General features: G+C 40.4%; 2 long non-coding RNA genes and 1 other non-coding gene across 4 annotated transcripts; all 3 read right to left on the bottom strand.

The window, feature by feature from the left end:
- Positions 1 to 25984: 25984 nt before the first annotated feature.
- On the bottom strand, positions 25985 to 34428 carry LOC123628091. 2 transcript variants are annotated; one of them, XR_006731591.1, is made up of 2 exons: positions 34391 to 34428; positions 25985 to 27063 (listed from the first exon to the last, which is right to left on the bottom strand). It is a non-coding gene; the product is annotated as an uncharacterized LOC123628091 (long non-coding RNA). The 2 variants fall into 2 exon arrangements; XR_006731590.1 differs by lacking the exon at positions 34391 to 34428 and adding an exon at positions 30808 to 30844.
- Positions 34429 to 38047: 3619 nt separating this feature from the next.
- On the bottom strand, positions 38048 to 63484 carry LOC123628447. Its single transcript, XR_006731644.1, has 4 exons — positions 63312 to 63484; positions 53643 to 53784; positions 51430 to 51531; positions 38048 to 38082 (listed from the first exon to the last, which is right to left on the bottom strand). It is a non-coding gene; the product is annotated as an uncharacterized LOC123628447 (long non-coding RNA).
- Positions 63485 to 65977: 2493 nt separating this feature from the next.
- LOC123628932 lies at positions 65978 to 66084 on the bottom strand. Its single transcript, XR_006731812.1, has one exon. It is a non-coding gene; the product is annotated as a U6 spliceosomal RNA (small nuclear RNA).
- Between the last annotated feature and the right edge of the window lie 6005 nt (positions 66085 to 72089).

Here is a 72089-nt window from a genome sequence, read left to right as displayed (position 1 = left end):
GAAAAGAGAAAGGTGAAAAGAGAGGGCTAAGCATGCATTTAAAAACAGCAACCTGTGGTCTGGAGAGAGTGTCAAGAGAGTGATGCCTTTGTTGAATCATGCTTTGTGAAGCTGAGATGAAGACAGGCTGTAGTCATCCTCTGTGGCTTCTTTCCTTTTCTTCTCCCTCACATGAAGTCTTCTAACAGCTCCTCCTGAGAAATAAATATGAAGCAGCCCCTACAGAAGGGGATGGGTTGTCCAAAGGCCTGATTACTTTAACACAGTGGTTCTTAAACCTTTGTTGGAATATTGACTCATTTGAAGAATATAACAGAAGCCATAGATCCTCTCCATAATAAAATGTACTCAAAAGAAAAACATCTGTGTGCCAAGTCAGAGTTCACAGACTCTCTTCTCCTAAGCTTTATTTTCCAAGTCCTTAGGATTATCCCTCTGCTTCAATTTCCAGCCCTATTCCCCAACAGCCTGGGGAAATTCAATAATATGGACCATTAAACTGCATGTATCTTCACCCTAGAATGGCTTTTACAAAAGCTTTGTTACTCAGCCATTGATGTGAGCTTTCTTTTTTCTACCCTTTATCCTAAAAGATGAATTGGATAATTAACAGGACTGTATCTTATTCTGGTTAACCATTATGTATGTTTTTAAAGTACTGTGCTTGTTTTTTTAAAGGGCAATACTAGCTCACTGCTCAACTGAGGCTCAAAAGCCAAAGTATGTTATGAAACATTGCCAGTGAAAGCTTGTAACATGTAATGAACTTAGTCAAGGTCAAGGAAAAATTTGGATCCTAAAGAAATCTTTTTATGCTACTTCAAGCTGACCAGCTTGCTCTTTCAAAGAGTTAGGAGATGGCTACAGGATTCCAGCAGTGCTAAGGGCCAGCAGGTCCCCTAGCTGTCCTTACCAGGGATTGCTGCTCATTCTCCCACACCTGAAATGTGATAGACCCAAAAGGGGTAAATGAAGAACAAATAGCAAGGTGTCAGGCATAGAATAAGCACTTAATAAAGGAAGAGATCACCTGGATCCCACCACTCTTCTAAGGCTCATATGACTATCCTACTACAGCCTTGCTTATCTAATATTTGCAGTTGTCATTTGCCAACCTCTAGGCCATTCCTCACAGTCACTGAAGCCTTTTTATACCTGGCCCAGTGTTCATTCCGAGCCCACCACTCCAGTTTTGAAATCTTAACACTCCAAAATCTACTATCTGATTACAGCTCCTATCATGCATTTTCCAACTGCTCAACACCCATCTTGTTCAAATTAAAGCCTCTTTTTGTGCCCAGACTGAGCCCACTCCTAACCTCACTTCCTTCCATGCCCAGTCTGGATTCTGAAATCCATTTCTGTGGAACTCCTCTCTTGCTAGATGTCTACCCCTCAATCAATCAAGACAACCATATGGTATTTGTGACTGATCCAAAACCACTTTATATTTCCCTGAGTTTCTAATCCAGTTTCAAACTCATTACTTACTTTGATATATAATAAGGTCTGTTAGTGGTCCCACTCTAGCCTTGTGGCCTGGATATTCCTTAGTGACTTTAGCTCATATTCAGCCGTCCAGTTTTTCTATTCCAGCAGCTTTGTCTCCATAATCCTGTCCCTGGTCAGCTTTCTCTCCATAATCCACCTCTGCAATTACAATATTTCAACACCCTTGCCAAGTCCTCCTCCTTACTATCCCTATGCTCCAGTGAAGATGTAGCCCCTTTTGTCTAAGGCTAACCCTTTACCTGCCTGTGTTCTAGAGTCATAGGTTTCATCCTCCCACCATCATCTGCATCATCCTTCAAGATCTTATTCCATCTGTTATCATCACTTTCCCACATCTACGATGACTCCCTTTCTCAGTTCCTCTGGCTCCATGGTCTGCGAACACTCAATTTTCTCCCATATTAAAAAGGTGCTTAGATGACTCCCTGTAGGGCCCTGAAGGAGTGGTTTTAACTTCTATTCTGGTTGTTACATCTGCAATCAGAAAGGCTTCTCATTAACAATAATGATTAAGGACACCAAATAAAAAAAAGGAAAATATAAGCCTGGTGAGAGGTGGACAGGAAAATGGAGGCCTATCTGTCAATTCAGTAAGGGGATAGCTGGAGTGAAGTTGAAAGGGGAAAACCATGAAAACCAGCCATAGGAGCAAACCCCTGACTATGAAGATGAGGTTCCTCCTCAGAAAATGAGCACTCTGGTCACACCCAAGGAGCGATTGGCAGCAATTATAGTAGCAGCAGCAGCCATGCAACATCTGCTAGTAGCCAAGACTAAAATGCAGGCATATTAATGGAGTATTTCATAGAAAACACAGTAACAAATATGACATATATGACATACTTGTGCTGCTACTCCCATTCTCCCACCCTCAGCAGACATCACTAATTAGTTATAACCCTCTTTCACACTGAGATGAGACCTGGCTTCAGAATCTTTTTATAAAACATAATTGAGGCAGGCATTATCAATCAATTAGAGATGGTACTCAAGATGAAGTGTATTTGCTATCATTACACTACACAGAAAAGTCCTCGGCAGAAGAATTAGAAGACAAGAATAAGCTTCAGGAGTAAGCATTCTGAAGAGAGCTTGGACGTTGTTGGCAACTGGTAGGGACAAGTTGAGCTGAGCCCATGGAGATCACAGAGCAGGCGCCCAATTAATGTCTGTTGATGATTCATTTTTTCATTCAACAAACATTTAATGAGGCCTACAATGTGCACCGGATTAGGCACCATGAATATAAAGATGAATAAGGCACTGTTCTTGCCCTTAAGGAATTTAGAGTCTGGTAGACGAGAGCCATAGACACGGACAATGATAATACAACCTGATAAGTGCTAGGACACTTAGCAGGTTGTATTATATCCATCCGAGTAGGATTTCTTCAGAGGAGCACCACTCCAGGTTGCTGCTGGATCCATGAAGACCTCCCAGGTACCAGGGTCTGCTGTTGTTTCTGTCACACAGTGAGTGTTCCGAGAACTAACAATAGTTGTAATTTATAGAGTGCCTATGACAAACACTTTATAAATATCTTCAAGGAAACCCTGAAAATTATCATATTAGGGGAAGAAACTGAGGCTGAATGAGGTTAAGTTACACAGCCAATAAGTAGTTGAATTACGTTTCAAATCCAGTTTTGAACAACTCCAAGGCATTTTTCTATATTTTTAGGATAACCTTTATTCAGGCATAACACAACTTTTCAATAGCTTTCAACTTGGAACTAAGAACAAAGGCAATAGATAGTGGTCAGAGCATAGACTAAAGGCTTTATCTGGTTTTCGATTCTACCTAGCAGAGAAATAAAAAGTGAACTGACTTCACACTATTAGCACATCATTGGAAAACTTGAGGTCAGTTAGTTTTTCTTTCTCAACCCTAACACCATCATTGACCACTCAAAATATAAGTACCTCTAGTCAAATGTCTTCTTATGGCCAGGCGCGGTGGCTCACGCCTGTAATCCTAGCACTCTGGGAGGCCAAGGTGGGCGGATTGTTTGAGCTCAGGAGTTCGAGACCAGCCTGAGAAAGAACGAGACCCCATCTCTACTAAAAATAGAAAGAAATTATATGGACAGCTAAAAAATATATATATAGAAAAAATTAGCTGGGCATGGTTGCACATACCTGTAGTCCCAGCTACTCAGGAGGCTGAGGCAGGAGGATTGCTGTGAGCCAGGCTGACACCACGGCACTCTAGCCTGGGCAACAGAGTGAGACTCTGTCTCAAACAAACAAATGTCTTCTTATAATCCTTGCCATACTCAACACCATTATCAGCAACAACTACAATTCATATAGCAATTAGCATATTCTAGGCCTGTTCTAAGCAATTTATATAAATAGTCCCTTTAAGTCCTTATATCTGCCCCCAAAATCATTGAAAACAAATATTCCTATTTTATATAAGAAAAGCAAAGTCTCAGACTGGTGAAGAATCATGTTCAAGACCACACTGGTAAGTAAGAGAACAGATGTGAGCCCAGGCTACCTAGTTCCAAGGCCCAAACTCTCATTTTACAGCTTTGTTGCATTGCTCAGGGCTTCCTTTTCCAACTCTTCCTCCCTCAACAATCTTCCAGGTGGCAGTTATATAAGGCCCTCTGAAAAACCCTGCTCTACTTAAATATAATCTCACTAATCATTCTGGTCATAGAAAGTCATTCTCTAAATCCCAGAGATCAATACTCTGAGCCTTACATGGAAAATTTCCGAAAGAACATTGAGTGTATATTGCTTTGAGAGGTAGCTCACGCCTGTAATCCTAGCACTCTGGGAGGCCGAGGGGGGTGGATTGTTTGAGCTCAGGAGTTTGAGACCAGCCTGTGCAAGAGTGAGACCCCATCTCTACCAAAAAAATAGAGGCCAGGCGTGGTGGCTCACGCCTGTAATCCTAGCCCTCTGGGAGGCCGAGGAGTGTGGATCGCTCGAGGTCAGGAGTTCGAGACCAGCCTGAGCGAGACCCCGTCTCTACTAAAAATAGAAATAAATTATCTGGACAACTAAAAAATATATATAGAAAAAATTAGCCGGGCATGGTGGCGCATGTCTGTAGTCCCAGCTACTCGGGAGGCTGAGGCAGGAGGATCGCTTAAGCCCAGGAGTTTGAGGTTGCCGTGAGCTAGGCTGATGCCACGGCACTCACTCTAGCCCAGGCAACAGAGTGAGACTCTGTCTCAAAAAAAATAAAAATAAAAATAAAATAAATAAATGAAAATATTGCTTTGAGAAAGGAGAAAATAAAAGCTGGATATATTTAGGATTTTAGTTATGAATATATTTTTTACTTGTAGGTGTAGCCATAAACATTTGAAGATCCCTAAGCAAATAAAGCAATTAAGTCAATAACAACTAAGGCTATTTCTTTCTTGAATGGATCTTAGATATAAAAGCCTCCACTTAAAAAAAAAGAAAAGAAAAAAACCTGGGAGACGTGACAGTGAGAGTAGGCCTGCTACTGATGAAAAGGACCAGGAACTTAGTAAAACTATGAAAGGTCTGCTGCTGTTCAGATGTCTCCCTAAGAATCAACATTTCACATGCAGCTGTTCCTAAAAAAGAATCTTGCACAACCTGTGCAGCCAGGCCATGGTCTAAAAGGCGTTAACAGCAATATCTATCCAAAGAACATGATAGGATTTTTCACCAAGGCCAAGGATAGGAGTAGGGGAATGCACATTTACCAAAGTCAGAATGCCTTGATTTTTTTTTCTCTTTGATATCCTATTTTTTCTATAAATTCTATTATGTCTATACAGTCATGTGCTGCATAACAATGTTTAGGTCAATGATGGACCACATATATGATGGTAGTCTCATAAAATTATAATTATAATTTTCTGGTACCTTTCCTATGTTTAGACACACAAATACTTACCATTATGTTACAGTTGTCTACAATATTCAGTAGAGTAATATGCTGTACAGGTTTGTAACCTAAGAGCAATAGGCTATACCATATACGCTAGGTATATAGTAGGGCATACCATCTAGGTTTGTGTAAGTACACTCTATGACGTTCACACAATGACAAAAACACCTAACAACACATTTCTCAGAACATATCCTTGTTGTTAAGCAACACATGATGTATTTTTATAACTTCTTAAGAGGTTATCCTCTTTTCCACTCCCACTCCTTCTGGCCTCAAAACAGTTCTCATCTTAGCTACTATAGTATCTTTCTAACACAGCTCCCTGTTCAGATGTGAAAACATTCCTGAGCATACTCCACACTATTGCCAGAATGATCATCAAAAGCATCCCCTTTTGAATATACTGATAATGAAATCCAAATCTCATAGCATACTATATTAGGACCTATTCCTGGCCTACATTTTCAGCTTAATTTCATGAACTATTTGTAATTTGTAATCTTTCAACTCATCATTCTATTTCCAATTTCCATGCTTTTGCTTATGAAGTCCTTCCCTGTATTTTGCCTAGTAAATCTTTACTTCTTTTAAGTCACACATCAGTTACTCTCACCTCTGGCATCTCTAGACTCAGTAAAATTATTTCTCTTCTAAACTCCATAGTACCTCGTACATACCATTGTAGAGCATACCATACTGTTGTAATTATCTGTGTACATGTCGATCTCTCTCACTAGACTGAGAACTCCTTGAGGACAGGGACTGTGTCTAATTCATCTCATATCCCCATTACCCAGCACAATGCCTGGCAGCTCAAAAGGCAGTAGATAGGAGAAAAGCTGAAGATGCAAGAGAGAGAATAAAGCAATATTCTTGAGTAGTGGTATAAAACAAATATGATGAATTAGTTGAAGCTGTAGAAAAACATATTTCAGCTCAATATTGAAAAGAGGTCTCAAAAGAAGAGACAAGCTGACTCAAGGTGTTCCCCATCACCAACTAAAATTACTCAGAAGTTAAAAGACCATTTTTGGATATGTTATAAGAGGACTTGACCTATTTGGGTTAGGAGACTTTTAAGATCCTTCTATCCCTGGGGTTCCAAATCTACAACCAGTATCATAATCAAGACAGCCATCACTCTGAGCCTATGTCACACACCCATGAGAAGGTGGCTCCCATGGTTGTGGACAAGGGCTGAAGACTCATTCTCATCCATACTAAACTAATTGCAAACTTACAACATAACTCATTCTCCAATGGACCTCTTCCCAGTTGACCCTTGAACCTGAAGCAGGAAATACTTTAAATGCTTTCAAGGCCAACAAGAAGGATCCCATGACCCAAAATATCTTCTATAATCTGCTACCTAAAGCTTTAAATTCCCTCTTTAACCTTTGGTGCCTTTGATTAATGTTTGCTAAAATGTCACTTAATCTAATGTAGTGTGCTAGTATCAATTCTCCTTGGTAGATACAAGGAACACACCCCCTACCTCCATCCCTGATCCCCCATGAGATCACTTAGTCCAGACTTCTCCTAACCCCAACACAAATCAAAGAACATCTACAAAATATCCAGATTTTTAACTCTGGTACCCAGTCTCCCCAAGTGCAAAATATGGAGGTTCCATTGAATGACTCCCCATATCCCTTTTACTTCAGATATCCCAAAGAATCTCTAAGCCTGCTTTTTATCTATAAATTGGACATATTGATGGAATTTGTTCTTCCTATTTCACCAGAATATTATAAGGGTCAAATAAAATCATGTTTATAAACGGCTTCTAGAAACAATAAAGTGCTACACAAATTTAAGGAATTACTGTTGCAGATTAAGCTATATGGGGAGAGAGATAAAAAAAAATATGCTCTGGATCAATTAGATAAGTTACCTTAGATAATTTACTCTGCCTCTCCAGGGTGCCTCACAGGGTTGTGGTGATGACTAAATGGGAACATGTGAAGCAGGCACACAATAAAAGTTTCATTTACTTATTGAGACCTTTACAGAATCAGGAATAAAAATGACCTTCAAGTGCATGTAATCCAACGTCTCATTCTAAGCAAGGAGATTCTCAAATTCTACCCCTAGTGGTCATACAATCCTCTAGGAATCACTTCCCAGAGCCCTTTTATCTTTGGACAGTGTTTTTTTTTTTTTTTTTTTTGAGACAGAGTCTCACTCTGTTGCCCGGGCTAGAGTGAGTGCCGTGGCATCAGCCTAACTCACAGCGACCTCAAACACCTGGGCTTAAGCAATCCTTCTGCCTCAGCCTCCTGAGTGGCTGGGACTACAGGCATGCACCACCATGCCCGGCTAATTTTTCTATATATATTTTTATCTGTCCATATAATTTCTTTCTGTTTTTAGTAGAGACGGGGTCTCGCTCTTGCTCAGGCTGGTCTCGAACTCCTGAGCTCAAACAATCCGCTCGCCTCGGCCTCCCAGAGTGTGAGGATTACAGGCGTGAGCCACCGCGCCCGGCCTTTGGACAGTTTTTAAATCTGCTTCTCCCTTAATTAGAACTGCCTTCAAAAACAGTAAAAAACAACTGTCCATGACCCCATAAAAGATCTAAAAACAGACCACCAAACTCTCCTTTTTGGAGTTCTCCTACAATCTAAACAGCTCTAATTTCTACAATGCTTCTCATAAGATTGAAGTTCAGATCGTTCTTTGTATCCTGGATGTTTTCCTCTAGCTCTCTCTCAAAGAGTTGTTCTTAGTATTAAAACAAAACCATCATATGGAACAGAATTCTTACCTCCTTGGTTCTAAATATTTTTCTAGTGAGAACACAACCAGTTAGCTCTATTTTGGAGGGTTTGAAGGTATTCAACTGGTACAAATCCTAGAAACAATGAGCACTAAGTCTCCAGGAGCTTGCAAGATGAAGCTCTTCCAAATGGGAAAGGGCAAAGTCAAAGCGATGCTGACATCACTGAAAACAAATGGCTTACTATATAATTTTCCTATTAGCTCTTACTGCACTTGCCCAAACCAGGGATATGGAACATTATAAATAATGCAGGCTCCTAGGAACATCTGGAAGAAATGGTAACATCAAGTCCAAACCAAATTTTGAATGATATTCTCTACTGATGGGCCCTAGTCTACACAGACATCATCTTCTGTACTTTTCCCACCAGAATTGGAGTTCCTAAGACATCTATTTTTTTCAGAAAGTGGGAAAGATTGAAGGTAATAAGTAGAATGCAAACAACATAGATAAAAGGAGAGAAATACCATATTTATGTATGGCAAAATTATAAAAGCTAGCTCTCCCAAAATTTATCTATAAATTTAATGCCATTCCAATTTAAATTCCAATTGTATTTGTGGTGAACACTTGACGAGCAGTTTCTAAAGTTCACATGAAAGAATAAGTACATGAAAATAATACATAAATTTTGGAAAAAATAAGTATTAGGGACATACCTACTACATAAAGTTGTTATTAAAAACGAGGCATGGACCTGGTTGTGGAGGGTGTCGCGATGGGAGGGGCGGAACCCCTGTGTTTCCCTGGGAAACTTGGCAGTTTTGCAGAACACTGCTATCTATGGACTCTAAAATGAACTTCATTTAAAGAAATCCACAGACCATTAATGGACAAAAACATTAATCTTTATGTATTATGGCATTCAAATCCTAGCACTTTGGGAGAGCATCAAGTATCAAGTTTTTGAAGACCATGGCCTGCTACCATCATTATGCATTCAAGATTTCAGTTTGAATAACCTCATCAAGACTTAGACCTTCTTCAAAAGCTTCAAGTCTCATCTGCATTAAAGCTCTCCATTGAACCCCCTCACAAAAGTGAAAGCTTAAAGGGACTAACATCCATTAATACATTCCATCTTATATCCTTTCTTCTGTTCTCTTCAATTTCCTTCACCACCAGAGTCTTTCATATTCTTATGTTTCTTTAGACTAGAGCCAAAGAAACAGTGCTTTCCAAAAAATATATGTCCTGTGGCCATTAATTTTCATTGGTAAAGAAGCATAAATTTGGCATGATAAATTTAGAATTAGGTCTTCTGTTACATCCTATAAAAAGTTGAATTAACAATAAGAAAATGAGGATAAGTAGTAAAAATATTTGAGGTTAGATTATATTCCCAGAAGCCATGTGGTTTAGAGAAAAGAGCCCTCAACCTAATTGATGCTTCTTACTCTGTTTGCCTCTTACTAGGTGATGATTGACTTACTAGGTGATGACTGGGAAAGTCACTTAACCTCTCCGAACCTTAACTTCATTATCTATAAAGTGAAGCTGATAATATTTTCCCCACCTAACTCACAGGGTTGTTGTGAGGATCAAAGGAAATAATGTACATAAAAAAGACTTTTATATACAATGTATAATACAGACATAGGATCCTGTTGCATGGTTGCAAGTCATTCCCTCAGCTCTTGGGCCTGGGAGGGTAGGTGATTTAAGCATACTGAAAGTGTGTACCATGTCAAAGCTGGATACATGGTAACAAGGCTATGTTAATTTTTTTTTCTCTAAGTACATGGAATACTACCATGGGCTAATTCTAAGAAGGAGCAAGACTATAAATTTCCCTAAAATTATCAATTAGCATTGATAATGCTCTAAGAGAACAGTTACAGTTATATTAGTAGTTTGCAAAATTGGTTTACTAAGTTGTGACCAGCATTTTTTTTTTAAATAAAAGAACACAGAGCAGAATATTTCACGATGTATCCCAGATGGTTAAGAGTAAATATAGTTTTAGTTATATATATGTATAAATGTCTGTGTGCTTGGTAGCTAAATAAAATGCATTTTTTCCTGTGGGAGGGGGAAAAAAAAAACCAAGGCATGGGCCGGGCGCGGTGGCTCACGCCTGTAATCCTAGCACTCTGGGAGGCCGAGGCGGGAGCATCGCTCCAGGTCAGGAGTTCGAGACCAGCCTAAGCAAGAGTGAGACCCTATATCTACTAAAAATAGAAAGAAATTATATGGACAACTAAAAATATATATAGAAAAAATTAGCCAGGCATAGTGGCACATGCCTGTAGTCCCAGCTACTTGGGAGGCTGAGGCAGAAGGATTGCTTGAGCCCAGGAGTTTGAGGTTGCTGTGAGCTAGGCTGACGCCACAGCACTCACTCTAGCCCAGGCAACAGAGCAAGACTCTGTCTCAAATAAAACAAACAAGCAAAAAAAAAAAATGTGGCATGTAGGAAAGAACAGCACCCACAGTCTCATTGCAATGCAATAAAATCATAATTTTTTCACATAAAGATTAAAGCACACTAAATAGCTATTGGGTCTGAAAGGAAATATAAGTTATAATCAAACATATTTAGCAGGCCGGGTCCAGTGGCTCACACCTGTAATCCCAGCACTCTGGGAGGCCGAGGAAGGAGAATGGCTCGAGGTCAGGAGTTCGAGACCAGCCTGAGCAAGAGTGAGACCCCGTCTCTACTAAAAATAGAAAGAAATTATCTGGCCAACTAAAAATATATATAGAAAAGATTAGCCGGACATGGGGGGCGCATGCCTGTAGTCCCAGCTACTCGGGAGGCTGAGGCAGTAGGATCGCTTAAGCCCAGGAGTTTGAGGTTGCTGTGAGCTAGGCTGACGCCACGGCACTCTAGCCCGGGCAACAGAGCGACATTCTGTCTCAAAAAAAAAAAACAAAACCTTTTTAGCAAACAAAATAAGAACACTACTTAAGAGATTCAGCTAATGCTATTCAGTTCTCTTATTATAAAATAATGAAAAAGAATTACTCTCAGTAAAGATAACAAATATAATGGGAGTCACAAAAGGAGAAGAAAGGGAGTAGAATATGTGAATAAATAATGGCCAAAAAATTCCATATTTGATGAAAAATATTAATCAATATATACAAGAAAATCAACATATGCCAAAAACCCTCAAAACATTCAAATCTAGACAGGAAAGTAAAACTGTCAAAGCCAAAAACTTCAGAAAGAGAATGCTGAAAGCAGCAAGAGAAAAACTCATCACATTTACTTGATCTTTAATAATATAATCAGCTGACTTCTCAACATAGATCATAGACCAGAAAACAATGGGATAATATATTTAAACTGCTAAAGGAAAAGGAATGCCAACTGCAAATTCTGTACCCAGCAAAACTATCCTTCATAAACAAAGGAGAAATCATGACATTCACAGATAAACAAAAATTAGAAGAATTCAATGCTAGCAGACCTGCCCTACAAGAAATACAAAAGGGAGTTATTCAGGTAGAAATGAATGGACACTCGAAAGTAGTTCTAATTCATTTGAAAAATAAACAGCATCACTAAAAGTAATTATATAATTATAAAAAGAATAAACTTATTTCTGTTTGAAACACTTTTCTTCACAGATTTCACTTAAAAGGCAACTAGATAAAGGAATGATTACAAAGTTATGTTGATGTGCCTAGACTGTATACAGATGTAATTGGTATAATAATAATAGCACAAAGGAGGGGGAGTAAATGCAAATACAGTGGAGCAAATTTTGTATGCTACTGAAATTAAGTTGCTATTAATCTGAAATCAATTATTTCAAGGTAAAATGTTCATTGTAATACCAGAGCAACCATTAAAAAAAATCCAAAATAGTAAAACAAACAATGGAATTAAAATGGTACACAAGAAAATAATTATTTAACAAACAAGTCAGAGGCCGGGCGCGGTGGCTCACGCCTGTAATCCTAGCACTCTGGGAGGCCGAGGCGGGTGGATCGCTCAAGGTCAGGAGTTCGAGACCAGCCTGAGCAAGAGCGAGACCCCGTCTCTACTAAAAATAGAAAGAAATTATCTGGACAACTAAAAATATATATAGAAAAAATTAGCCGGGCATGGTGGCGCATGCCTGTAGTCCCAGCTACTCGGGAGGCTGAGGCAGGAGGATTGCTTGAGCCCAGGAGTTTGAGGTTGCTGTGAGCGAGGCTGACGCCATGGCACTCTAGCCTGGGCAACAGAGTGAGACTCTGTCTCAAAAAAAAAAAATAAATAAATAACAAACAAGTCAGTAAAGAAGGAACAGAAGGGAAAAAAGATATAAAACCTTAGGAAACAAGTAGCAAAACAGCAGACAGCCGTCCTACCTTATCAGTAATTACATCAAACATAAATGGAAAAACACTTCAATCAAAAGACGGAGGTTTTTAGCTGGGCATGATGGTGGCACATGCCTGTAGTCCAAGCTACTTGGGAGGCTGAGGCAGGAGGATCGCTTGAGCCCAGGAGTTCAAGGCTGCAGTGAGCCGTGGTCACTGTACTTTAGCCTGGGCAACAGAACGAGACCCTATCTCAAAAACAAACAAACAACAAAAGACACAGCTTGGCAGAATAGATTTTTAAAAACTATAATCCACATATAATCTGCATTCTACAAAACACATCCTTTAGATTCAAAGACACAAAAAGGTTCAAAGTAAAAGGACAGAAAATGTATGGGGCAAACAGTAATCAAGGGAAAACTAGAGTAGCTATAATAACATGACAAGATGAAATTAATAAAATTATAACTAGAGATCAATAAGGATATTCTAGTATAATCAAAGGATCAACCTATCAGGAAAATATAAGAATTAGAAATATATAGGCACCTAACAATAGAGCACCAAAAACAAAAGAAACTAAAAGGAACAAGGGAAAAATAGAAAAGTTAGCAATAACAGTTGGAGACATCAATAAACTTTCAAAAATAGATAGCACTAAGCTGAAAATCAATAAGGAAATAAAAGACTTAACACTATAAAAATACACCCACCCACCCCCCGCCAATCTGGCCAGGCATGGTAGCTCACACCTGTAATCCTAGCACTCTGGGAGGCCGAGGTGGGAGGATTGCTTGAGCTCAGGAGTTCAAGACCAGCCTGCGTAAGAGCGAGACCCCGTCTCTACTAAAAATAGAAAGAAATTAGCCAAACAACTAAAAATAGAAAAAATTAGCCGGGCATGATAGCACGTGGCTGTAGCCCCAGCTACCTGGGAGGCTGAGGCAGGAGGATCGCTTGAGCCCAGGAGTTTGAGGTTGCTGTGAGCTAGGCTGACGCCACAGCACTCTAGCTCAGACAAGAGAGTGAGACTCTGTCTCAAAAAAAAAAAAAAAATACTTCCCCTAATAAACATCCATAGAAAATCCATCCAACAACCACAGCATACATGTTATTCTCAAATGCACATGGAACATTCTTCAGGATAGACCATATGCTAAGTAATAAAACAAGTCTCAATTAACTTAAAAGAATTGAAATCATATGAAGTATGTTTCCTACAACAATGAAATGAAATTAGAAATCAGTAACAAAATGAAATTTGGGACATTGACAAATAGATATAAATTAAACAACAAACTCCTAAATAACCAATGCATAAAAGAAGAAATTACAAAAATGATTAGAAAATACATTGAGATGAATAAAAATGTAAACAGAACATACAAAAGTTATGGAATGCAGCAAAGACACTGCTTATAGGGAAAAGTATAGCTGTGATCATCTACATTAAACGTGAAGATCTCCATCTAGAGCCATGTTTTCTACAAAAAGAAAAAAAATATGAAGACCTCCAATAAATAAGCTAATCTTTCAACTTGAGAAATTAGAAAAAGACAAACTACACTCAAATCAATTAGGAGGAAGGTTGTTATTAAAAGACTAGAGTAAAAATAAAGAACAGAAAAAAATTGAGGAAAACAAATTTAGTTCTTCGAAATAATTTTTAAGTGGATAAACCTGTTGCTAGACTGAAAATGAAAAAGAGAGAAAACTCAAATAAATATGATCAAGAATAAAAGAGGAGACATTATTGCTAACATTACAGGAACAAAAAGAATTACAAGGGAATACTATTGGAAATTGTATGCCAATTAGATACTTTATACAAAATGTTTGCATTCTTAGAAAGACAAAATCAAGTCTGAATCAAGAAGAAAAATCTGAATAAACCTATAAAAACAGATTGAACTATTAATCTACAAAATTCCCATAAAGAAACACCCATAAACACATGACTTCACTGGTGCTTCTGCCAAACATTTAAATCATAAATGTTTGACTATATTATATAAACAACTTTTATAACTCAACAAAACCACATATAACCCAATTCTAATGAGCAAAGGATTTAAATAGACATTTCTCCCAAGATCTATAAATCACCAACAAGTACATGAAAAGTTGATCAACACAGAAATACAAGTCAAAACCACAATGAGATACTTCATATCCACTAGGTGGCCATAATTAAAAAACAGAAAGAAAGAAAAGAACAAGTGAGAATAGAGATAAATTGAAATCCTCATATTGTTGTTGAAAATGTAAAATGATACAGCCACTTTATTAAAGTTTATCAATTACAACATAAAGCACAGAACTGCCATATGACAAAGTAATTATACTCCTTGCTATATACCCAAGAAAAATGAAAACATGTACATACAAAAACTTGTACATGAACATTTACAGTACCATTATTCACAAAAGACAGTATCTGTAAAGTCAAATATCCTTCAACTGATGGATAAACAAAATGAGATATAACCATACAGTGGAATATTATTCACCAATAAAGAATGAAGTATTGATAAAATACCACAATATGGGTTAACTTCAGACATGGTAATTGGAAGAAGCTAGTAACAAAGAGCACAAATTGTGTGATTACATTTATATGAATGTCCAGATTAGACAAATCCACATGGATGAAAAGGTAGATTAGTTGTCAGAGCTGGCAAAAGGGGAAAATGGAGAATAACTGCTAATGAGTATGGTGCATCTTTCTGCGGTGATGAAAATGTTATACACTATGATAGTGGTGATAGTTGCAAAACTCTATGAATGGCCGGGTGCGGTGGCTCACGCCTGTAATCCCAGCACTCTGGGAGGCCGAGGCAGGCGGATTGTTTGAGCTCAGGAGTTCGAAACCAGCCTGAGCAAGAGCAAGACCCCACCTCTACTAAAAACAGAAAGAAATTATATGCACAGCTAAAAATAGTTACTTTTTAATAAAGGTAATTATTACCTTATAAAGAGTCACATTGATTAGCAGGGATGCCAAGATAAGTGTTCCTACACCAAAGCCTTTACTCTCATTACAAAATTGAAGTGGCATTTATTACCTATAAAACCGTTGGCCGGTTGGCCCCAAGGGATGTTTAGCAGTATCTTGACCATGAGTGAGGGTAGAGAATTGTACCAGCAACAAACTGCCCAATACATGTAGGTATAAAACAGAAACATATAAGCAAAGGTTACAGAAAGGGTAAAGGAGTATCACACGGAAATTGGCCCTATAAGTGAAACATTTTCATCCACTAGGAGTTAAGATTTCCAGTAACACCAAGAAATCAAAAGATCCCTTAATACTGTTGGGCTAAATAATAATCTTACAGAGTAGCAAAGGCAAGACTGCAAAGATCAGCCACTAAAGAAAACTTGAGTCAGATGAAAGAACTCCTACATTAGACCACTGGTAGTGAAAAATCTTAGCAGAACTGCACTTACCAATTCATAGGGCTTGCTGATCCAACTAGATATTTTTAACTATATATATTTTTAAGCGACAGATTTGAAAATATAACATACCACACTACCAATATAAGGCAGTAGAAAACAATATATCCTTACTGGCAGAAAAACCTGAAGACATACCAAAATATTAATATATTTGAGTCCCCTTGATTACTATGTTTTAGATTAATGCTATTCAATAAATTACAAGACAGAAGCAATGACTGTTCACCATGATAAAATTCTCGAATATACTTTTTGCTCAAGCAGCTAAGTCAACACAGGCAATATGACAAATCATGGGCTTATGGTTTCACAATATAGCAAGTAACAGTACCTCAAGAACCATTCAAACCATGGTTAACAGCTCTTAATCGCTAATGCTTTACTAACAGACAAAATTCCAGACAGTCAACTGGAGTGGAAAGGGTTAAATGGTTAATATTATTACAATGCACCCTTTCCAAATAGCAATTAAATGTAAAAAACGAACAACTATGCATGTAAAGTACTATAATTTGCTGAACAATCCAGCTGACAACACTAAAGGACACTACCTAAACGCTTTGACATGAAAACAAAACAAAACAATTTCCAAACCAAAAGTGAGATAAGGATAAAAATACAGTGAAGTATGTTACATTTGACAAAAATCAACTTTTTGCAACAAAAACACAATACGAAAAGTATGTGAAATAAAAATATTTGGAAATTTTGAAAGAACAGTGCATTAAGCTTGTAACACTAAAATATAATCCCTCAGACATATTTTGTGTATGAAGCAATATGCTTCCATGAGGTCAACTGATTTAGGAGAAACACTAACTTCAGTAACTGATGAAAATAAATCATCAATATATATTTAATTTACTGGTAACAAAAAAGCAGACTCATGCAGCTAATAGGGGTATTGCATTAAACAAGAAATTGTACATCAACACTTACTACACAATATTAAATACCTATACCAAACTATCAATCAGTACCTGTAGCTACACAAATTCAAAAAATAAACCAAGCACCCCTAGAAATCCTCTAACATAGCAGTCCCCAACCTTTTTGGCAACAGGGACCGGTTTCATGGAAGACAATTTTTCCACGGGTGGGGTTGGGGGGCAGAGGCGGATGAGCTCTGTAGCCTGGTCCCTAACAAGCCACCGACAGGTACCGGTCCACGGCCCGGGGTTGGGGACCGCAGCTCTAACATATTTTTGGCTCACTAGCGCAGTGATCAGGTTACCGTACCAAGACTCCGTCCATTAGAACCAAATTAGTTATGCAAGCCATGCAACTAACATCATTTGAGAAGGGCGACACCTTGTGGACTACTGCGGTAGCACAAATTTTCCACAAAAAGTTAGCATCCACAAGATGTCCACTAGGCATACCTCCAGACAATATAAGGGGGGAAAATGCCGGAAATGCGGACGGGAGCGGGGTTGGGGTTGCGGCAAACGCTTAAAATTACAGTGCTGCCCCCTTATCTGTGGGTTTTGCTTTTGGAGTTTCAACCAGGGCTAAAGGTGGTCGAAAATATTAAGTGAAAAAGCCAGAAATAAACAATTCAAAAACTTTAAATCCTGTCTTTTCAATAGGGTGGTATCTTCATCTGAGCAGGCCCAGTGGCTCACTCCAGTAATCCTGGCACTTTGGGAGGCCAAGAAGTATGGAGGATCGCTTGAGTCCAGGAGTTTGAGATCAAACTCGGCAATAGGGAGACCCCAATCTCTTCAAAAACTTAAATAGGCTGGGCATGGTGGCTCATGCCTGTAATTCTAGCACTATGGGAGGCCGAGGCGGGTGGATCACTTGAGGTCAGGAATTGGAGAGCAGACTGAGCAAGAGCGAGACCCCGTCTCTACCAAAGATAGAAAAAAAAATATTAGCTGGACAACTAAAAATAGAAAAAAGAAATTAGCTGGGCGTGGTGGTGTGTGCCTGTAGCCCCAGCTACTCGGGAGGCTGAGGCAGGATTGCTGGAGCCGAAGAGGTTGAGGCTGCTGTGAGCTAGGTTGATGCCACCGCAGTCTAGCTCAGGAGACAGAGGAAGAGTCTGTCTCAAAACAAAACAAAACAAAACAAAACTTAAATAGCCGGAGGCGGTAGCATGCACCTGTGGTCTCAGTTACTTGGGAGGTGGTTGGGGTGAGAGGATCCCTTCAGCCCAGAAATTTGAGGTTGCAGTGAGCTAGCTACGTTGACACCACTACACTCCAACCTGAGCGACAGTGAGGCCCTGCCCCCCCAAAACAAATAAAATTAATAATCTTGAGCTGTCCAGCTCTGCCCTGCCAAGGATGAAAACCATCCCTTTGACCAGTGTATCCCACTATATATATCGCCCCGACTGTTAACCACTTAAAAGCCCTATGGATTATCAGATTGACCGTTGCGATATCACAGTGCTTTTGTTCAAGTAACCCTTATTTTACTTAATAGCCCCAAAGTGCAATGGTAGTGATGCTGGCAATTCAGACATGCCAGAAAAGCTATAAAGTGCTTTCATTAAGCTAAAAAGTAAAAGTTCTCAATTAGTTAAGGAAAAAAATTGTATGCTGTGGTTGCTAAAATGTACAGTAAAAACCAATTTTCTGGCCGGGCACGGTGGCTCACGCTTATAATCCTAGCACTCTGGGAGGCCAAGGCGGGAGGCTGAGGCAGGAGGATTGCTTGAGTCCAGGAGTTTGAGGTTGCTGTGAGCTAGGCTGACGCCATGGCACTCTAGCCCAGGCAACAGAGTGAGACTCTGTCTTAAAAAAAAAAAGAAAAAGAAAAAAGAAAAAAAACCCAATCTTCTACTCACCAAATTGTGAAGGAAAAAAAACTTCTGCTGATTTTGCTGTCACAACTCAAACTTTATCATAGGTATGTATGCATAGATAAAAACACATAAGGTTCAATACTACCCACAAGGGATCCACTTTGTGGCACCACCATGGATAAGCGGGAGGGGGCGCTGTACAGGAAATTAGCCACTGTAATATATATAATTACAATTACCAATTTAAAAGTGCCATTCACCTTGGTGTGAAAATATACATTATAATTATCTTTTGTCCAATATTTTTGGCTCTATAGTAATAAGATCAGATCATAATGTTAATGATCTCTTCCTAGGACCAAATTTCCAGTAGGAACGGTGAACCTAACATTTCCAAATAGTGTCTTTTGGCTAAATTGAGTACTGCAAGGTCTCTAAAACAATGGTTCTTCTTTTAGTCCAGTAGACTAGCCAAATATAAATGACTCCTTGGAATTTCAAGGCTCAAGGGTGAAAAATTCATTTTTATTGTGTTGATGATATATGCAATATATCAAGCCTACTACTTTGCATATTGCATAACCAAAACTGAGCTATAAACAAGGAAATCATACTGGCAAAACTATATATCTAAACCTACTACCATAGCTGAAAAATCAGTGCCCTCAAGAATTCTGTACTATTAATGTTGGTTTACTGGGCTGGGCGCTGTGGCTCATGCCTGTAATCCTAGCACTCTGGGAGGCCGAGGCGGGTGGATCGCTCGAGGTCAGGAGTTTGAGACCAGCCTGAGCAAGAGCAAGACCCCGCCTCTACTAAAAATAGAAAAAAATTATCTGGACAGCTAAAAATATATATAGAAAAAAATTAGCCAGTCATGGTGGCACATGCCTGTAGTCCCAGCTACTCCGGAGGCTGAGGCAGGAGGATTGCTTGAGCCCAGGAGTTTGAGGTTGCTGTGAGCGAGGCTGACGCCACGGCACTCACTCTAGCCTGGGCAACAAAGTGAGACTCTGTCTCAAAAAAAATAAAAATAATAAAAGTAAAATAAAGTGGCAACAAGGACTGGACAATTAAGGAACTCCAAATATCAATAGTTATTTGTAAGCCTCTAAGTCAAAGTGGCAAATAAAAGGTAGGTGACTGACATTATAGCTATACATAAGTAACATGACGATGTGATCAAACAAATTTGGCAAAATTATCCAGGTTTGAGGTGTCATCTATCATTATTTCGTCTGCCAGACAAAACATCCCACAGAAAAAGTCAGATAGCAAAAGGCTACAGTCAGGACTATAGATTTCCACATTAGTGGTTCACCATTTCAAAAACAAGTGACAAACCTTTAATTTTATTGGGTAAATCCAGTGTACTGAATGCCTGTTTGCACAGGATAGAAACAAATATACCTACTAGGGAGTGAGTTGGCAAATATAATTAAACACTGCACCTAAAAACATGGTATGACTCGCCTGTCACTATGTATGTATGTGAGCACGAATATGTATTTCCTAGAATTAAAGCCTTGTAAAATCCTTAAAAATTAGTAGCAAAATCTTACTGCTAAAATTTTACTAGGTGTAAACTTCAGAACAGTCCTGTATCTGGTATTTCCAAAAGCCATGCAATTATATATGAAAGATATACATTGTTTCCCATTTTCTCCATATAGAAACCAGAACTGGAAATTCATTAGTTGTTAACACACCAAAATACTCCATAGGCTTAGGGGCCAATTGGGCACTAAGTCGGATTTCAAAAACCAATGAAGCTAAAAAACTGAGTAGCACCACTTATTTATCCTACTTTAGGATGTTAATCCTCCGTAAGCGGATGTTGGCAATGCAGCAATGTACACCACCATGTTAAAGGGCAGGTGTACCACAATTAGTAAAGAATTACAGTATCAACTACCCCCTTCAAGAAGCCAAAATACTCCCAAAGCATTTATGAAAAACTGCTAAGAGAGCTTAGCTGTACTACCAATGTTGGGATTTGATCTGCTTACCCTTCATTTTATCAAATTGTCTACAATCTAGGCAGAATGTTTGAAAACAGTAAGGGGCTATTAATATCATTAGGTCACTTAACACTATAGTGGTTAACCAGGAATATATAACCTAGCCTATCAGGTAACGGTTCAGAAGCATAGCAGAGGAACCACAGTTGGCTAAGAGGCAGAAAATGCCAACAGCTTCTTGCCCACTTGCAGGAAAATTGTCCTTAGAGCTATCATCTTGCCAGTGGGTAGGGGCTCTATTGCAAACATATAATTCCCAAAGAGAAGGGGCACTACAGTGCCAGTCAAAATTGTATCAGAACCTTCTCATATGTCAAATACTTTGAAGATACGCACTAATATCATTAAGAACTCTACCACCTTTTTAGGATTTAGGACTGCTGTGTATTTGTTGGTTGTGATGGTAAACTCCCAGGTGAAGTTTTACTGCCTAGTTCAATTTAGGTGACACCTTACTAATGCTGTAATTAGGCAATTCTGATTTTTTAGTATCCGGTGATATAGGAGACACTTCACAACATGTTGACAGGTCCTAGGAAGCCCCTTTCTATGGATAGTCTATGAGAGACTATGGACCTATGTGTTTCTAGATTATATGCTTTAGTTCAAGGCAGGAAAGGATCAATGAAGCTGAACTAACCTTAACTTCCAACGATGGAAAATCTTCCGTGTTGCAACATGGGACTCCTTCCCATCAGTGAAACAGTCAAGCAAGGAAGTGTATCCATGAATCCCACCCATACTCCAAGGACACAGAAAAAAGTTATTTATTCCTCCCCTCCTGCAGAAAGCATGACCAGTTTATAGTTCCACCATGAATAAAACCCACTGTTTTTCACTTAAAAACACCATTTAGTGTGCTGGGGTCTAAATTGAAAGATTCAGAGGGCAGTTTTATTCTCATCTGTGCCAGTGTGTTATTTTTAAAGCTTAAAATAAACCTAACATTCTTTTCTTGACAGCCTTTAACACGTAGTTGATGTTGGGATTTAAACCAGTAAGTGCAAAAGATTTCAGGCCCTAAAAACTAAGCACAGTAAGCATCTCATTACACTCAAAAGGGCAGATAGATCACCTTTCTCAATGTTTGTGGGCATCACAAAGCTCTGTTGGCTATATGTACCACAAGCAAAAGGTGCTACGTACTATCATCAGGCTCATTCCTCCTCCCAATAAGCACAGGTATTCTTTGTTCTCTGCATTGCAAACTTTTTGTGGACGTTCTTGAGGTTGACGCCCACAACCATCCTTCTGGCTCAAAACCATCTTTCTACATCCTTTACTATATACTCTGGTCCTAATGTAAGGTATGGAATTTCCTAAATCTTTTCTTTTGGAGTCCCATCCCAGACGTCCTAACTCCGAGTACAGACCATAGTACCGCACTTAGTTAAAAGAAAGTATGCAGCGAGACTCCAAGAAGAACATGAAGAGTACAACACAGTAGCATCTCTCTGGGCAGCCTTCTGGTGCTGTCTAGTCAAAGCTAGGGAAAAACAAAGCTAAGGCCGGGCGCGGTGGCTCACGCCTGTAATCCTAGCACTCTGGGGGGCCCAAGCGGGAGGATGGCTCGAGGTCAGGAGTTCGAGACCAGCCTGAGCAAGAGTGAGACCCCGTCTCTACTAAAAAATAAAAAGAAATTATACGGACAACTAAAAATGTATAGAAAAAATTAGCCAGGCATGGCGGTGCATGCCTGCAGTCCCAGCTACTTGGGAGGCTGAGGCAGGAGGATTGCTTGAGCCCAGGAGTTTGAGGTTGCTGTGAGCTATGATGACGCCAGGGCACTCTAGCCCGGGCAACAGAGCGAGACTCTGCCTCAAAAAAAAAAAAAAAAAAAGGAAAAACACAGCTAAGCCAAATACACCCTTTGTAGTTCCCATCCCAAGGGACACCTGGAATTTCACCTATATATATAGGTGACCAAGGGCCTTTGCCTACATGGTATGCCGTTCCATGGGGAATAAATGTTAACTGTTGGTTCCTATCAATACCTCCCTGTGGAGTCAGTCTCACCATCTTTGGAGAACAACGGCTTCCTGTATCAGAAGACTATAGCTCCAGGATCAACAAAACTTCTCAGTAACTTTTTTTAACAGTATCCTCAAGTGTAAAACATGGAAAATAAGAATTCCTTAATGTCAAACTACTAAAGCAGATGGCTTCTAATATCTGTAGTTATATTTGTTACTTAAATGTACTGAACTTACCAAACAATAAGATTCTTTGGGGCATGTGAAATCCATAAGAAATCTTTGGCATCTTCACTTACCCCAAATCCCCATTGTAGCCCATCTCCCATAAACCTCCAAACCTGAACACAGCAGTAAGTACTCAGGAAATACTGACAGGACACAGGCTGGTCCATCAACCCCAATAAGGCCCTAGCAGCCAGGGAAGGGGCAGAGAGGAAGCCCGGATATAATAATGGAGCCATCGCAAGTTAGAACTTCTGTATAAAGATGATGGTCCATGAACTCCATCTTCACCATATTGAGCAGGTTGGAAGTGAAACAGTGAAAGTAAAAAGCGAGTAATACTTTCAAAAGTCATTGCTAATAATCAGTGGCTATCAGATAGGGCTGGGTAATAGAACTGCAGCCAACCCTGGCTTTGGAGTCATGTGATGGGTTAGAAAAATCTTGTGTCACCTGATTTTTACAAGATATGCATCCTTTCCTCCATGCTGCCTTAAGCACCTCCTGTGCTACTCCCCATCACCCTGACATGACATCCCCATACCACAGGAAACCACCCTTCCATGCAGTGCTGGTGGCCTAAATGAAGTCATCCCTCACCCAGTGAACTCACCCAGAGCAGAAACAATCGCTGACCCTCAAATTACATGGAACCAGCACTGCATTAGGGTGGTAAAAGTGGGGCTATGGCTTGCCAGTAAAATAGGGTGCAGGGTTGAGGCGATGTGAAGATGGATGCTGGGATCACACTTCTTGGACTGATGCTCAATTTCTTCAAAGCAGTATGCAGTATTTTTCTTCTTAGAAATAGATTCAATGCCGGGCGCGGTGGCTCACTCCTGTAATCCTAGCACTCTGAGAGGCTGAGGCGGGAGGATCGCTCGAGGTCAGGAGTTCAAGACCAGCCTGAGCAAGAGCGAGACCCTGCCTCTACTAAAAAATAGAAAGAAATTATATGGACAACTAAAAATATATAGAAAAAATTAGCCGGGCATGGTGGCGCATGCCTGTAGTCCCAGCTACTCGGGAGGCTGAGGCAGGAGGATTGCTTGAGCCCAGGAGTTTGAGGTTGCTGTGAGCTAGGCTGACGCCACGGCACTCTAGCCCGGGCAACAGAGTAAGATGCTGTCTCAAAAATAAATTAATTAATTTTAAAAAAATTAAATAGAGTCAAGATGGAGCCACCATCCTTTCCCCTCATTCCCTCTTGTCCCAAACCCTCAGGGCACCATCCCTAGCTATTTCCCCTACCCAAAAACTTTCAAATAGAATTCCTAATAACATCAACACCTATATGATGGGAGATGTTAACCAGCTAGCTATATACTATATCCCATTCCTACTCCCTATTTCCCTTTTGTTATCTTAATAGATGAGAAGCCAAGCTTCTAAAACCCCTTAAACTCCAGAAGCAAAAGTACTGGAAAGGCTAATGAGGTTTGCTTGAGCTTTTCAATCCAGCCCAGGGAAGCCTAGACAAGCCACCCCACAACCAAACCCCAGATCTCACTGTTCACACCTAAAACCCGATGAGGCCTAATGAGGAAATCATCTATGAGCCCTAACAACTCTACAGAATAGGGATTCATATTTCACCCCTCAAACCACATACCTCTTACCTGGAGGCTCTGGAGGGGTACTGCTAAACCCAGAACAGCTCTGGCGGTAGCAGTGGTCCCAAAGAACTTGATAAATTTTCTGAAAACACAGCACGTCTTCCAAAGAAGCAGTGGGTTGTCCACCATGGGAAAGTCTAATGGAGCTCTTGTCCTACTGTCCTGACCCTGGACCTGAAAGCACCTATTGGACTCTGTCTCAGCTTTCTTTAACATTAGGCATCTAATGGTACGGTAAAAGTAAATAAATATAATCCCTGATATTGGGCATTGCTCAGGGGCCAGGGTGAAACAAAATGACTTCCTGCACAGATTAACTTAATTCCATAGGCACTGTGGAAATGAGAGATCATTGTTGATGTAGTACATGGCTAAAGACAGATGGGAGGAAACTAAGAAGGGCTACAGAATATCTGTATCAGTATCTAAGCAACTACAAAGATGCTACTGTAGTGTAAGTGGAGCAATTAAGAGGTTAGGCTGTGGCACCATAAGACATGGATACAAAAAGAGAGTCTACGATTTAATGGCTGGCCCTTCTTGTCAAATTCAGAACTTCTACTGGTGTGCTGAGCTGTCTTCGAAATGTAATAAAAACATGCTACATTAGAGTTGCTGAGGTGATTATATCAATTAGAATCAATGAGAACAAATTGTACGCTTGGCTATCTCTAAAAATGACCCAACCTTCGGAAGAAATAGTCTTTTTTTTTTTTTTTTTTTAAAGAGGCAGTGTCTCGCTATGTTGCCAAGGCTGGAGTGATCTATGGATCACTCTCTTACTACGTTAGTATATAAGTATATACTTTTGCTAGGTAAATATTGGGAAATTTTCATATGTGTGAAGCTTATCCATACTTCTCTTCCTTTGACATATGTGAGTTAATTATATCGTAAAAAATTAAAAGCTTTCCTTGGACTATAAAATGCCATGAATTGAGCCTTCAAATTCAAACTGGAACCTAAAAGTGTTCTGATCTTGTTAAAACTACTTTCTCTCCAATTCACAATTATCTATACAATGTGCATGATATTAATACCAACAGGTAACAGAATATCTGCAAGGCCCAGAACAGATAACAAAAAATAGGAACTTAGACATAAGGTGTTCAGTTTTCAAACAGTAAAGCTATGTTATTTTCTTTTGGCCGGGCGCGGGGGCTCACACCTGTAATCCTAGCACTCTGGGAGGCCGAGGCGGGAGGATCGTTTGACCTCAGGAGTGTGAGATCAGCCTGAGCAAGAGCGAGACCCCATCTCTACTAAAAAATAGAAAGAAATTATATGGACAGCTAAAAATATATAGAAAAAATTAGCTGGGCATGGTGGCGCATGCCTGTAGTCTCAGCTACTCAGCAGGCTGAGGCAGGAGGATCACTTGAGCCCAGGAGGTGGAGGTTGCTGTGAGCGAGGCTGATGCCACGGCACTCTAGCCAGGGTGACAGACCAGGACGCTACCTCAAAACAAAGTTTTCTTTAAAATCAGACAATTGCACAATGTATTATAGTTTATAACATATACTATAGTTTAAATGAATAAAACTTTCACCTACTGCAGAGAGACAGCCCTCCTCCCAGCAACATTCCAAACTAGAGATGGAGGGATTCCTCACCTGACATAACTCTGCACTCTTCAGCGGATGAGCTGGGGAAGTCAAATTGAGGCTGAAGACCTAAAGATAGAGGGGCATTAACCTGAAAAGAGACATCTGGGACAAAACAGTTGACCTGATGGCAGGTTGGATCCCACGAATCTCTCTCTTGTGGTAGCCAGACAAAGGAATCAAAAGGCAGTCCTCTATTCCGGAAGCCAATGGAGTACTTTGGAAGAAGTCTCATGTTAAAGGGCTTCTTCCATGGAGTATGGTTAAATTGCAAAAACACGTTGATAATAAGGTTGTTAGGACAGACTCACCATGAGAGAAAATACCAGAGAGGTCAAAAGTATCTAAAAATCTCCAAAGAAGACACTATAGTATGGACGTTATGCTCTCGCACCGTAAGACATGTACCTATTCACAGGTGCACTCTCACTACTGAACGGCACAGGAGTTTTCATCTGCTCCATTTTTTACCTGGGACAGTTTATCCCTCCTTAGGCAGCCTGGTAGTCCCCTGCTCCCAGAAGGTCACCATATTGAAGTTGAACTTAGTGCACAATCCGAATCAGCGTAGTCCACACCGATCTGCCTGCCTCAGCCTCTCAAGTGGCTGGGACTACAAGTGCACACTGCAATGCCAGCAGAAATGGCCTTTTCAAAGGTCATTTCTGAATGGGTTCATTGTTGGTCCACAGATCTGGAGACAATGGTCACATCCAGATGTCCTACTAGAGAGGCACTGCAGTTAATCCTAACATACCTATGCTATTAACTTTTCTGACTGTATCTCCTTTGCTGATTTTCCTAGGTGCAGAGTCACGACGGGAAATTGAGAAAGACCTCATTGTTACCCCCAGCTGAAGTGAAATTTGCAGGTAAAATTATCATCTGATAAAGATAATGAAGACCTTCACTCTGTGACATTTGAGAGCGACGTTACTGAGTGTAACTTACTTAAATCACGCCACCATCTGAAAAAATAAGGGATAATGTTGGAATTTACTTCCAAAGAATAAAAACTGAGTTAAGGCCAGGGACAGTGGCTCATACCTGTAACCCTAGCACTCTGGGAAGCCAAGGCGAGAGGACACCCAAGTTCAGGAGTTCCACACCAATGTGAGCAAGATGAGACACCATCTCTACTAAAAATATAAAAAATTAGCCGGGCATGGTGGCGCGTGCCCCTAGTCCCACCTATTCTGGATGGAGGCTGAGGGAGGAGGATAGCTTGAGCCCAGGAGGTAGAGGTTGCAGTGAACTATGATGACGCCACTGCACTCTAGCCACGGTGACAAAGTGAGACTGTCTCAAAACAAACAAACAAAAAAACATGGAGTTAATGCACACATAAAACAATGTGTAACACTGTAGTGTGGTCAGTCAATATTAATAACTGTTATCAAAAGACTATTAATAAAAATATGCTATAAAAGGGACTGCTGTCTGGAATAGAACTGGACAAGAAATGATTAAGAGGCATTTACATGAGAAAGAATATAGTTGTATTTGGTAGAAAAGTGCTAGAAAACAGATTGAAAGGGCAAAATAATCTCACAGCCATTAGAAGTCATTAAAATCATCCAGTGAAAGAAAAATGAACAGAGCCTTGTCCTAGCACACGGCTGAAAGCGGAAGGCAAAGAATGGTGGATGAGGATGACAGCAGGGCACAGGAGGCTGATGTGTGTGACAGGGGAGAATGAACTAAGTGTGAAGATATGTGCGCAGGTATAATCAACATCTGCTTCTTAAACGTGGCTCTGATTGCCCTTGACTGTATTCGCATGAGCTCATCAAGAGATGCAAAACAGGCAAAAAAAAAAAAAAAAAAAACAAAAAACTGGTCTCACAAGTTCAGTTGATAATAAACAAAACTGTCAGGCGGGGGAAGTGGCTCACGCTTGTAATCCTGGCACTTTGGGAGGCCAAGGCAGGAGGACTGCTTGAGGCCAGAAGCTCCAGAGCAGCCTGGGCAATAGCAAGACGCCCATCGCTGCAAAAAAAGTTCAAAAAGTATCCGGGCATGGTGGCATGCACCTGTACTCCCAGCTACTAGGGAGGCTGAGGAAGAAGCATTGCTTGAGCCCAGGAGTGGAGGCTGCAGTGAGTTATGACGATGCCACTGCACTCTAGCCCGGGCAACAGAGCAAGACCCTGTCGCCACGACCCTCATCCCACCTTAAAGAAAAAGAAAATAGGCCAGGAACGATGGCTAACGCCTTTAATCCTAGCAGTCTGGGAGGCCAAGGCGGGCGGACCCTTTCAGCTCAGGAGTTCCAGACTAGCCTGGGCAAGAGCGAGACCCCGTCTCTATTATAAACAAAAAGAAATTAGCCAAATAACTAAAAAGAGAAAACATTAGCCGGGCATGGTGGCGCATGCCTGTAGTCCCAGCTACCCGGGAGGCTGAGGCAGGAGGATCCCTCGAGCCTAGAAGTTGGAGGTTGGTGTGAGCAAGGCTGATGCCACGGCACTCTAGCACAGGCAAGAGAGTGCAACGCTGTCTCAAAAAAAAAAAAAAAAGACAACAAAAGAAATAGAAAAGAAAATAAATCGTCAAAGAAACATGCACAAAAAAATGTTCCCATAAACATGTTAGTGATATATACAAATTTTATGAAGAACTAAAAATGATCTTGACTTTTAAATTAAAAAATATAAAGGAAATATTCTAAAACAATCATCGTCCAAATCAAAGATTTCTATACATTCACATCTAAAGACAGGAAAATGTTCTTCTTTACAGACATCTAAAAACATTACCTACATACACACACGCTAGAAAGAAATATCGAAATAATCTCAGGGGCTCTGCATATGCTTTCATTACCTGGGCCATCCTTTTTTTCAATTTTTGAAAATGAATACCTATGGCTTTTTGTAATCTTTTAACACATAGTGTACTGGAGGGGGGGGGAAAGCAAATTGTTCTCTGGAACCCTAAGTGATAGATACAGATTTCAAAATATTCTTCCCTAAAGAAATTGACTAAAGGCCCTCAGAGAATATGGAGGGAATAGGAAGGAATAAAGGAAGGGAAGCAGATATATTCAGGTAATGGACGTAAATTTTACACGACACACTGGCCTACATTAAAAACAGCTAAGAGAAAACTACTTGTTAAATCACAAACTATTTTAGTGTGATTCTTTCATTTTCATCAAGGAGGAAAAGAATAGCAGTAACGTCAAAGACATCACATCTAGAATAAGAAAACATTTGCGCTAACTTTTATTTTTTTATTTTTTTATTTTATTTTGTTTTTTAGTTTTTTGAGGCAGTGTCTCACTCTGCTGCCCGGGCTAGAGTGAGTGCCGTGGCGTCAGCCCAGCTCACAGCAACCTCAAACTCCTGGGCTCAAGCCATCCTCCTGCCTCAGCCTCCCGAGTAGCTGGGACTACAGGCATGCGCCACCATGCCCGGCTAATTTTTTTTATATAGGTTTTGAGCTGTCCAAATCATTTCTTTCTATTTTTAGGAGAGACGGGGTCTCGCTCTTACTCAGGCTGGTCTCAAACTCCTGAACTACAGCGATCCTCCCGCCTCGGCCTGTCAGAGTGCTAGGATTACAGGCGTGAGCCACCGCGCCCGGCCTGGGCTAATCTTTACATAGCCTGTCCTAATATTGATATGGCTGCCTCATAATCCCAGTGGGCCAAAGTTGTATCCTAATACTTCAGAGTCAATTTCAAGATTTTCATTGGGAGGGAGGGTTAAACAATTCTTGATTATACAGTTCCACCAAGACCAAGTTAATTAGTGTCATAAAATGTGAAAACAATTAACAAAAGCATTACAGGAATGTCCTAGAGCAGCATTAGCCATAAGACAACGGAAAAACAAGATGTGGTATATAAACCAAAGGGGTATATAAACAAATACATACTAACATGAGGCATAGAAACAAAACACGCTACATACACAAAATGAATGGATAAACAAAATGTGACATATACATATAATAACATATTATTCAGCCTTAAAAAGAATAAAGTTCTGACATAGGCTACCAACATGGATGAACCCTGAAGACTCTGTGCTAAGTAAAATAAGCCAGACACAAAAGGACAAATTATTGTCTGATTCTCAGGTATACAAAATACCTGGGATAGGCAAATTCATAGAGACTGAAAATAGATTAGAGGTTACCAAGCGCTGGAAAGAACAGGAATAAAACAAAACATACCTTACTAATGTAAGATGTTAACAATAGGGAAAACTAGGGGTGGGTCGCATGGGAACTCTCTGCATTATCTTTGCAACTTCCTATAAATCTAATAGTGTTCTGAAACAAAATGTTTATTTAAACAAAAAAAGAAAAAGATGACATTTACACCCCCACAAAAATGTACCCTAAAAATAGATTAACACACATTTGGATCTTTCTATGTGATAAAAATTACACTGATTCCAAATTCAATAAGGCAAATTCAATCAACTTTAGTATCTCTGTGAGACCCCTAGTGTGCGAGGAAAATTTAGGAAACCTGTGTTGTGATACAGTGCTAAAATTCAGATTAAAAAGTCTAGACTCTTTAATATTTTGAGGAACATTACCTGAGTAACTATGAAACAGTTAAATAAGACCACTGCAGTATAAACTAAAATACTTTTGCAAGGGCAATTTGAGAGAAACTTTAACAAATAAAAACCGTTCATTTCTTAATCAACTTTTCCAAAGGTGCCATGACGTACACATCACATAGAAACACTCACATGGACCGGGCGCGGTGGCTCACGCCTGTAATCCCAGCACTCTGGGAGGCCGAGGCGGGCAGATCGTTTGAGCTCAGGAGTGTGAGACCAGCCTGAGCAAGAGCGAGACTCCGTCTCTACTAAAAAAATAAAAAGAAATTATATGGACAACTAAAAATATATAGAAAAAATTAGCCGGGCATGGTGGCGCATGCCTGTAGTCCCAGCTACTCTGGAGGCTGAGGCAGGAGGATCGCTGGAGCCCAGGAGGTGGAGGTCGCAGTGAGCTATGACGACGTCACTGCACTCTAGTCACAGTGACAAAGTGAGACTGTCTTAAAACAAACAAACAAAAAAACATGGAGTTAATGCACCTAAAACACTGTGTAACACTGTATGTGTGTAGAAAACTGCCAGGAAACAGATTAAAAGGGCAAAATAATCTCACAGCCATTACAAGTCTTTAAAATCATCTAGTGAAAGAGAAATGAACAGAGCCTTGTCCTAGCACACGGCTGAAAGCAGAAGGCAAAGAATGGTGGATGAGGATGACAGCAGGGCACAGGAGGCTGATGTGTGTGACAGGGGAGAATGAACTAAGTGTGAAGACATGCACGGAGGTATAATCAACATCTGCTTCTTAAACGTGGCTCTGATTACCCTTGACTGTGTTCATATCAGCTCATCAAGAGATGCAAAACAGGCAAAAAATATATATATACATGTATCAGGTCTCACAAGTTTAGTTGATAATAAACGAAATTGTCAGGCCGTGTACAGTGGCTCACGCTTGTAATCCTGGTGCTTTGGGAGGCCAAGGCAGGAGGGCTGCTTGAGGCCAGAAGTTCCAGAGCAGCCTGGGCAATAGCAAGACCCCCATCGCTACAAAAAAGTTCAAAAAGTATCCGGGCATGGTGGCATGCACCTGTACTCCCAGCTGCTAGGGAGGCTGAGGAAGAAGCATTGCTTGAACACAAGAGAGGAGGCTGCAGTGGTTATGACGATGCCACTGCACTCTAGCCCGGGCAACAGAGAAAGACCCTGTCCCCACCACACTCATCCCACCTTAAAGAAAAAGAAAATAGGCCACCCATGATAGCTTACGCCTGTAACCCTAGCACTCTGGGAGGCCGAGGCGGACGCATCGTTTGAGCTCAGGAGTTCGAGACCAATCTGGGCAAGAGCGAGACCCCGTCTCTATTATAAATAGAAAGAAATTGGCCAAAGAACTAAGAAGAGAAAAAATTAGCCGGGCATGGTGGCGCATGCCTGTAATCCCACCTACCAGGGAGGCTGAGGCAGGAGGATCCCTCGAGCCTAGGCGTTTGAGGTTGGTGTGAGCTAGGGTGATGCCACGGCACTCTAGCGTAGGCAAGAGAGTGCGAATCTGTCTCAAAAAAAAAAAAAAAAAAAAGACAACAAAAGAAATAGAAAAGAAAATAAATCGTCAGAGAAACATGCACAAAAAAATGTTCCCATAAGCATGTTAGTGATATTATGTACAAATTTTATGAAGAACTAAAAATGATCTTCACGTTTAAATTAAAAAATATAAAGGAAATATTCTAAAACAATCATGGTCCAAATCAAAGATTTCTATACATTCACATCTAAAGACAGAAAATGTTCCTGTTTACAGACATCTAAAAACATTACCTACATACACACACGCTAGAAAGAAATATCGAAATAATCTCAGCGGCTCTGCATATGCTTTTATTACCTGAGTAGGCTTTTTTTCAATTTTTGAAAATGAATACCTATGCCTTTTTGTAATCTTTTAACACATAGTGTACTGGGGGGGAAAGCAAATTGTTCTCTGGAACCCTAAGTGATAGATACAGATTTCAAATCATTCTTCCCTAAAGAAATTGACTAAAGGCCCTCAGAGAATATGGAGGGAATAGGAAGGAATAAAGGAAGGGAAGCAGATATGTTCACGAAATGGACGTCAATTTTACACGACACACTGGCCTACATTAAAAACAGCTAAAAGAAAACTACTTGTTAAATCACAAACTATTTTAGTGTGATTCTTTCATTTTAATCAAGAAGGAAAAGAATAGGCAGTGACGTCAAAGACATCACATCTAGAATAAGAAAACATTTGCGCTTTTATTTTTATTTTTTTATATTATTTTCTTTTCTAGTTTTTTGAGGCAGTGTCTCACTCTGCTGCCCGGGCTAGAGTGAGTGCAGTGGCGTCAGCCCAGCTCACAGCAACTTCAAACTCCTAGGCTCAAGCGATCCTCCTGCCTCAGCCTCCCGAGGAGCTGGGACTACAGGAATGCGCCACCATGCCCGGCTAATTGTTTTCTATATAGGTTTTGAGCTGTCCAAATCATTTCTTTCTATTTTTAGGAGAGACGGGGTCTCGATCTTACTCAGGCTGGTCTCAAACTCCTGACCTCCAGCGATCCTCCCGACTCGGCCTGCCAGAGTGCTAGGATTACAGGCGTGAGCCACCACGCCCGGCCTGGGCTAATTTTTACATAGCCTGTCCTAATATTGATATGGCTGCCTCATAATCCCAGTGGTTCAAAGTTGTATCCTAATATTTCGGAGTCATATTTCAAGATTTTCATTGGGAGGGAGGGTTAAACAATTCTTGATTATACAGTTCACCTAGACCAAGTTAATTAGTGTCATAAAATGTGAAAACAATTAACAAAACCATTACATGAATGTCCTAGAGCAGCACTAGCCATAAGATAGCGGAAAAACAAGATGTGGTATATAAACCAAAGGGGTATATAAACAAATACATACTAACATGAGGCATAGAAACAAAACACGCTACATACACAAAATGAATGGATAAACAAAATGTGACATATACATACAAAAAAATATTATTCAGCCTTAAAAAGAATAAAGTTCTGACATAGGCTATCAACATGGATGAACCCTGAAGACTCTGTGCTAAGTAAAATAAGCCAGACACAAAAGGACAAATTATTGTCTGATTCTCAGGTATACAAAATACCTGGGATAGGCAAATTCATAGAGACTGAAAATAGATTAGAGGTTACCAAGCGCTGGAAAGAAGAGGAATAAAACAAAACGTACCGTACTAATGTAAGATGTTAACAATAGGGAAAACTAGGGGTGGGACACATGGGAACTCTCTGTATTATCTTTGGAACTTCCTAGAAATCTAAAACTGTTCTGAAACAAAATGTTTATTTAAATGCAAAAAAAAAAAACATGACATTTACCCCCCCCCAACAAAAATGTACCCTAAAAATAGGTTAACACACATTTGGATGTTGCTATGTGATAAAAATTAGACTTACTCCAAATTCAATAAGGCAAATTCAATGAAGTTTAGTATCTTTGTGAGACCCCTAGTGTGCGAGGAAAATTTTAGAAAACCTCTGTTGTGATACAGTGCTAAAATTCAGATTAAAAAGTCTAGACTCTTGAATATTTTGAGGAACATTACCTGAGTAACTATAAAACAGTTAAATAAGACCACTGCAGTATAAACTAAAATACTTTTGCAAGGGCAATTTGAGAGAAACTTTAACAAATAAAAACCGTTCATTTTTTAATCAACTTTTCCAAAGGTGCCATGACGTAGACATCACATAGAAATACTTACAGGGGCTGGGCGCGGTGGCTCACGCCTGTAATCCCAGCACTCTGGGAGGCCGAGGCGGGCAGATCGTTTGAGCTCAGGAGTGTGAGACCAGCCTCAGCAACAGCGAGACCCTGTCTCTACTAAAAAAATAGAAAGAAATTATATGGACAACTAAAAATATATAGAAAAAAATTAGCCAGGCATGGTGGCGCATGCCTGTAGTCCCAGCTACTCTGGAGGCTGAGGCAGGAGGATCGCTGGAGCCCAGGAGGTGGAGGTCGCAGTGAGCTATGACGACGTCACTGCACTCTAGTCACAGTGACAAAGTGAGACTGTCTCAAAACAAACAAACAAAAAAACATGGAGTTAATGCACCTAAAACACTGTGTAACACTGTATGTGTGTAGAAAAGTGCCAGGAAACAGATTAAAAGGGCAAAATAATCTCACAGCCACTACAAGTCTTTAAAATCATCTAGCGAAAGAGAAATGAACAGAGCCTTGTCCTAGCACACGGCTGAAAGCGGAAGGCAAAGAATGGTGGATGAGGATGACAGCAGGGCACAGGAGGCTGATGTGTGTGACAGGGGAGAATGAACTAAGTGTGAAGACATGCACGGGGGTATAATCAACATCTGCTTCTTAAAAGTGGCTCTGATTACCCTTGACTGTGTTCATATCAGCTCATCATGAGATGCAAAACAGGCACAAAGAAAAATACATATATATTAGGTCTCACAAGTTCAGTTGATAATAAACGAAATTGTCAGGCCATGTACAGTGGCTCACGCTTGTAATCCTGGCACTTTGGGAGGCCAAGGCAGGAGGACTGTTTGAGGCCAGAAGTTGCAGAGCAGCCTGGGCAATAGCAAGACCCCCATCGCTACAAAAAAGTTCAAAAAGTATCCGGGCATGGTGGCATGCACCTGTACTCCCAGCTACTAGGGAGGCTGAGGAAGAAGCATTGCTTGAACCCAGGAGTGGAGGCTGCAGTGAGTTATGACGATGCCACTGCACTCTAGCCCGGGCAACAGAGCAAGACCCTGTCCCCACCACCCTCATCCAACCTTAAAGAAAAAGAAAATAGGCCAGGCAGGATGGCTCACGCCTCTAATCCTAGCACTCTGGGAGGCCGAGGCGGACGGATCGCTTGAGCTCAGGAGTTCGAGACCAGCCTGGGCAACAGTGAGACCTCGTCTCTATTATAAATAGAAAGAAACTGGCCAAATAACTAAAAAGAGAAAAAATTAGCCGGGCATGGTGGCGCATGCCTGTAGTCCCAGCTACCCGGGAGGCTGAGGCAGGAGGATCGCTCGAGCCTAGGCGTTTGAGGTTGGTGTGAGCTAGGCTGATGCCACGGCACTCTAGCACAGGCAAGAGAGTGCGAATCTGTCTCAAAAAAAAAAAAAAAAAAAAAAGACAACAAAAGAAATAGAAAAGAAAATAAATCGTCAGAGAAACATGCACAAAAAAATGTTCCCATAAGCATGTTAGTGATATTATGTACAAATTTTATGAAGAACTAAAAATGATCTTCACGTTTAAATTAAAAAATATAAAGGAAATATTCTAAAACAATCATGGTCCAAATCAAAGATTTCTATACATTCACATCTAAAGACAGAAAATGTTCCTGTTTACAGACATCTAAAAACATTACCTACATACACACAGGCTAGAAAGAAATATCGAAATAATCTCAGCGGCTCTGCATATGCTTTTATTACCTGGGTAGGCTTTTTTTCAATTTTTGAAAATGAATACCTATGCCTTTTTGTAATCTTTTAACACATAGTGTACTGGGGGGGAAAGCAAATTGTTCTCTGGAACCCTAAGTGATAGATACAGATTTCAAATCATTCTTCCCTAAAGAAATTGACTAAAGGCCCTCAGAATATGGAGGGAATAGGAAGGAATAAAGGAAGGGAAGCAGATATGTTCACGAAATGGACGTCAATTTTACACGACACACTGGCCTACATTAAAAACAGCTAAAAGAAAACTACTTGTTAAATCACAAACTATTTTAGTGTGATTCTTTCATTTTCATCAAGGAGGAAAAGAATAGGCAGTGACGTCAAAGACATCACATCTAGAATAAGAAAACATTTGCGCTTTTATTTTTATTTTTTTATTTTATCTTATTTTTTAGTTTTTTGAGGCAGTGTCTCACTGTGCTGCCCGGGCTAGAGTGAGTGCCGTGGCGTCAGCCCAGCTCACAGCAACCTCAAACACCTGGGCTAAAGCCATCCTCCTGCCTCAGCCTCCCCAGTAGCTGGGACTACAGGAATGCGCCACCATGCCCGGCTAATTTTTTCTATATATATTTTAGCTGTCCAGATAATTTCTTTCTATTTTTAGTAGAGACGGGGTCTCGCTCTTGCTCAGGCTGGTCTCGAACTCCTGACTTCCAGCGATCCTCCCGCCTCGGCCTGTCAGAGTGCTAGGATTACAGGCGTGAGCCAACACGCCGGCGTGGGCTAATTTTTACATAGCCTGTCCTAATATTGATATGGCTGCCTCATAATCCCAGTGGGTCAAAGTTGTATCCTAATACTTCAGAGTCAATTTCAAGATTTTCATTGGGAGGGAGGGTTAAACAATTCTTGATTATACAGTTTACCAAGACCAAGTTAATTAGTGTCATAAAATGTGAAAACAATTAAAAGCATTACATGAATGTCCTAGAGCAGCATCAGCCATATGATAGCGGAAAAACAAAATGTGGTATATAAACCAAAGGGGTATATAAACAAATACATACTAACATGAGGCATAGAAACAAAACACGCTACATACACAAAATGAATGGATAAACAAAATGTGACATATACATACAATAAAATATTATTCAGCCTTAGAAAGAATAAGGTTCTGACATACGCTACCAACATGGATGAACCCTGAAGACTCTGTGCTAAGTAAAATAAGCCAGACACAAAAGGACAAATTATTGTCTGATTCTCAGGTATACAAAATACCTGGGATAGGCAAATTCATAGAGACTGAAAATAGATTAGAGGTTACCAAGCGCTGGAAAGAAGAGGAATAAAACAAAACATACCTTACTAATGTAAGATGTTAACAATAGGGAAAACTAGGGGTGGGACACATGGGAACTCTCTGTATTATCTTTGCAACTTCCTATAAATCTAATAGTGTTCTGAAAGAAAATGTTTATTTAAATAAAAAAAGAAAAAGATGACATTTACACCCCGACAAAAATGTACCCTAAAAATAGATTAACACACATTTGGATCTTTCTATGTGATAAAAATTACACTGATTCCAAATTCAATAAGGCAAATTCAATCAACTTTAGTATCTCTGTGAGACCCCTAGTGTGTGAGGAAAATTTTAGAAAACCTGTGTTGTGATACAGTGCTAAAATTCAGATTAAAAAGTCTAGACTCTTTAATATTTTGAGGAACATTACCTGAGTAACTATAAAACAGTTAAATAAGACCACTGCAGTATAAACTAAAATACTTTTGCAAGGGCAATTTGAGAGAAACTTTAACAAATAAAAACCGTTCATTTTTTAATCAACTTTTCCAAAGGTGCCATGACGTACACATCACATAGAAACACTCACATGGACCGGGCGCGGTGGCTCACGCCTGTAATCCCAGCACTCTGGGAGGCCGAGACGGGCAGATCCTTTGAGCTCAGGAGTGTGAGACCAGCCTGGGCAAGAGCGAGACCCCGTCTCTACTAAAAAAATAGAAAGAAATTATATGGACAACTAAAAATATATAGAAAAAAATTAGCCAGGCATGGTGGCGCATGCCTGTAGTCCCAGATACTCTGGAGGCTGAGGCAGGACGATCAATGGAATCCAGGAGGTGGAGGTTGCAGTGAGCTCTGACGACGCCACTGCACTCTAGTGACAGTGACAAAGTGAGACTGCCTCAAAACAAACAAACAAAAAACATGGAGTTCATGCACCTAAAACAATGTGTAACACTGTATGTGTGTAGAAAAGTGCCAGGAAACAGATTAAAAGGGCAAAATAATCTCACAGCCATTAGAAGAAGTCTTTAAAATCATCTAGTGAAAGAGAAATGAACAGAGCCTTGTCCTAGCACACGGCTGAAAGCAGAAGGCAAAGAATGGTGGATGAGGATGACAGCAGGGCACAGGAGGCTGATGTGTGTGACAGGGGAGAATGAACTAAGTGTGAAGACATGCACGGGGGTATAATCAACATCAGCTTCTTAAACGTGGCTCTGATTACCCTTGATTCTGTTCATATCAGCTCATCAAGAGCTGCAAAACAGGCAAAAAAAAAAAAATATATATATATATATATCAGGTCTCACAAGTTCAGTTGATAATAAACGAAATTGTCAGGCAATGTACAGTGGCTCACGCTTATAATCCTGGCACTTTCGGAGGCCAAGGCAGGAGGGCTGCTTGAGGCCAGGAGTTCGAGAGCAGCCTGGGCAATAGCAAGACCCCCATCGCTACAAAAAAGTTCAAAAAGTATTCGGGCATGGTGGCATGCACCTGTACTCCCAGCTACTAGGGAGGCTGAGGAAGAAGCATTGCTTGAACACATGAGAGGAGGCTGCAGTGAGTTATCAGGATGCCACTGCACTCTAGCCCGGGCAACAGAGCAAGACCCTGTCCCCACCACCCTCATCCCACCTTAAAGAAAAAGAAAATAGGCCAGGCAGGATGGCTCACGCCTCTAATCCTAGCACTCTGGGAGGCCGAGGCGGGCGGATCGTTTGAGCTCAGGAGTTCGAGACCAGCCTGGGCAAGAGCGAGACCCCGTCTCTATTATAAATAGAAAGAAATTAGCCAAATAAATAAAAAGAGAAAAAATTAGCCGGGCATGGTGGCGCATGCCTGTAGTCCCAGCTACCCGGGAGGCTGAGGCAGGAGGATCGCTCGAGCCTAGGCGTTTGAGGTTGGTGTGAGCTAGGCTGATGCCACGGCACTCTAGCACAGGCAAGAGAGTGCGAATCTGTCTCAAAAAAAAAAAAAAAAGACAACAAAAGAAATAGAAAAGAAAATAAATCGTCAGAGAAACATGCACAAAAAAATGTTCCCATAAACATGTTAGTGATATTATGTACAAATTTTATGAACAACTAAAAATGATCTTGACGTTTAAATTAAAAAATATAACTGAAATATTCTAAAACAATCATGGTCCAAATCAAAGATTTCTATACATTCACATCTAAAGACAGCAAAATGTTCTTCTTTACAGACATCTAAAAACATTACCTACATACACACAGGCTAGAAAGAAATATCGAAATAATCTCAGCGGCTCTACATATGCTTTTATTACCTGGGCCAGGCTTTTTTCCAATTTTTGAAAATGAATACCTATGGCTTTTTGTAATCTTTTAACACATAGTGTACTGGAGTGGGGGGGGGAAAGCAAATTGTTCTCTGGAACCCTAAGTGATAGATAGATACAGATTTCAAATCATTCTTCCCTAAAGAAATTGACTAAAGGCCTGTGGCTCTGCATATGCTTTTATTACCCGGGCCATGCTTTTTTCCAATTTTTGGAAATGAATACCTATGGCTTTTTGTAATCTTTTAACACATAGTGTACTGGGGGGGAAAGCAAATTGTTCTCTGGATCCCTAAGTGATAGATACAGATTTCAAATCATTCTTCCCTAAAGAAATTGACTAAAGGCCCTCAGAATATGGAGGGAATAGGAAGGAATAAAGGAAGGCAAGCAGATATGTTCAGGTAATGGACGTCAATTTTACACGACACACTGGCCTACATTAAAAACAGCTAAAAGAAAACTACTTGTTAAATCACAAACTATTTTAGTGTGATTCTTTCATTTTCATCAGGGAGGAAAAGAATAGGCAGTGACGTCAAAGACATCACATCTAGAATAAGAAAACATTTGCGCTAACTTTTATTTTCATTTTTTTATTTTATTTTATTTTTTACTTTTTTGAGGCAGTGTCTCACTCTGCTGCCCGGGCTAGAGTGAGTGCCGTGGCGTCAGCCCAGCTCACAGCAACCTCAAACTCCTGGGATGAAGCCATCCTCCTGCCTCAGCCTCCCGAGGAGCTGGGACTACAGGAATGCGCCACCATGCCCGGCTAATTGTTTTCTATATAGGTTTTGAGCTGTCCAAATCATTTCTTTCTATTTTTAGGAGAGACGGGGTCTCGCTCTTACTCAGGCTGGTCTCAAACTCCTGAACTACAGTGATCCTCCCGCCTCGGCCTGCCAGAGTGCTAGGATTACAGGCGTGAGCCACTGCGCCAGGCCTGGGCTAATCTTTACATAGCCTGTCCTAATATTGATATGGCTGCCTCATAATCCCAGTGGGCCAAAGTTGTATCCTAATACTTCAGAGTCAATTTCAAGATTTTCATTGGGAGGGAGGGTTAAACAATTCTTGATTATACAGTTTACCAAGACCAAGTTAATTAGTGTCATAAAATGTGAAAACAATTAACAAAAGCATTACAGGAATGTCCTAGAGCAGCATTAGCCATAAGATAGCGGAAAAACAAGATGTGGTATATAAACCAAAGGGGTATATAAACAAATACCTACTAACATGAGGCATAGAAACAAAACACGCTACATACACAAAATGAATGGATAAACAAAATGTGACATATACATAACAATAAAATATTATACAGCCTTAAAAAGAATAAGGTTCTGACATAGGCTACCAACATGGATGAACCCTGAAGACTCTGTGCTAAGTAAAATAAGCCAGACACAAAAGGACAAATTATTGTCTGATTCTGACGTATACAAAATACCTGGGATAGGCAAATTCATAGAGACTGAAAATAGATTAGAGGTTACCAAGCGCTGGAAAGAAGAGGAATAAAACAAAACATACCTTACTAATGTAAGATATTAACAATCGGGAAAACTAGGGGTGGGACGCATGGGAACTCTCTGTATTATCTTTCTAACTTCCTATAAACCTAAAACTGTTCTGAAACAAAATGTTTATTTAAATAAAAAAACAAAAAAAGATGACATTTACCCCCCCCCACAAAAATGTACCCTAAAAATAGGTTAACACACATTTGGATCTTTCTATTTGATAAAAATTACACTGATTCCAAATTCAATAAGGCAAATTCAATCAACTTTAGTATCTCTGTGAGACCCCTAGTGTGCGAGGAAAATTTTAGAAAACCTCTGTTGTGATACACTGCTAAAATTCAGATTAAAAAGCCTAGACTCTTTAATATTTTGAGGAACATTACCTGAGTAACTATGAAACAGTTAAATAAGACCACTGCAGTATAAACTAAAATACTTTTGCAAGGGCAATTTGAGAGAAACTTTAACAAATAAAAACCGTTCATTTTTTAATCAACTTTTCCAAAGGTGCCATGACGTACACATCACATAGAAACACTCACATGGACCGGGCGCGGTGGCTCACGCCTGTAATCCCAGCACTCTGGGAGGCCAAGGCGGGCGGATCGTTTGAGCTCAGGAGTGTGAGACCAGCCTGAGCAATAGCGAGACCCCGTCTCTACTAAAAAAATAGAAAGAAATTATATGGACAACTAAAAATATATAGAAAAAAATTAGCCGGGCATGGTGGCACATGCCTGTAGTCCCAGCTACTCTGGAGGCTGAGGCAGGAGGATCGCTTGAGCCCAGGAGGTGGAGGTCGCAGTGAGCTATGACGACGCCACTGCACTCTAGTCACAGTGACAAAGTGAGACTGTCTCAAAAAAAAACAAACAAAAAAACATGGAGTTCATGCACATAAAACAATGTGTAACACTATATGTGTGGTCAGTCAATATTAATAACTATTATCAAAAGACTATTATAAAAAATACTCTGGCCGGGCACGATCGCTCACACCTGTAATCCTAGCACTCTGGGAGGCTGAGGCGGGTGGATCGCTTGAGGTCAAGAGTTCGAGACCAGCCTGAGCAAGAGCGAGACCCTGTCTCTACTAAAAATAGAAATAAATTATCTGGCCAACTAAAAATATATATACAAAAAATTAGCCAGGCATGGTGGCGCATGCCTGTAGTCCCAGCTACTCTGGAGGCTGAGGCAGGAGGATCGCTTAAGCCCAGGCGTTTGAAGTTGCTGTGAGCTAGGCTGACGCCACGGCACTCACTCTAGCCCGGGCAACAGAGCGAGACTCTGTCTCAAAAAAAAATCAAAAAATAAATAAAAAATAAAAAATACTCTATAAAAGGGACTGCTGTCTGGAATAGAACAAAATGGTCAAGAAATGATTAAGAGGTATTTACATGAGAAAGCATATAGTTGTATTTGGTAGAAAAGTGCCTGAAAACAGATTAAAGGGATAGAATAATCTCACAGCCATTAGAAGTCATTAAAATCATCTTGTGAAAGAGAAATGAACAGAGTCTTGTCTTAGTACAGGGCTGAAACCGGAAGGGAAAGAATGGTGGATGAGAATGACAGCAGGGCATGGGAGGCTGATGTGTGTCACAGGGCAGAATGAACTAAGTGTGAAGACATGTAGGGACGTATAATCAACATCTGCTTCTTAAACATGGCTCTGGTTACCCTTGACCGTGTTCACATCAGCTAATGAAGAGATGCAAAACAGGCAAAAAAAAGAAAAAAAATCAGGTCTCACAAGTTCAGTTTATAATAAAAGAAATTGTCAGGCCGGGTGCAGCGGTTCACGCTTGTAATCCTGGCACTTTTCGAGGCCAAGGCAGGAGCACTGCTTGAGGCCAGAAGTTGGAGACCAGCCTGGGCAATAGCAAGAACCCCATAGCTACAAAAAATTTTTAAAAAGTATCCGGGCATGGTGGTGCATGCCTGTAGTCCCAGCTACTTGCGAGGCTGAGGCAGTAGGATCTCCTCAGCCCAGGAGTTGGAGGTTGCTGTGAGCTAGGCTGAGGCCATGGCACTCTAGCCAGGGCAAGAGAGTACGAATGTCTCAAAAAAGAAAAAAAAAAAAAATATGAGCCTACCATTACTTGGCCTCTGTGGGAATTTATAGCCCATCTTGTGATATTTCAGGAGACGGTAAAACTCTAGCCTTTTATGTAAAGTCTTTTAATTTTTAAATATTCACCTGATTTTAAAGAAATAGTGTGTGGGCCAAAGGAGACCTATCTACAGGAGTAAGCTAGTCCAGAAGATACCAGTTTGCTCACAATGTCTTACTGACTGTCTTATAAAGTTGTTTCATACACAATATTACATTAGACCAAAGACACATACTCATACATAAGAAAATGCACATAGCTGGGACAAAAATTTCACAAAACAATACAGTCATCCCTCAGCATCCATCAGGGATTGGTTCTAGAAACCCCTACAGATACCAAAATCCACAGATGTTCAAGTCCCATATATAAAATGGTGTAGTATCTGCACATAACCTACACATACCCTCTTGTATGCTTTAAATCATCACTACATTACTTGTAATACCCAATACAATGTAAATGCCATGTGAATAGTTTTTACACTATATTGATTTTTTGGGTATTATTTTCATGACTGTACTGTTATTTATTGTTTTTTCCAAATATTTCTGATCCACAGTTGGTTGAATCCATGCATATGGAATCCATGGATACGGAAGGTTTCCTGTACTTACCCTTTGCCAAATGATGGCTAGTATTTTCCTATTTTCTTCTCTATATTCTATCTTATCTATTGTTTCCTAATCTATTCCATTCTAATGTCTACAACTGCATTCAAAACTGTAGCCCAGTTTTAAACAATCCCCAAGGAAAAGCCAAGCCCCTGGCCTAGTTAAACAGGTAGTGATATATACCCACATTTTATACCACATGGGAAAAAGGTAACATCATGAATAAGCCAAAATTATGAAGAAGCAGAAGCTATGAGGTTATAAAAGCATTTATAAACATATTTTGTCAGCCTGAAGCATTTAAAAAAAATTGAAACCAAAAAAAAATTGAAGCCATGAGGGAGGGAGGAAGGGAATTAGGGGAGGGAGCACCAAAAAAAAAAAAAAACAACACTAAATCCAATTAGGCTCTTTGCAGAGAGCTGGAATCTTGGCAATCTGAGGCCCACATTTCCACTAGGCAACAATCAGCAGGAGCCAAGCGCTAAAGCCTTCCCCTTTGGATGAAAGGTCCATGTTGCAACTGACCACAATCCCAAATACTTCGTACCATCCTCCTAAAAGCATCAGTTGCCCTTTACCATCCCACTTGCACTCTTGTTTATATTTCAGAGAAACTTCTCCTGTATCTAAGGAGAAGTTTCTATCAAAGGTGGATAAACAAAAGAAAAGCACCCCCCACAAAAGGCAGTGTTTCAAGAAAAAGGAAGAGAAGGAATACCAGAACCATCTTACGCATTTATGCATTTGGATCCTGCCTGCCGTCATTTGCAAATGAAACAAAGGATAGAGAAGTCAGTTGCTAATCAATATATTAGAAGCTATAAGAAAAAGAGTAAAAGAAGCAGAGCCTGAGTGTAATCATCATATTAACTACAGAACACAAAAGTAAAGATCCATAAACTGCTGCTGTTGGTATACAAATATCTAGCTAAACTGGGAAATGACAGGCCTAATAAATTTGTGTTCTCAGGAATTGGAGTTGCACTATCAAAAGTAATCACAGTAAGCAAAGGGAACTGAGCTGAAAGGATACACAGCAAGCCAACACAATGCAAAGGTGAGGCCATGAGGGCCATAAGCAAGCCACACTCATTTATGTATTGTGTATAGCTGCTTTCACACCACAATAGCAGAAACCATACGGATTACAAAACCTAAAATATTTAAAATCAGGCCCTCGACAGAAAAAGGTTGTCAACTCCTGTCATTGAGGAGAGCATAAGTCAGCAGCCACAAAACTGAAGATACTCAGAGAAATGGGCTGAGAGAATATTTAAGACATTTTAAAAGCAGAGCACTGGAGGAAAGATTCTGAAATTCCTGCTGCTGAGATCACTGTGAGTACCCTTCACTACAACCTCCCACACTCTGAACGTATTGGACATTTACAAAAATTAGTTACATACCACACAAAGAGATACCCAATGGGAAAGATTTATATTCAAAAATAAATAAATAAATAAAATGTATAAATGAATTATGAACTATAAGAAAATATATTTATCTTCATATTGTGAAATACAAGTGGAGGGCCGGGCACAGTGGCTCACGCCTGTAATCCCAGCAACTCTGGGAGGCCAAGGCGGGAGGATGGCTCGAGGTCAGGAGTTGGAGACCACTCTGACCAAGAGCGAGCAAGACCCTGTTTCTACTAAAAATAGAAATTATCTGGCCAACTAAAAATATACATATAGAAAAAATTAGCTGGGCATAGTGGCACATGCCTGTAGTCCCAGCTACTCGGGAGGCTGAGGCAGTAGGATCGCTTAAGCCCAGGAGTTTGAGGTTGCTGTGAGCTAGGCTGACGCCACGGCACTCTAGCCTGGGCAACAGAGTGAGACTCTGTCTCAAAAAAAAAAAAAATAAAAAAAAAATAAAGTGGAGAATAAACCATGAAGAAAAATATATTTGAGCTACATAAGAATTAATTATTGATAGGCCAAACTCGGGAAAATACCTGTAACATATGATAGATTAAAAATCAGTGGAAAAGGGCCGGGCGCGGTGGCTCACGCCTGTAATCCTAGCACTCTGGGAGGCCGAGGCGGGCGGATCGTTTGAGCTCAGGAGTTCGAGACCAGCCTGAGCAAGAGCGAGACCCTGTCTCTACTAAAAACATAGAAAGAAATTATATGGACAACTAAAAATATATAGAAAAAAATTAGCCAGGCATGGTGGTGCATGCCTGTAGTCCCAGCTACTCGGGAGGCTGAGGCAAGAGGATTGCTTGAGTCCAGGAGTTTTAAGTTGTTGTGAGCTAAGCTGACACCACGGCACTTTAGCCCAGGCAACAGAGCGAGACTCTGTCTCAAAAAACAAACAAACAAACAAACAAACAAAAAAAAAAATCAGTGGAAAAAAGAAACTCAAAAATAAGACCCAAGAAAGATTTTCATCTGTCCTATTGTGATAAGTAGACGTAAATTCTGGTCTCTCCAGTTAGGCAGAAGGCCAGAGTCCACTCCAGATGCAGAAAAAAGAAAGAAGGTCTCATGATTATTACCTGTGTTGATGATTATCTGCTAGCATAGTACAATGGGTCAATGATCAAAGTGACCTAAGGCAGGTCCTAGGTCCAAGGAAAGGGGGAGTCGATTTAACAATACTGCCCAGCTATATCAAGTTAAATTTTACAACGCTTATTTAGGTTGTAGGAAATTGTACTTTGTTCTAACTAATGCTATCTGCTTCTGTGAACCTGCTTGCTTTTTACTCGATTGTTTAAAATAGTTAATCAGATAGGACCGGAGGGTCTTTAGAGGATCTCATAACCTTGAAGCTGGAAATTGTTGCCTAAGATGTCCCAAGGTGTATATGTTTAATGTTCCATATGGTGCAATGGTGAAGGGTATATAAGTTGTCACAAAACCCGTGCTCAGGGCCGCAGTCCGAGTTCAGTGGGCTTCCCTGCCCTAGGGCGTGCTGCTGGCCAGCTAATAAAGACTCACTAAATTTCAATCAGTCTTTTGTGGTTAACTTTCTCGTTCTGGTCCGTAACACTATCTCACTGGGAATCAAAGAAATACAAACTAAAATATCAAAGGAGACCATTTTTCACCTTTGCAATTGGAATATTTTTAAAAAACCATGATATAGTATATTGGTGAGGAAGTGAAAAATGGGCATTCTCATACACTAGTAGAGGTATTGTACATTTTATACAACCTTAGGAAATAAACATGGATAATATGTGCAAAAATACATCTATAGGAATGTTCACTGTAGCATTACTTATACACAATTAACAGGGCAGTAATTGAAAACAAGGTGCCAAGTATCAAATGCAAATTGAATTTTTATATTCATGCAGTGGTATATTATGTGCTAATTTAAAAAAGATGCTATTAAAGCATATTTAATGGCATGGGATATGTTAGAGATCTGCTCAGTTTAAAAAAGCAGGCAACAAAAGACTTCATTAATTACCCTAACATCAACAACTAAGAAAGACTGCCATGCCCCTCAAAACCTCATTTTTGAATATACAAAAGAAATATAAATAAATCAAACCAAATAGAAAATAAAATTAAAAATAGCAAATTTAGCAAACATAACTCAAAATTTCTTCCAGAAATGCAAGGTTGGTTCATTATTAGGAAAACTATTGAATATGACAAATACAACAAAAAGGTCAAAGAAAAATATTTACTTTCATATTGAATGATCACTTACCGGACCGAGATACCTGTTCCTTTGTGCAGATCACCTTTTGAGATATCAATGGAAAATTAACTTTTCCTAATCCTGAAAGCCAAATTTAGGGTTTGACATAGCAAATTACCAAAACCACAGCCCCCGAGAGTGACTGTTAAAGACAGTGATAAAATCCAAAGTAACCTCTGCATTAGATTCACTTATGAGCCTAAGTAGAGAAGAAGACATGCTGATGAAGAAAGTAAATACCAGAGGTGATAACGTCACTCCTAAGCCACGCAAAAAAAGACCCATGGCCAGGAAGAGGTTCCTCTACAGGGACGGTAATAACATGGCCCATGAAGGTTATATATTACTCTATTAGTCATACACATAAGGCACGGATCACAAGAGACTTTTCAGTGCTGATTCAAGTACAGCTATGTTATTGTTATTGTATTATACATATTGTGAATAAAATCACTCTGAATGTTTGTGTATGTATACTGTAGAGCAGGGGCTGGCATGCTACAGCCCACGGGCCAAATCCAGCCTATTGTCTGTTTTTGTGAGTGAAGTTTTATCAGAACACAATCATGCCCATTTGTTTCCATATTGTCTATGACTGCTTTCATGCTACAGAAAGAGAAGACTACCTGGCCCTTTACAGAAAGTTTGCCAACCCCTGCCATGGAGTGTCCCTTTACAGGATGCTGGATAAAACCTAGACCTAGTAGAAAACCTAGACCTAGCATAATCAAGGAAATGAACATTCATAATAGTTTACCAAATTAATTAGATAGAGACTATTCCTAATAAACTAAGTCATCAACTCAGAATACTATATTATGATCTCGTGTAAGGAACAGAATAGTGAATGATTAGAACCAATGATGCCTACAAGCAATAACAACAACAAAAAGTACGTGTGACCTCACAAGGGGTTGCTGAGAAAATGATAACCTACAAAGTTAGGTCCTCTAAAGGAATGTAGATCTGATAGAACCTAATAGGCATATAAAACAGCGTAACGCTTAAATTATCACTGGCAAAGAGTTGCCAGTCAGTAACTGATGCAAAGCATTATGTAACCATTGAGCTATAAGATAGATTCAGAACCATTTCCAAGTATCTCTATATAGTTCCCCACCTTATTGTGTTTTTTATTTAGGATCATAATGCAGTATTGTGAAAATAAATGGTAATGCATCAAGAAAACAAATTACCACAGTGCATACAATACTCTTAGCATAATAATCTATCTGGCCCTGTCACTAAAAATATTTTAAAAAGATAAACTATTTAGAGTTCCCGATCCTCCCAGAACCACACACACTCCCCAACTCCAAAAGACATTCAAAAGCGACAGTGACTCCATGACTTCCCCATGGCTACCCCCATCTCTACTTTTTCAGTCCATGTGACCTTTATGCAGCATATGAATCAGGCAGCTACTTTGAACAGGGGGAAAAGGTTAATTACTTTGCAGGAAAGAACAAATATGGTTGCCCTTGTATAAAAGGGAAAGAGGAAGGAGGTATTGAGGTCAGATGAAGAAACAAAGACATTTCAGAGCACAAAAGATAAAAGATCAAAGGTCAGACCACTGCTATACATATTCACTTAGCTGTGAATGTCAGAGTAGATTGAATTAGAGGAAGGGAAAGTAGGGGTACCCATTCAAAATCTGTTTCTTGGGTCTAGTTAGTTTTTGTATTTTTTTGTTTTTTTGAGACAGTCTCACTCTGTTGCCCGGGCTAGAGTGAGTGCCGTGGCATCAGCCTAGCTCACAGCAACCTCAAACTCCTGGGCTTAAGCGATCCTCCTGCCTCAGCCTCCAGAGTAGCTGGGACTACAGGCATGCGCCACCATGCCCGGCTAATCTTTTCTATATATTTTTAGCTGTCCAGCTAATTTCTTTCTATTTTTAGTAGAGACAGGGTCTTGCTCTTGCTCAGGCTGTTCTCGAACTCCTGAGCTCAAATGATCCACCCGCCTCAGCCTCCCAGAGTGCTAGGATCACAGGGTGAGCCACCACACCCGGCCTGGGTCTAGTTAATTTTAATGGTGCTAACACACACATTGAATTCTAGTAAGCTTGGTTCTGAAACCAGAAATGTCTCTAAAGAATATAATCAGAGAAGTACACTAAAATTCACATTTAAAATTAATATTTTGATTAAAAATTTTAAGATCGGAAGTATGTTTGTTTACAGAGAAAAATTATGGGATAAAATAAAACTCTAAATAGCATAGGGCTGGACTGTGGGATCACGAAGAGTTTCTATTTCCCTCTTAATACTACTTTTTAATAGTTTCTAATTTTTATATAATAAACTCTTTACATGCATAAACATAATAAATAATTAAAAAAAAAAAAAAAAAGAACAGAAACCTGCTGGGTGCACCCCATGCCCTGGATAGATGCCAATATTGCTATGACAAAAAGACTTTAAATTGGTGGCAGGCATGTTGGCTCATACCTGTAATTCCAGCACTTTGGGAGGCCAAGGCTGGAGGATCACTTGAGGCCAGGAGTTTGAGACCAGCCTGAGCAAAATAGCAAGATCCTGTCTCTACAAAAAATAGAAAAATTAGCCAGGCATGGGGGTGCACACCTGTATGTAGTCCCAGCTACTCAGGAGGCTGAGGCAGAAGGATCACTTGAGCCCAGGAGTTTGAGGCTGCAGTGAGCTATAGTGATAGCTATGATCAAACCACTGCACTCTACCCTGGCAACAGAGTGAGACCCTGTGTCAAAAAAAAAAAGACTTTAAATTGGTTGGGGAATGTAGTGGAGACTCAAAGAATGGCCTAGGAAGGAAAAGAGAAAGGGAATTAAAAACAGGACATGCCTATGACAAAGAGGAAGACAGGCAAACAATCATGGAAGGAGAAAGGAAAGAAAAGTAAATAAGAGGAAGGTTCACAGAGAAAATCTTGCTTATGCAACAGGATTAAGAAAGAGACCAAAGGTTTTTCCATAAAATGGACTGCTTTCCCTACCTAGGGGCTGTTAGGGGGCCACTTGCTTCATCCTTGATGAACGTCTCTCTCCAGTCACCAAGATTTCCAGAGCCTAGTTTAGGAATGCTTTGCTATGAACTGGGAGAGAAATTAACGCCCCATCATTCTTAGACTGTTCCAGGAATAAAACTGAATTTTGTAATCAGGACGGAGGTTCTGGAGCTTAGCATGGGGCTGACACGTAACCATTTTTCAACGAGGTATATTCAACATAGTTCCTTCTGCACATATAACCCATTTTGTGAATGTACTTTCTTGGTGAGCTTAATTTGAGTGGGAAGAAATTCAGAAGCAAACTGATTACTGTGAGATTCCATACATTCTAGGATCAGCTGCAAACACAAGCCCATGAAACAGAAAATGGAGGGAGGAGGATTTGTGGATATAGTACATTTCACCTATGCCAGGAGTTGGCACGCTTTCTGGGAAGGGCCAGATGGTAATACTTCAGGCTCTGTGGAGCATATGGTCTCTGTAATAGCTACTTAACTCTCCTGTAGCATGAAAGCAGCCATAGACAATGGTGAATGAGCATGACTGTGTTCCAACAAAACATTTATAAAAACAGGAGCTCATGCCACCTAGCTTATTTGGGAACTATTTCAGTTCTTCTGACCCTCAGCAGAGGTGCTCACAGACTGGGTAAGCATATAATCTACCCAGATTGTTTCGAGAAAGATGTATTATAGACTAAACTGCAGGCTGTGAAAGTACTAACCTGTCACTTGTGCTCTGGAAATGGCATTTCTAAAAGCCTCCCTGACAGGAATCAGGGCAAAGTCAGCCCCTCCTTCCCTATTTACCTTTAATCACTATGTTACCTTAATCACTGAGAAGACTCCCCTCTTCTGCTGTGCAGTCACTCACATACAAGATCTGGTAGACTGTAAAACACTTTTCAAAGATATCCTTCACAATCCAGCCTGGTAAGAGGTTACAAAAACAAAAAGGACTGTGTGCATCATCTATGACATTCCCCACACTCAGCATCCACTACATGGAGAGACACTGGTAGGTATTAAAACGGAGAATGGGAAGAGGGGAGAAAAACATGAGAGGTTGCTTAGTTTAACCCAACCATTTTTTTTTCTTTTCTTTTTTAAGACAGAGTCTCGCTCTGTTGCCCGGGCTAGAGTGAGTGCCATGACATCAGCCTAGCTCACAGCAACCTCAAACTCCTGGGCTTAAGCAATCCTACTGCCTCACCCTCCCAAGTAGCTGGGACTACAGGCATGTGCCACCATGCCCAGCTAATTTTTCTATATATATTTTTAGCTGTCTATATAATTTCTTTCTATTTTTTTTAGTAGAGACGGGGTCTCGCTCTTGCTCAGGCTGGTCTCGAACTCCTGACCTCGAGCCATCCTCCCGCCTCAGCCTCCCAGAGTGCTAGGATTACAGGCGTGAGCCACCTCACCCGGCCTAACCCAACCATTTTTACGTGCAATTTTTCACATCAGATTAGGAAAAAAAATTGATATAATACTTAAGATACATCATATATTTACTGGTTATTTATTCTTTTGTCCCACCTCCCAAGAACGAAAGTTCCATGATGGCAGGACCTTGGTAATGTCTAGAAGAAAGTTTCTGGCCGGGCGCGGTGGCTCACGCCTGTAATCCTAGCACTCTGGGAGGCCAAGGCGAGTGGATCACTCGAGGTCAGGAGTTCGAGACCAACCTGAGCAAGAGTGAGACTCCATCTCTACTAAAAATAGAAAGAAATTATCTGGCCAACTAAAATATATATATATAAAAAAAAATTAGCCGGGCATGGTGGCACATGCCTGTAGTCCCAGCTACTCGGGAGGCTGAGGCAGTAGGATCGCTTAAGCCCAGGAGTCTGAGGTTGCTGTGAGCTAGGCTGACGCCACGGCACTCACTCTAGCCCGGGCAACAAAGCAACATTCTGTCTCAAAAAAAAAAAAAAAAAAAAAAAAAGAAAGTTTCTGGCACTTAGTAAGTACTAAATAACTATTTGTTGAAGAACGGCTGGAAGTACCACATCATGACCACTTTCCCTTCTCTTCTCTGCCAACTAGGAAACCCCTCCAAAACCACTGACAACTTACCAAAGCTTTCCAACTACCTCACAAGGACATCCATAGTAACAGTGACTCATTCATCCTGGCTCTCTGGTGAACTTGCTGGGCAGGGAGCATCAGTATGAGTAACAGGCAGTTATTTATGTTGCTCTTAAGCAGTGACAAGATTTCCGGTTACCCAGGAATCTGTATGTTTAACAAGCACCCCAGGTGATTTCATGCATAATAAAGTTTTACACCATGGAAATTTCCATCATCAAGGAAGTGCAGGCCAGGAGCGGTAGCTCATGCCTGTAATCCTAGCACTCTGGGAGGCCGAGGCGGGAGGATTGCTCGAGGTCAGGACTTCAAGACCAGCCTGAGCAAGAGCGAGACCCCGTCTCTACTAAAAAAAATAGAAAGAAATTATATAGACAGCTAAAAATATGTATAGAAAAATTAGCTGGGCATGGTGGCACATGCCTGTAGTCCCAGCTACCTGGGAGGCTGAGGCAGGAGGATTGTTTGAACCCAGGAGTTTGAGGTTGCTGTGAGCTAGGCTGACGCCACGGCACTCTAACCTGGGCAACAGAGCAAGACTGTCTCAAAAAAAAAAAAAAAAAAAAGTAAGTGCAACCTTAGAAGCTACTACAAAAATCTTTCAGTGTGAAATAAAAACATTTCTGTCTCACATGGCCTCCTTGGATTTGACAAAATCTAGAGGAAGCACTGGGTAGAAGACACAGTACTGGCTTGGAATCAAATCCATTTTCTACACCAACTAGCTACAATCTTGGGACAATTTCCAATTCCCCTATCTGTAAAAATGGGAGAATGTTTGGAAAAGGAGAGGTTAGACTCTTTATTCTCTAGTACAGCCTGAATATTTTAAGATTTTTCTTCATGTCACAATGGGAAAACACCCAGTAATTGCCTAGTGCCTATTAAGACCACCTTCCCTGCCCCTTCCCACTAGCTAGGTAAGCCCACCAAAGCCACTGACCACTTACCAAGACTTCACAAAGGTTTGATAACCGCATGCAAGATGCTGATTTGAGCCTCTCCCAATTCTCTAATAACCTTGCTAGAGGTTAACCAGGCAGGGCTTAATATACCTCTTCATCAGTGGTTTCTGGCTGCATTTGGTGTCACCTATAGGATAGGGAGAAGGAAGGAAACAAATATAAGATGGAACAGTTAAGGTTTGAGATCTTTATTTTTATCACCTCAATCAAGCCATCCAGCCAACCATACCATGAGCCTCAGATTTCACCCTTGCTAAGCATTCACATTAACATCACGATTATGTTCTTTATCTGGCAAAGGCTACTGCAAGGTCTACAATTATTGTTTAGTAAGGATTCTTGCTCCCATTTTAAATGAGTTAAGTTGGGTACAGAGGCACCTAATGACTATACCAAAGTGTTAGAACTCACATGTAAACTCTAATGCTGATCTTCCTAGTTTCCTTCAAATCCTTCCCCTCTTTGGGCCTATATATCTTTATCTTTGAACAGGGGGTAGTCGTGACCCTTTAGCAACCCTTCTGTGTCTAGCAGTTAATGAATCTACATTCTTTACTCCTGACCAAAACAGTCCTCAAAAGGTGAATTAAACTGTCATCTAGTCATCAGATGGCACCTGGTTCACACTGATGGGGAAAGGTAACAAAACTCTGGGCTCTGGACCAAACCAAGCCCTGTCATTTATAATCTTAGTTTCCACCAGGACTCACCATAAGTGAAAAGGAATCAAACGTTATTTGTTTCTTACCTAGCTGTCTGGGTTATTAAAAGGATAACAAGGAGCTAGGTAGACCAGTGGCTAGTCCCCTACCTCCAAGACTCAATCACTGGGGAGAACGGGATTCTGAGACATGAGACCACACAGGATAAGCCAAGGATTCCCAAGGGTCCTTTCTTTCTATGGAAGCAGCCTATTGCTTATAAGTTTCCCACTCCTTAACTGCTTAGCATGAAAAGCAACCCAGAAATGTGGCAATTCAGCAATGGCCCAAAGCCCGGGCTATTAATTGCTATCATTAGTTGCTGGCAGCACCAGCTAATGCTGCTAAGTTTCCTGTTACTCAGTGAGATACAGGCAACTCTGAACTCAAACCCCAGGAAGACCCAAGGAATAGATTGTCAGGGCTCATTTTTAACTGTTTCATCCACCACCAGCAAGAAAGTATCTGTCCTCTGATCCACTAGTGATCATGAGACCCAGGTAGAAAGTTCTCCCACCATAGGTGGGTAAGATTGGTGCTACCTAGCTGGGGACAGAAGAGGGGAAGCAGGAACCTTGATAGTTTTGAGCCATCTCTTTATTGAGGCAATTAAAGCCACCATTTACTAGATCAAGATCTGCACACCCACAAGCGGCTACTGCCACTAACAATTGCGGTAGCTTATTAAAGCCCAGAGAGACAAGGGTGGGAAAGGAATGTATATAGGGCCTAATTGGGAAATAAATGGTAAGTGTAAACCCTGATCTGGGAAATGCCTGTCCTAAGGAGACAGGAATATAGGGGTAGTTGGCAGTTAGTGCCTTTCTCTGAAGACACTGATCTTATTTCTACCATCCTCTTCCACCCCATTCAGCTCTTTTCTAAACTAAACTGCTCCAGTTTCCAGCTCTCTCACCACCCCTATTTACTCCACTTCTATTGAGATCAACAATTTCAAAATGGAAATAGTTTCAATGTTTCTTTAACTTTCAAAGTCATGCGTGCACACTGCAAAAAAACAAAAAAATTCCAGAACTATATCAAAGACAGAAAGTAGGGCTGGCACTTTGGGAGGCTGAGGGGGTAGGCTCCCTTGAGCCCAGGAGTTTGATGTTGCAGTGAGCTATGATCATGCTGCTGTACTCCAGCTTGGGCAACCAAGTGAAACCCTGTCTCTAAAATAAAATAAAAATCACCCAGAATCCCAGAAAAGTTCAACACTTGGGATATGTACTTCCAACAACTTTCATACATATGTACATGCATTATACAAACAAGAATTCTTATTTTACAAAAATTAGGTGAAACTATACTACTGCTCTGTAGGTTTTTTCAATTAATATACTGTATACATCTTTCCAAGTCAAATATTCACTTATAAGACTATTTTTATTTTTAATGATTATGTTGTATTATTATATGAATACACTGGACTGGCACGGTGGCTCACACCTGTAATCCTAGCGCTGTGGGAGGCCAAGGCAGGAGGACTGCTTGAGGCCAGCTTGACCAAGACCCCATCTCCACAAAAAACAGAAAAATTAGCTGGGTGTGGTGGCGCTCATCTGTAGTCCCAGCTACTCCAGAGGCTGAGGTAAGAGGAACGCTTGAGCCCAGGAGTTTGAGGTTGCAGTGAGCTATGATGATGCCACTGCACTCTAGCCCCGGCAACAGAGCAAGACCCTGTCATCATAAAAAACATACATATACCAAAATGTTTTTAAACAAATTCCTATTGATGAGCAGGTTTTTCCATTATTTACTGCTATGAACGTTATGAACATGCCCATACCTAAATCTTTGAGAATATCCTTAAACACATATTTGGGAGTATATTCTTAGAACTGAATACAAACCTTTATTGCTAAGAGAATTACAAAGATGAGTAAGATATGGTGGTCTCTACTCTTGAGTTTAAATCAAGGGAGAGAGACACAAACAGGTAACATTTGCCATTACCATTTCCATGGATAAAGATATAAACAAGGTTTCATGGTACTTCCTAATTGAAATGGTGGCTGAGGCTACTGCTAGCAGAAAAGGTTCAAAAGGATACTTTTAGACAGTAGCCTGAATTAAAAATCTATTTGCTAGAATTCCGAAGAGTTATGCTAAAGCTAAATATCACCTCACTGGCTTTTTTTTTTTTTTTTTTGAGATAGTCTTGCTCTGTTGCCCTGGCTAGAGTGCCATGGCGTCAGCCCAGCTCACAGCAACCTCAAATTGCTGGGCTCAAGCAATCCTTCTGCCTCAGCCTCCCGAGTAGCTGGGACTACAGGCATGTGCCACCATGCCCGGCTAATTTTTACTATTTTCAGTAGAGACGGAGTCTCTCACTCTTGCTCAAGCTGGTCTCAAACTCCTGAGCTCAAGTGATCCTCCTACCTCGGCCTCCCAGAGTGCTAGGATTACAGGTGTGAGCCACCACACCTGGCCACCTCATTGGCTTTTCAATGTGACTTTGTTTTTTCTCCTTCACCAATTTTTAAAGGAAAGAACCAAGTAGAGGCTACTCAGAAAACCACCATCCCAAAGCCAGAGAAGTGAATACAGTGCAGGGCAGTATATAACACTAGACCTGGACTTCTATCTTTCCTTCCTCCTCCTATTTCCAGTAAACAACAGTGAGCTGCAGCCATTTTCTTTCAGAAAGAAAATGGCTTCTCTTCCCGGGACTCCCATTCCCAGGCAGATCTCCTTATACATACTTAGGTTGTGGTAGTATTCATGTCAAAAGCAATAACAAATGAGTTTTTGCTCTAGTGAATGGAGTGGGGAATGAAACCATCACTGTTGAGTGATGATCCAGAACAGGCTCAGCAATCTTTTTCTATAAAGGCTGCGTAGGCCACAACATCTCCGACAAAGCTACTCAACTCTGCCATTGCTGTGCCAAAGTGACTCCAGACAAAACATCAATGAATGAGCATGGCTGTGTTCCAATAGAACTTTATTTGCAAAAACTGATAGCCCACCAGCCACAGAGTTTGCCCACCCCTGGTTTAGAATGAGGAGTCCTACGTTGGAATACAATTTGGAGGATGACTCAGGGAGGATAAGCTTACAAATAGGAACCATTTAGCAAACACTGGGCCATGTGGATAAGGCTCCCAATCTAGCAGCTATCACCCAGGTCCCATTAAGAAAGCAAGTGTCAGCAGTAGCAAAATTAGTAACATCTGTAAATACCAAAGACTGAAATCCAAACACAAAAATAGCATTGTCTCATGAGAAACTCTTGATATATATACATAACTAGAAAGAAATGGCCAGTTTCTGACCACATGCTTTTTGAAGAAAACAGTTGACAGTCCAGAGCCTGTGGAGATCACTTTAGCAGGCACACAATAAATGTTTGTTGATGAGTCATTCATTTATTCATCCAATAAACATTTACTGAGGCCTACTAATGTGCCAGGCTGGGCTCTGGAGATGAAGATACCATCCCTGCCCTCAAGGAGCTCACAGTCTAATATAACAGGAAGAGAGACAGGCATATACACAGACAATTACAATACAACCTGATAAGTGTTTCAACACTTATCAGGTTGTATTATAATGGCCGATGTAAAATTTCCTTCCAGGGGGTGCTGCTCCAGGCTGCTGCTGGCTGTAACAAGAGAGGGGAGGAATAAATCGCAGAAATCAAAGGTTAAATGCTCTTCAGCTGTTTCAAGTATCCAGGCTCACCCTAACCCCTGATCATAGATGGATTTGAGAACTAGACACTAGCATGATGTAAAATAGGACTTCTATGCTTAAGATAGGTACAGATCTCCAACAAAGCCCCTTCGCAACCACCTGTTCTAAAACATGAGCCTTTTTTTTCTTCTTTTTGCTTACACACCGCTCAACCTCCCCACCCTACTACACATGAGGCTGGTTTAATATCTGCAGCTAGCAAAATTCTGAAAAATGGGAGCTTACAACTAACTGGATTAACCCAGTATAAGTGGATACCAAAAAGCAGTAACAGCTCACTTGGCACCTCTAAATCCAGTAATTCCTATCCTTCACTGAAAAAATAAAAGAATGTTACTAAATGTAAAATAGACAATATACAGCTCATGGAGTGGGGAATAACAAGTTTGAAAGTTTTATTTAAGAAACATAATTAAACAGATTCTTTGAACCAGAAATAACAAGCACAGTTTTAGGAAAGCAGAACTAGACCCCTCATGACCTTTGAGAATATCTAATTCACCTATATATTATACATAAGAAAAACGAAAAGAGAAAGGCAACACACTTTTCCCACTCTGTTTTCAAAACTAGGTAAGTGATAGTAAGAGACTTTTTGAGGAGAGATTATCACTGTAAATAGTTATTTGGTTCAGATGGTTTTATACAAAGAGAGGGTGGCATTTTTCTGTGCCCCATACCTTTCTTAATAAGGCCTAAGTTTTTAATGGCTCATTTGGCTCTGCACCAGCAAACTGGGCCAATGACATCAATAAGTAATTGGCAGTTACACTGAGATCCCTGTTTTGGGACCCAATGTGTCCATGAGTCTGTTATTTTATAAGCTTAACATACTATTTTCCCCTAAAGTTATTACACTGCTCTCTCCTACACACTGTTCTTTTCTGCCAATTGTCAGCCTGCTCTGGATGGTTTCTCAGGTATTGCAGTTTTTTCCTATTAGCATTTCACATCCCCCCAGCACTTAGTAATATCTATAAATGTGGATATTTATATCAGATCACTCATAGGTATTTAAAATAAGACCAATCCCTGAATGGATAGGGGGAGAGAGGACAACCCTTTTGTTTCTTGTCTAAATTGGTTTCTTATTAGGGACAAAATGTTGCCATCTTTTCCCTACTCCCAAAGCCAGGGAGCACCACTGCTGTGTAGCACTCACAAGTCCTTGCCTTTTAGATTAAAAAAAATGGCTTTGTATTTGAAAGTCAGACAGATGTTATCTCAAAATGGCTACCAAGAACCTGACATGTATCCCACACAGCAGTTGTATTTGGAATCGCAAACATTCCTTCAGACTCAATGGCAACAAACATTACTAGGAGTATATCTGCAACAAATGACATTTGTCCTTTACAAATAAATAACATTCAGGCCCAAACTGAATAATTCATGAAAACAAATAAGAGCTAATTAATAATTAAGATCTAAAAGTCCAGCCTCACCAATAAGAGAAATGTAGCATAAAACAAAGATTTCATTCTTTTACATCTGAAGTTAGCAAAAAAAAAAAAAAAAAATTGTAAGTATCTAAATGAGTGTAAAAATCGGCATAATTTTATGGAAAGCAATATGGCAACTCCTTATAATGTTCAAACCTTTTGACAAGTCAAATTCTAGAACTCTCTAAGAAAATGACCCAAAACAGATAAGTAACAAAAAGTAAATGAAAAGACATTCTTTACATAATTTAAAATACTGAAAATCTGTAAAATACAGACAACAGAGTATCAAGAAAGAATTAGATGACAATTACAAAGAATGTAAACATGAAAATATGCATGTTGTAATGTTAAAGACAAAATGCAATATAAAATAGTGCACATACATGATCAACTGTGTAGAAAAATGAAGAGAATGAGAAAATGTGAGCAAAATTATTAACACTGGCTACCTCTGGGTGGTGAAACTATGGGTGTTTTTGTCCCCATACTTGATGGTTATCCTCAAACAAAGTTACAACGAATATTTACCAAATTTCTAGATTGAGGGAGCTATTCAAATTTAAAGAATGGAAGAAAAATCACAAAATGGATGATAGATTTGACCACATGATTTCAAATCTCTACTAGCCAAAAATTTTTAAAAATTAAAAGGCAAACAATAACCTGGAGTAGGTATTCATAACATTACACAAATTTTAGTAAAATAGTCTTTCTTTACAGAGCACATTCAGATAATAATGAACACTAAACTAAAATTTCAACACATAAATCAGTATAAGGTCTCATCACTGCATGAAAGAAAATAAAACTTAGAAACATACGGAGGAAAAAAGAATCCAAACTCACTAATAACCAAGAAATGAAAAAATAATACTAGTTTTTACCCATAAAAATAATTTTTTAAAGAAAAACAACATTCAGTGCTCGTGTGAGTAAAAATTGGTACAAACTTTTTAGGAAGAAACTTGACTACATATTGAGTGTGAAAAATGTTCATAATCTTTGATGTAGTAATTCTACTACAATGACTGTAACCTAACCAAATAATAAAAGAAATATATATTTTCAGTCTTTTATTACAAGAAAGAAGGCAATAACCTTTTTATTATTGTACATTTGCATCAACACACCAAAATATTAATAATGGTTAAAGACAAAAAAAAAATCTCTAATGCAGTAAATGACTGGTTGGCTCAAGGTTAGATCATCAGATCGCAAATCAGGCAAAACAAGAAGGGTGTGTCCAGCCTACTGCAGTCGGCCATTTTAGACCCTCTGCAGAACAAAAAGCACAGAAGACATGGGTAGTTAAGGATAGCCACCCCAGTAGGCACCAAATCAACAATTCTTTACTTTTTTGTCTCCTAGTTATGTAACCCTGTACTATGCGTGGAGTCAAAAGCAGCAAACAATTCTCCTTTCTAAAACTGTTTTGGTAAGTTACAAACAAAATTTGAAATCATAAAAGAAGAGTCCTTTAAATTTGCCCCCTCATTTTAGGGGATAAAGTATAATGCTTAAGAGCATAGGACTCTGGAGCCATACTGCCTGGATAAAAATCCTGTCTCAGCCATTCAACTGGCTGTAAAGCCTTGGACAATTTAATCTGTGTCCCTCAAATTCCTCATTTGTAAAAACTGAATACTAGTGCTGCTATTTGATAAGAGTGTTGAGAGCACTAAATAAATTAAGGCATATGTTAAACCAGGCAGACCAGTCAGTACCTTGCACATAGTAAGTGGTATAGACGTTTAATTGTAATTATTATTATTACAGATAAACAGGCCCAGAGAAGGAAAAGGTCCAGCACGAGATAGCTAGGATTATTGGAAAACATGTGCTCCTCACTTTTGAATCCTGTGCCCTTTCTACTACATACATATATGTATATATAAAAGCACTAAATTATTATTTTCAGCGATTAACAACAAATCCTAACTGGCAGCCCTCAGAGAGCCATGACAGCACGGCTGCCTTAAAAAAAAAAAAAACAAAGAAAGAAAAGAAACTCCAATCTTCCTGCTAGACAAAACCGTGCTGAAAGTTCTACATAAGAAAAAATAATTTAGAGGAAAGGGTGTAAGTCCAGATCACTTTCATACCATCACTATTAACTACCTTCGATCTCTTTACACGCCAGTGTGAGTCGCAAACAGCCATTTGCCCAAACTGCAGGTTTAAAGCAAAGTGTAACAAGCGTTTGGAAACAAACCAAATCCTCACCCCTGTGTTCTACAAGGGGAGAAAATTAAGGGCTTTCGGCCAACATAACAGCAGATTCTCACATTGCTTTGCTACTGTGATGGGATGAACACTGTATCCAGAGCCAAGTATAACGGCCCCAAATCGGCAAACCACGCTGAGAGCCCTCCGAATGTGCACTGCCCAAATGTGGACTGTCTCCAAGTGCTCCCATTTTACGCATTTCCTACACACAGCCAGCCGCCGCAACCTTTTGCAGAGTCATCATCGCCTCCGCATTTTTAAACCCACTCATCGATAGGCAAGTGAGAGGCTAAGATTCTGGGTTAATTCCTAGTGGATCTGGCTACAGCCTAAGACAATTCCAACTCAGGCTGATCCCTTCACCCAACCAACAAGGCAGATTTTTTTCTCTGCAGACCGTGCTAGCCCAAGATGGCCAAGCAAAGACAACTTACCTCCCCCCTCGCCATTTTGCAACCTTAATTACACGTACGCTGCGCGCCTCGCCTCCCCTCCCCTCCCAGGCATTCTGTCTGAAGTGCGCATGCGCGCGCGCCTCTCTCTCTCCTCTCTCTCTCTCTCTCTCTCTCTCTCTCTCTCTCTCCCCCCCCCCCGCCTTCTCTCTTTCTCCTCTGTCTCTCCCTCCCCTCCCCCTCTCTCCCCTCCCTCTCCCCCCCAAAGTTCAACCCGTCACCATGTTGTCTCAATTACGCATGCGCGCCTTCTCCCCCTCCCAACCGCTGTGGCCAACTCCTAGCAACGTTGCCTTCTCAAATACGCATGCGTGCCTTTCGCTTTTCGACCCTCCACCCCCACTCCGCCCAAGCCTTGCGCGTGCGTGCCTCCCTCTCCCCGCCACCACTGGAGCCCCTACCCCTCAAGTCTGGTCTTCTCGAATACTGTATACTTGAGCGCCGCCACTTGGTGCCGCATTTCCCTGTCCTCCCAAATACCATGCGTACCGTGCTTGTCCTCTCCCATTCTCTCCCTTCCCTCTCCCATCTTCGTTTTTTATATATAGTATATATGCCTGATGTTGTCTGGACGTGTTTTCTCGCCACAGTTGTGCCCCAGCGCCCATGGAGAGCCATTAGCAACATTCTCAAATGCGAGTAGATACCATAAACTATGGAAGCTGAATTCAGGAAAGAAGGCGTTGCAGGTGATAAGGGCAGATCTAGATGGAATCCGCCCAGACCCCAAGGGAGCGGCTAGAGTAGTACCCTTGGATTCACGTAATAAGACTCGCCAACCTGAACAAAAGCAAAGAAAGCTTTCATAAATCATCGGATGAGCCTTATCCTAAAGCCTCCCCCTTTAAATATACCTGCTACAAATGAGGTATCCCAAATTTTGTAAACAGGAAACCTTATGGAAAATACTGATGCTCAGGTGCCTCAACCCGGGTTAGAGGAAAGGAGTCTGCATCCCTTTCGCAATGGGGAGTAAATGCTCAACATCGTTTTGCAGAACTGAGGCCCATCCTGGACCCCATTTTTTCCTCCCGTGAACCGGAAGAATGCACAAATTAAGGATCTCCCTGGCCCAAGTTCCCTCCGCCGCCCTCCATGTTATGTTCTTCCCCTACATCCTTCCTTTACCTCCTGGCTGAATCGAGTGTCGTAGCAGGAATTCTTAAAGCCAGCAGTCCCAAGACTGGGTGGAGAGAGCGGCGGGACAGAGAGAGAGAGAGAGAGAGAGAGCGCCTGAGTGGCAGCAGCAGGCTTTAGCGGCAGTGGACAGCAGGCACAAGACCAGTGGTGGCTCCAGTCGCGGCGCTGATGCCAGAAAAGGACATCCTCCTGGATCGCCGCAGAGTACTTCCAGCGCATGCGCTGCGCAAGCCTCTCGCCCCTCCCGCCCCTCAGAGCCTAACCCTTAACAGTCGACCGACCTCCGTTCACCCCTTCATCTGCGCAGGTCCTTAGCGCGCCCTGCTTCTTCCACCTTACCCCTCGCCTTGGTCACACCGGCCTCCACCATCATCCCTCCCTCAGCCCAGACTTTCGTCAGTCCCTCTCCGGTTCTTAGCCCACCATTCTGTTGCCAAGACTCCCTGTTGGCTATCTTTATTCCCCGTTATACTTAGTGGCCTACCCTCTGATTCCTTTTTTGTTGTTGTTTTTTTTTTTTTGAGACAGAGTCTCACTCTGTTGCCCAGGCTAGGGTGCCGTGGCATCAGCGTAGCTCACAGCAACCTCAAACTCCTGGGCTCAAGCGATCCTTCTGCCTCAGCCTCCCAAGTAGCTGGGACTACAGACATGCACCACCATGCCCGGCTAATTTTTTCTGTATATATTTTTAGTTGTCCATATAATTTCCTTCTATTTTTAGTAGAGACGGGTCTCGCTGTTGCTCAGGCTGGTCTCGAACTTCTGAGCTCAAAGGATCCACCCGCCTCGGCCTCCCAGAGTGCTAGGATTACAGGCGTGACCAACCCTCTGATTCTTGACCTTCTCTGCCTCTCTGCAGCCCTCCTGGGCTTCTTACTCTTTTCCTTCTGTGCCTGGTGTTGCAAATTGTAAAAAATACAGCAAAAAAAAAAAAGTTATTAAAAGAAAAAGTATTATATCCACACAATCCTCTCTAAAGTGACTCTCAGGCTGGGCCAACCAGCCACTGTTGGGCAAACAGACGCCTTATTGATGATATCCCTCAGATAAAACCCAGAGGGAAGGAACCAGAAGACCCCTTGCACAGAGCAAAAATGGCAAGGGTGTTGAGTCGGTTTGAGGGGAAAAGGCAGTATGACCTCAATATGGAAGACTCTTATCTTTCTCTTCAGAACCCTAGTATTCTCTGGACATTAAAAATACTGTTCAATGTCCTTCACTGCTAACTACAAGGCTTGTTCCTGTCTTCTGTAAGAACACAAATATTAATTTTGAGAGAAGTGGCATCATTTTTTTCAAGAGGCTCTGAAATACATTCATCTTTGGATGTAACAGGGAGGAAACACAAAATAATATTTTGTGTTCTCTTTGTTATATTTCACTTTGGTGTCTGGTTCTTCTTGCCTTGTCTTCTTAGAAAGCCAGTTTGGAAATGTCAAAAACTGAGACCCACAGATTCATAAATTCTGAGACCCATAAATTTGTATATCATCGTCCTCTAACTTGTTAGGAATGTTATATCAGCATTATTCAGAAATGGCCGGGCGAGGTGGCTCACGCCTGTAATCCTAGCACTCTGGGAGACTGAGGTGGGAGGATCGTTTGAGCTCAGGAGTTTGAGACCAGCCTTAGCAAGAGCAAGATCCCTGTCTCTACTAAAAAAATAGAAAGAAATTAGCTGGCCAACTTAAAATATATAGAAAAAAACATTAGCCGGGCATGGTGGCGGATGCCTGTAGTCCCAGCTACTTGGGAGGCTGAGTCAGGAGGATCGCCTGAGCCCAGGAGTTTGAGGTTGCTGTGAGCTAGGCTGAGGCCACAGCACTCTAGCCTGGGCAACAGAGTGAGACTCTGTCTCAAAAAAAAAAAAAAATTATTCAGAGAAATAATGGAAGTCTGTATTTTAACAGAATGTTCAATAAAAGGTTAAAGGAGGTAAATAGACATGCATGAAGTTTTAGTGGTACAAAGAACCTCTCTGCTAAATTAAAATTACTATTTATTATTACACAAAAATTAACATATAAGAAAAGGAAATTTTACCCAAAATTCTACACTATTATAACAAATGCTTTTATCTGTTCTCTTTTTTGTTATAACAGTTTTACTGAGATTTAATTTACATATCGTACAATTCACCAACTTAAAGTGTACAATGTAATGGATTTTAGTATATTCAGAGTTGTGCAACCATTACCACAATCAATTTTAGAATATTTTCATCACCCTAAAAAGAAACTTTATGCCCATTAGCATTGTCTTAGTCCATTTTGTGCTGCTATAACAAAATACCACAGACTGGGTGATTTATAAAGAACAGAAATTTATTTCCTCACAGTTTTGAAGAATGGACACCTGGTTCTGAAATAATGGCATTAACCCATTCATGAGGGTGGTACCCTCACGACCCAAACAATTTCCAATAAGCCCCACCTCCCAACACCACCACACGGGGGATTAAGTTTTCAACCTATGAACTTTGGGAAACACATTCAAACCTCAGCAAGCATCTTTGTGTTCTCTTTTGCTTTTTGTTTAAATATGTAATGTTTTAACACCAAGATTTTAGAGATATAATATTGCAGTGTTTTCAATACTTTTCCATGTTCCTAATTATTTATCATCTTATCATCTTTATCATTTTTTATTTTTATAAAATTATGGAATGCTTCACAAATTTGCATGTCATCCTTGCGCAGGGGCCATGCTAATCTTCTCTGTATCATTCCAATTTTAGCATATGTGCTGCCGAAGCGAGCACGATCTTTATCATTTTTAAAAATGGACATTTCCGGGGGGGAATGGGCAATATACATAACCTGAACTTTTGTACCCCCATAATAAGCTGAGATAAAAAAAATAGTAATGCGATGGTAGGCCGGGCGAGGTGGCTCATGCCTGTAATCCTAGCACTCTGGGAGGCTGAGGGGGGTGGATCATTTGAGCTCAGGAGTTCGAGACCAGCCTGAGCAAGAGCGAGACCCCGTCTCTACTAAAAATAGAAAGAAATTATCTGGACAACTAAAAATATATAGAAAAAATTAGCCGGGCATGCTGGCGCATGCCTGTAGTCCCAGCTACTCGGGAGGCTGAGGCAGTAGGATCGCTCGAGCCCAGGAGTTTGAGGTTGCTGTGAACTAGGCTGATGCCAGGGCACTCACTCTAGCCTGGGCAACAGAGTGAGACTCTGTCTCAAAAAAAAAAAAAAATAGTAATGGGATGGGAAATGTGACCGCTTATCTTTCCTGAAATTGCTTTTGCATATTCTCTCTAGGGCTTATTGTGGTGATGGAATAAGAAAAGCTTCTTGGTTGCCTTGTTTGGAATGGGTGTGGCTTTACCACATTCTGCATCTGAGTGGGTAACTTACTGCAAAGGGCATTCTGTTTGCTGGGAAAAGAGTTCATGTGTGAATCATACCACTTAACATTTTCCTGCTAACATTGCATTGCATTGCATTTCTTGATGGAATATAATCTTTTTGTTGTTGTTCTTTTCTGTTGTTGTTATTCTTCTTAAAACTGACAACTAACTTTGTTTTTAAATAAATTCTGTTATGCACAAAAAAAGGACATTTCATTTGTTAAAGTATAGTAAAATTGAAGTCAGCATATAATTCTTGCGATGAAGTTACTTGCCCTTTCCACTTTTTCTTTTGAAAAATTTCGCTGGGCTGGGCACAATGTTTCACACCTGTGATTCAAGCACTTCTGGAGGCTGAGGAGGGAGGATCACTTGAGGCCAGGAATTTAAGACCGATCTGGGCAACATAGCAAGTCCTTGTCCCTACAAAAAAAATTAAAAAAAAATTAGCTAGGCTTAGTGGCATGCACCTGTAGTCCTAGTTACTCAGGAGGCTAAGGCAGGAGGATAGCTTGAGCCCAAGAGTTTGAGGCTACAGTGAGTTATGATCCTGCCACCATACTGCAGCCTGGGCAACAGAGCAAGGTACTATCTCTAAAAACAGAAGAAGGAAGGAAGAAGGAAGAAGAAGAAGAACTTCTCTAATTTTCCGTGTTCCCATCAGAAGAGAGATTAAATAAAGAGATGCAGCTTGTAAATCTTGAGCCCTATAAAATATTTGTCCTGGGCCTACCTATTTGTCTGAAATTCCCAGTTCAAAGCAGTTCCTCAGGGGTAGTAAGGAGAAATTTGGGAACCTCTGCTGTGTCCACCCATCTTTTTTTTTTTTTTTTTTTTTTCTGAGGCAGAGTCTCACTCTGTTCCCCAGGCTAGAGTGCCGTGGCGTCAGCCTAACTCACAGCAACCTCAAACTCCTGGGCTCAGGTGATCCTTCTGCCTCAGCCTCCTGAGTAGCTGGGACTACAGGCATGCACCACCATGCCTGGCTAATTTTTTCTTTTTGTATATATTTTAGTTGTTTGGCTAATTTCTTTCTATTTTTAGTAGAGACGGGTCTCGCTCTTGCTCAGGCTGGTCTCGAACTCCTGAGCTCAAACGATCCGCCCGCCTCGGCCTCCCAGAGTGCTAGGATTACAGGCGTGAGCCACTGTGCCCGGCCTATCCACCCATCTTAGACATAATTCTGAGGCTCTGTTTTTCTATTTTCCCCCCATCCTGTATATTTCTTAGGAGACTGGCCTTCTTCTAGAGGATGTGATGGTTAATTTTATGTGCCAATTTGGCTGGGCCACAGTGCCCAGACATTTGGTCAAACGTTATTCTGGATGTTTCTTTGAGGGTGTATTTGGATGAGATTAATGTTTTTTCATTTTTTATTTGTATATATTCATGGGTTACAAATGCAGTTTTGCTACATTGATATTTTGCATTGTGGTAAAGTCAGGGCTTTCAGTGCATCCATATCTGGAGCAATGCACATTGTACCCACCAAGCAACCTCCCATCATCCACCCCCTTTCCACCCTCCTACCACTCCCAGTGTCCAATATCTCCATCATTGCACACTCTGCTTCCATGTGTATACATTATTCAGCTCTCACTTATAAGTGAGAACATGTGGTATTTGTCTTTCTGTGTCTGAGTTGTTTCACTTAAAGATTAATATTTAAATCAGTGGACTTTGAATATAGCAAATTGCCCTTCATAATGTGTTTGTGCCTCATCAATCAGTTGAAGGCCTGACCTTCCCCAAGCAAGAGGGAATTTTGCCAGCAAAAGGCCTTTGAACTTGAACTTCATTATTGGCTCTTCCTTGAGTCCCCAGCCTGATGGCCTCCAGGCTTGAACTACAGCATGGGCTCTTTTCCTGGGTCTTCATGCTGTTGGTCCACCCTGCAGATTTTGGACTTGCCAGCCTCCACAGTTATGTGAAGTAATTCCTTAAAATCTCTCTCTCTCTCTCTCTCTTTCTTTCTCTCTCTCTCTCTCCTTTCTCTCTCTCTCTCTACACACACACACACACACACACACACACACACACACACACACACACACACACAGACACACACACACACACAGTGTTAGTTCTGATTCTCTGGAGAACCCTGACTAATACAGATTTCCTGAAACTTGTGAATACCCTCAACTGAGGTGGGTGCACAAGGAGAGGTGGTCAACAATACTCTCTTAGTGCCTAGAATTCAACTTTGCCTTGCCAAATAGTATATTGATTGAATCTGACGTGGTACTGGCCCTAACACCCTAAAACCTAACATTACAAGGATGTAAAACCACTGAGGAAATAAGAAGTGCCCTTTGTCTTCTTAGAGTCTAGTAATTTTTCCATGATAGTACTACTCTAATCTGGCACAGGAGAACTGGTGTTTCTTTGTGACTTTGAAGAAGGAGGCATTGGGGAAAGAAGAGGCTGGCAAGATGGTACAGTAATAAATTCATGTTAATAAAGGCCTTGGGCCAGGCGTGGTGGGTCACGCCTGTAATCCTAGCACTCTGGGTGGCCGAGGAAGGCGGATTGTTTGAACTCAGGAGTTCAAGACAAGCCTGAGCAAGACTGAGAGCCCGTCTCTACTAAAAATAGAAAGAAATTATATGGACAGCTAAAAATATATATAGGAAAATTAGGCCGGGTGCAGTGGCTCATGCCTGTAATCCTAGCGCTCTGGAAGGCTGAGGTGGGTGCATTGCTCAAGGTCAGGAGTTCGAGACCAGCCTGAGCAAGAGAGAGACCCCGTCTCTACTAAAAATAGAAAGAAATTATCTGGCCAACTAAAAATATATATAGAAAAAATTAGCCGGGCATGGTGGTGCATGACTGTAGTCCCAGCTACTCGTGAGGCTGAGGCAGTAGGATCACTTAAGCCCAGGAGTTTGAGGTTGCTGTGAGCTAGGCTGATGCCACGGCATGCTAGCCAGGGCAAAAGAGCAAAACTCTGTCTCAAAAAATAAATAAATAAATAAAGACCTTGATTTCATTGATAAAGGTTAATTAGTTTGAATATATGAAAAAGATGGCTAGGACACCAAGAAACAGAATTGATCTGATTAGCAACTCCCTGATAAATTATGCAGAAATTGACCTCTTACAACAAAATCCAGTCAGGGAGTAAAAAAAGAGATACACTAGGGCCCATAATACATCTACTCTTCTGTATGGGCAATAAAGATACCTGGTTAAAAAACAAATAGCTGTCATTTAAGAGAACTTGTATTTTTTTAAGGAAGTTATAATTCTGGATATAACACATTCCAGGGTGAGTCTCAAGGAACGACTCCCAGAAGAATATAATATAAAACTGACCAACAAGAGTTGCTAGTACCTATGAGGCTACAACCAAATCTATGAATTTAAGATCACAGAGAATTGTGATTTGGGGAATTGAAAGCCAAAATGAAAAAACTGCTATGCTGCCATGACTATAACTGATTATTGGCATAGGAAGCTGGAGAATTAACACTAAAATGCTATTACATTTGGGTGGTAAGTCTGCAAAACTCACTTGCCAGCAAAAACAGGCAAACTGTGGCTTCAAGATGGCTTCTACTTCGAATCTGACTTCCAAATTTTGAAGAGTTGATTCAAATTTTGCCTCCAGAACTATGCATGAAGGAAATATGGAAAGTGAATATATATGTATATATATATTTTTTTTTTTTGCTTTTCAACTTCACAAACATGAAGGAGAATTAAATAAAGGTTCAGGGGGCCAATCAAGAGTACCCAGCTTAGTGGTACATACATAAAAGGAATATTCAACTGGGAGTTCGGAAACCTGGGATCTAGTCTTAGTTCTGTCACAGTTGATCTTGGGAAAGTTACATCCTCTCTCAGGCCTAATAGAGTTTATCTAGTAATTACTGGGAAGAAAGATTTTAAGCAGGATAGTGACGTGGTCAGTTTTGTATTTTAGAAAAAGTACTTACTCAAGAGATAATGTAGACCTGCAGAGTAGTAGTGAGCTGGAGAGAAATGTAACATCTCTGATAAATATTTGACAGTTTAAAGCATTTTATGGTGATAACAGGGTCGATTCATCCAGAAACTATAACAATTATAAACACGTATGCACCTAAGAACAAAGCCCCAAAGTGGGGAGGGGGGGACTTACAATGTTGACTAGATAAGTGGATAATTCAACAATAATAGCTGAGACTTGAGTACTTCACTCTCAATAATTAATACTAAAAATAGACAGAAAATAAGCAAGGATATAGAGAAGACTACAACAATACCATCAACCAAATTGACATAATTGACCACTATAGAATGCTCCAACTAATAGCAGCAGAATAAACATTCTTCTCAAGTACTCACAAAACATTTTCCAGGGAAGACCATATGCTAGCCTCAATAAATGTAAAATAATTGAAATTATACAAAGTATGTTATCCAATCACAATAGAGTAAAATTACATACAAATCAGTAACAGAGGAAAATTTGGAAAATTCGCAACTACGTGGAAATTAAACATTACACTCCTAAATAACCAATGCATCAAAGGAATAATCACAAGGAAAACTAGAAAATACTTTGAGATGAATGAAAAAGAAAACTCATACCAAAATTTATAGGATGCAGCTAAAGCAGCGTTTAGGGGGAAATTTATGGCTGTAAACACCTATATTATAAATAAGAAAGATCTCAAATCAACAACCTAACCTTTCACCCTAAAAAACTGAAAAAAAGAAAAGCAAATTAAGCTTAAAGTAAGCAAAAGGAAAGAAGTAATAAAAATTAGAGTGAAAATAAATGAAATGGAGAATAGAAAAAAATAGAGAAATCAACAAAACCAAAAGTTGGTTCTTTGAGTAGATGAATGAAATTGAAAAAAAAAACTTTAAACCAATCAAGAAAAGGAGAGAAAAAACCCAAATTTCTTAAATTAAGAATGAAAGAGGGTTCATCATTAATGACCTTACAAAAATAAAAGCAGTGTAAGGGAATACTATGAACAACTCTATGCCAATAAATTAGATAACCTAGATGAAATGGACAAATTCCCAGAAAGATACAAACTACCAAAACTGACTCAAGAAGAAATAGAAAATCTGAATAGACTTATAACAAATAAAGAAATTGAATTAGTAATTTAAAAACTCCTACAAGAAAAACCTAGGCTAAGATGGTTTCACTAATGAAATGTTCCAGACATTTAATGGAGAAATTATACCAACTCTTTACAAACTATTCCAAAAAATAGAAGATATGGGAAGACCTCCAAAATCATTCTATAAGGTCAATGTTACCTTGCAATGAAAACCAGACAGAAACATCACAAGGAAAAAAAACCCTACAGATCAATATTCCTTACCAATATATATGTAAAAATTCTCAACAAAATACTAGCAAATCAAATCCAAAAGTATATAAATTCCATCTTGAGC

Source organism: Lemur catta, chromosome X, assembly GCF_020740605.2.
Source record: "Lemur catta isolate mLemCat1 chromosome X, mLemCat1.pri, whole genome shotgun sequence".
In the NCBI taxonomy this organism is placed as follows: domain Eukaryota; kingdom Metazoa; phylum Chordata; class Mammalia; order Primates; family Lemuridae; genus Lemur; species Lemur catta.
This window is presented reverse-complemented; position numbering and strand designations above follow the sequence as displayed.